The 60948-nt window shown below is 41.2% G+C and overlaps 1 protein-coding gene across 3 annotated transcripts; it reads left to right on the top strand.

The window, feature by feature from the left end:
• Positions 1 to 43858: 43858 nt before the first annotated feature.
• LOC134620133 (sodium- and chloride-dependent GABA transporter 2-like) lies at positions 43859 to 60244 on the top strand. Of its 3 annotated transcripts, none has more exons than XM_063466104.1 (15): positions 43859 to 43961; positions 45071 to 45315; positions 45469 to 45603; positions 48333 to 48473; positions 48580 to 48670; positions 48752 to 48884; positions 50231 to 50365; positions 50978 to 51081; positions 51973 to 52097; positions 52939 to 53051; positions 53150 to 53287; positions 53386 to 53488; positions 55910 to 56010; positions 58005 to 58208; positions 58309 to 60244. In XM_063466104.1, exons 2-15 carry the CDS (start codon positions 45102 to 45104, stop codon positions 58444 to 58446), a joined length of 1875 nt encoding a protein of 624 aa, XP_063322174.1. In that variant the 5' UTR covers positions 43859 to 43961; positions 45071 to 45101; the 3' UTR covers positions 58447 to 60244. The 3 variants fall into 3 exon arrangements, with proteins under 3 accessions (XP_063322174.1, XP_063322172.1, XP_063322173.1); XM_063466102.1 differs by lacking the exon at positions 43859 to 43961 and adding an exon at positions 44891 to 44942; XM_063466103.1 differs by lacking the exon at positions 43859 to 43961 and adding an exon at positions 44891 to 44942 and having other exon boundaries at positions 58038 to 58208.
• The last annotated feature ends 704 nt before the right edge of the window (positions 60245 to 60948 follow it).

The following is a 60948-nucleotide window of genomic DNA, read 5'->3' on the forward strand; positions in this document are numbered from 1 at the left end:
AAAATAAAGACTCGTTATTATGTACACTTGGTTATTTAGTGTATTTATGCTCTTTAGTAAGTAGGCCCCAAAATCTTTATCACCAGGCCAATATTACTGGACGATATTACCTTTCTGCAGAGCTATAGGTAATGGCATCTATAACTGTCGAGATATGAAACTTAAAAATTAAAGAAGACATGGGAGAAGCACCCTAAAAGCATGTTTTCAGTGTTGACATTGCATAGTTTTTCCAAAATAAGACACTCATATATTCCAGTATTTTTTATTTATTTATTTTTTCTTCATTTTGGATACATCGGAATATCAGATTTTAAATGACCAAGTATTATTATCTGTCTAAAAAATTGTATTGACTGGCCTCTGTTAGTAAAGGGTGTTTTTATGTAAAACCTTAAATATTTATGTCTAACTGGGTTGAGTTATTAAGAGTCTCCAACTAAATACAAAAGTCAGCTAATTTCTTTCTTTCCAACTATTTCAGTGTACTTTAATCAGATAAAGTGCTTGTACTGTGTCCTCCAAAAGAAATCTGCCAAAGAAAACTCTGGTTTATAGACCAGACATTGAACCCAGTTCATAAACAACATGCAGGGGTCAGTGTGAAGCGTTATCAATATAACCTTCCATTACTATCCAGGGAGCTCATGACAGATCTTATCTCAATCAAAGACAATGACCTTTCCCAGAACTCTTCATCGTAGCTGGATTTTCCCTGCTGTGTCAGACACCCTTCTATTAAATCTAATTACAAATGATTGTTTCTCTCAGTCTTCACCCCATTTAAATTCTTTAAAAACATTCTGGCATATAGAACCACAGTCATTATAGGACTGATGGTGGGTGTGCTGATGCACAGCGGTACCTTGTCAGTGGGCACGAAATATTTGGTACACCTTCCAGAAGTTTCTCTTTTCTAAATCGCTTGAGGTGTCATGTGTCAGCTAAATTTCCTTTAAAGCTGCATCCACAAAGGGACAGAATCACTCTATTTGCAGCGCTTTTAATATGACTGTTGGTCACTAGTGGCCATTTCAGGCTCCGGTTGCCTTAGTAACACTCTAATGCAGAAGTGGGCAATAACAGTGGGCCACATAAGAAACTGGGACTTTTGTGGAGGGCCGCACGAATAAGCTTAAAATTGAGAAAAGTTTGTCATGGGATGCACACACTTTGCATCACCAGTCATTTATTTCACTCTGCTTGAAGTTGCCTAATGTTCCCTATTTGTTGATTTTCTTTGGTGTCTGGTTGCTGTGAATCAGTTCCTGTGTGGATTCAGCTTAAATTAATCACATTCAGATGACTAGAAATGAAGCTTCTCCATAGCCACACCTGCAAACTCAGCATTGTTCTCAGTGCTACAAAGTAGTGAGGCAAGAAGTGTTACCTGGGGGCCAGTCAGTGATAACAGTTTCCTTCATCCTCCAGGAACAACACGGAGCCAGGATAGCTGTGCAACAAGAGGAACCCAGGACCCACTGCACCAGCGCAGGGTCTGGAAATGGGTCTGTGGTGGTCTCACACACTCACCACATTAGTTTTGTTTTGCCATTAAACATGTATTTCAGTAATGTAATTCATTATTTTCTTGGGTCCCTTAATTATATATTGAACTTTCTGGGGGTAAAATAGGAACCCACCTTCAAGACATTGTGACTGTGTCCTCTATGACTTTACTGCTTGGTCCCTCACAGGGTCTAAGGATTTCATCCTGATACCTAATGGCAGTCAGGGTGCCGTTGCTTAGCCTGTAGAGGTCTGTCCATCCCTCCATAGATAATAATAGTAATACAGAAGAATGTTACAGGCAGCATGAAGTTATCCAAAAAGAAGCCCAAAGAAGGAGGAAATATAAAACTTTGTCTTTTACAACAGACTAACAGAGATGGAGGTGTTAGACAGATGCTACCTGACACCAGGGACCAGTTCTTTGTGGTTATCAGCTACCATTATTTGGTAGTAGGTTTGAAAAAGAACATGAATGTCATTCATGTGATCTTTCAAGTTTCGAATGGCATATCCCATATGTTAATGAGTCACAGTGCACATGGGATATTTATTGTAACCCGCTATCATTTTAATATTGGATCAGCATGGTTTATGGAGCTGAATCAACCACTATAACCCACTCCAGCTGTCAGCCACAATAACATGCCATCCCTCTTTCAAATGTGGGTTGGACCAGTGGAAAACAGACTGGCGCACTGACAACCACATGGACTTGAGGAGAGATGATAAATGGGTGAAATAAAGAAGAGGCACATGGGTAATAGAAGCCGGATGATTTTTGACGGGGAAGGGAAGAGAAGGAAAAGACAGAAGCCGAGGACAGAAACAGACTGGCTTCTCCCTTTGTCTTTGACGAGGCGAGACAAACAGAGTGAGAGAGATTAGAGGACAAACAAGCCAGCTGAACGTTAAATGGAAAATGTGCCTCCTTAATGGATGTAGTGCACCTTATGACTGAAAGAAGGAGGACAGAACTGCTATAGGATATCTGAGTCACAATTATAATTACAATGTCATGAGAATGAAAAGCAATCCTAAAATCACCATGGCCTCTTAAATCATGATCAGTCTGGTGGTTTTCCAGCACAGGGACCCTCTGTTAGCATAGGAACACTGTGTCTTTTGTTCTGTCTCCCTCCCATCACCCCCAACTGGTCGCAGCAGATGGCTGCTTCTCCCTGAGGTTTCTTCCTGTTAAAAGGGAGTTTTTCCTTCCCACTGTCCTAACAGGGGGAGTCTGATTTTGGATTTTTTTTCCTCTGTTACTGAGGTCTTTACCATACAATATAAAGTTTGTTGAGGAGACTGTTGTTGTGATTTGGTGTTATATAAATTGAACTGAACTGAAATGAATTGAATTGGATTAAACTTACGAGGGAACTTTTTCCAGTTCAGACATTATATGGAGACCTTGACTTAAACTGTTTGCCAATATGCAGTACCAAGCTGTGATAAATAATAAGCTGCAATCCTCACTGTGACTGACACTGGTAATGAACTCGCCAGAACACAGTTTCTGGTTAAATTGGAAAAACTTGTGCAAACATACAAGAAGTGGATAGACTAAAATATCTCCAAGCTGCTGCCATCCATCCATCACCCCATCCATTTTTTTCCGCTTATCCAAATCAGGTTCGCATGGCAGCTGGGGCCTATTCCAGCTGCCACAGAGGAAGAGGCACCTTGGACACGATGCCGGTCTGTCGCAAGGCAATTTGAAGTGATATATTCACAAATTCTATGGCCACTAAGGGTAAAGAACATGACAGGCTTAATGTCACATCCTACACAAGATGAAAACTCGATGAACTATATCAGTTGTAGCGTGCGTTTGCGTGCTTTTCGGTCTCCAACCCAGACTTTTTCACTTTCTCACGCCACCTGCTCCTAACTACATTGGTCACACCATCTTACATCTCAGCACCAATGACCAAATTCAATAATAAATATGTAACCGCAGCGGACAGCTGCATAGCCATCATCATCATCATTGGCATCTCAAAAGAACAAGACAATCTTTGGCATGTAGGACAGTCCAGCAGTCACCGTGCAGTGAACACCCCGCACGACATGGCTCTCAGCGACTTCTCAGAAGAAAACCAGAACCACATGGCCGAGTTTTCTACGAAACTACCCTGTGGAAGGTTTGGAACAATATTTCAAAAACACCTCCATTTTTCACTGTCATCTGTGCTGTGAGTCAGACTCAAACATCCCTTCAAACGTCACATAGCTGTAACATAGCACCTACTGACATAAAGAGTTATTAGGTAAAAAAACATCAGCTTAACAGTGACATTTTAAATATTGTCACGTGCCTCATGCGGTACTAATGGTGAATGGCATATTATGCTAATACAGAACTCTATACCGAACCTCTGGCCGAACGGTCAGGTTCTCCAAATGGTTTTGATTTACCTGATTTATTCGTGGCAGGAAGTGTGTTTGTTTAGATTCAAAGGTTGAAATGAAGCACTGGGGCTAAGGGAGCAGTTTTTCACAAGGCGTGGCGAGCACTGTTTTCTGCTAACAAAAACTCAGACACGATTCCTCAGAAGGAATCGGGATCGTTGGCCTCCACGGTTGCTCCTGTGAACCTAGCGCAGATCAAACACAGTGTGGGCGTATTGATATTGGCCCTGTCTGTGTGTGTGAAAGAGGAAGTTGCTCCTGTCACCAGGGGAGAAGAGTGATGTGCGCAGTGTGTGTGTGTGTGAGAACATAGAAAGATCTCCTTGGCTGTGGCTAAAAGGTTCCTTCACAGGGGGAGCCTCCCTTCCAAGCTTTCCGCTTCCTCCCCCCACACCCTCCAGACCTCCACCCAGGCCTCACTGGTTCTGTCGCCCAGCTCTTATATGGTAGAGTTAATTGTTCCCCTGAGGTATTCCGTCACAGTTCTTCCTTTAAGAGGGCCTCGCCAAGTCAAGCATTGCATCAGATATATCTATCAGCGAGAATAATCTTCCTCGCAAAGTCTGCACATTCATTAACCTTCGGCCCTTCCTATTGTTCAGCTTGCAGCGCTGACCTACACCGACGTAGAGATTTCCTTTAAACAAACTGCTTGCGTTAATGCTGACTCATCGACTACGCTCAGCTTGCCATCTTGAATCAACCCTTTCCACCGTGTATTTGCAAAATATAAATGCAATTTTCCAGAAAAACAGATGCTCCAAATGCTAAAATGATGAAATTTTCACCTTGAATAACCTTCCTTTCCCTTTGTGTGATGCATGCTTGAAAAGTGAAGTAGGTGGAGGCAGACTTTTTCATAAAACCCCAAAGGGTAAGAGTCTCTGAGGGACCTTCACCTATGCTTTCTCACACCACACGTGCCATTTGAAGGGGATTATGGGTAGGCGTCTGTGTGTGTGTGTGTGTGTTAGTAAGTTCCAGTCTGTGGGAAGTAGAGCCGCTTAACATTCCACCTCTCACGCCCATGGAAACCAAGGACAAACATTATTTTCTCCCTGTTTAATGCGCACCACACACATCAGGAGTGTTAGTGTAATTACAGTTATGTAAAGGCAATTGTAAGCGATTATTCTTTGCTTGTCTTAACTGATAGTTTGTGTATATGTTTGCAGAAAAGTACAAGCCAGTGACATTTTCTAATATACAATCACCAGATAGAGTCGCAGGTTGGACTCCCTTTTGCCTTCGGGACTGCCTAACATCTCTGTGGCACAAATTCAACAAGGAGCTGGTAACATTTCTCAGAGATTTTGCTCCATATTGCCACGAGAGCATCACACAGTTGCTGCAGATTTCAGCTCACATCACATCCCAAAGGTGCCCTATTGGACTGTGAACTCATTGTCATTTTCAAAGAGCCAGTTTGAGACAATTTGAGCTTTGTGATGTTGCGTTATCCTGCAGCCATTAAAAGATGGGACCACTGTGCTCATAAAGGGATGGACATGGTCAACAATACTCAGGTAAGCTATGCCAAAAAATATACCCCCTACAACATTACACCACGAGCATCATGAACAATAATTACAAGAAAGGCTGGATCCCTGTTTTCATATTGTTTATGCCAAATTCTGCTTCCGCGTCACCCTTCCCCCCCATTCTGGATGTCACAGCAAATACCTCGGATGTGACAAATTGTTGTTTGACTTACTGCTGCTTGAAGCAGACTGGCCATTCTCCTCTGACCTCAAGCATCCACACATCATTTTTTCCTAAAGAACTGACGTTTACTGGACATTTCCTCTCTTTTGGACGATTCTCTGTAAATCCTAGAGATGACTGTGTGGGAAAATCCAAGCAGATGAAGAGTTTCTGAATTAGTCAGGCCAGCCTGCATGGTACCATGCCATCACTTAAACCACCTTTCTGCCCTATTCTAATATTCAATTTGAACTTCAGCAGGTCGTCTTAACCATGTCTACATGCCTAAATGTACCAAGTTTTTGCCATGTGATTGGCTGATTATATACTTGCATTAACGAGCAGTTAAAAAGGTATATCTAAGAAATTGGCTGGTTAGTACAGGTATGTGTTAAAGAGGTTATTTTTAGCTAGTAACAACACATTTCACCCATTATTTCTAGTTTGCATTAAACATTCTTACTTTATTAAAGCAGTGAAATGGAAAAAGTGCCTCTTTCTTCACTATTTGTGTATCAGCCCTCCAGCCCAACATTATGAGTTTTACACACAAAGCGCAGGCTGAGGTCAAAGGTCAAACACCAACGCATTATCGCACACTCGCACTTTTCAGGCATAATAACAGCATTAGTGGGTAGACGAACAGAGCAAATCCCCTGCAGATTTTTCAAAAAAAGACATCCTCGTTGACCATCTTATGACAGGCCTAATGAGTGATCTGTGTGTGTTTGTGCAGAGTTTAGCGAGTCAGCTGAGTGTTCGCATGGCTCGTCAGGTGCTATATGCAGCTGGTGACCTGCGGTGCAGCTGCAGACTGTTTTTGACTGCCCCGCGTAATCCACATGCAAAACTCCCAATACTCATTGCTTAAAGCAGGGACAGCAAATATAAATGTAGCGCTGCGCTCAGCTAAATTTGCTAATAATTTGCAAAAGTCATAAAGTGCCACTGAATACTCTCATATGGGTCACAATGCAGGATTTATTTTGAAGTCTCTGAAACAGGTCCAATAACCAGCTTGAATGCAAATTCTTTTATATAGTAAAAGTTGAAGCTGCTTGTGGCTTGTAGGACATTTAATATCATTTAGATGTAATTTTTTTCATGTCTGGGTTTTGCTTCTGGAAAATGAAGGTCTCTTACATACACCTGCTGATTGGTCAATGAAATGAAAGCAGTGAGCATCAGGATTCAGCATTGAAACATGTGGTAATGACACATTTTTATGTAGCATATATGAAAAGACGGGTCCTTTGTTTTCAGTTCATCGTCCACTTCTTTCAAATTAGGCATGAGAAGTGACTTATACTTCTGTCTAAGAACGAGGTCGTTGTGAACTATTTAAAAAGTAAACTGCAGCCCTTCTCTAATGTTGGCCAGCTGTTTAAATCCAATACCAGGTGCACACTCATGACCTCCACTCTGTGCCTTCCCTGTGGATAACAGCAGCTTTCTCCTAGTTAACCCACAGTCATGCAGACAGAAATTATATTATATTTTCCTACTGACAAAGTAAATTAAAAGCAGATACTCACTGTTGTACCGCTCTCCTGACCTCATCTGTACATATTGAAATTTGAGATTTATTTTGGATTAATTACTCCATCAGACCTGTTGCCACTGAGTTTCCTGTGCTGTCCAGCAGTTATGTGATTTGGCACACTTCAGCTTTTTCTCTCTGTTTCCTTTCCTTAGGAATGGCTTTGTGACAGCCACCCTTGCACTCAGACAATTTCTCTCTCTTTCTTTGATCATAAAGTCTGTCCCTTCAGACAGCTTTTGCAATCAGAATTATGCTCTGAATGCACAGTTGTGCCAAACACTTTTCACTTTTCCAGGATGTGCTCTATCCATTCTCTATAGGCTTCTCTGTTCATGTGTTTCTTTTAGCTGTTTAAATTAACTTCTGTTAATCATATTACGCATATAAAGTAATAACTGAAATCACACTATGTCTAAGCTGACAAGCAAGGGGAAAAAAGGAAGGAAGGAGAAAATCTAGTAAAAGGATAGAGTACAAATAGAAAAGCATGCTGCGTCTGTAAGAAAAAAGGACAAAACAAACATACAGCAGCGGGAACACAAAAATATAAATGAATATAAACTCTAAAACATAAAATATAAATGAGCGTGAGCGTCTACATGTCTTTGTCACAAAATGTACTTGATAATGAGGGTGGGAAGTTCAAATCCAGGCCATCCACAGCCCCCAAGATGCATCTATCAGGACCTTTGCCAGGTTTTTATTCCTGTTTCATAAATACATGCCTTTCAGATACTGTTCATCTGCTTTTCCAATCTCCTCAAACTTTTAAGCAAAGACTGCACATCATGCAGACATTAGACATGTTTTTTGTGCTAATAGAGCTTATAAATCATCTTATTGTTGTGAGACTGTGTTATCTTTGGCCAAACAACAAAAACAAGCAAAAAAAAAAAAAAAAACCTTGGAGTGTACTACTTCTACACACCATAGCATTTAAATTTTTTTCATGTCAACATTTGGGTATGTATTTTATTTGAAGCATGGTTGCACACTGTATATGATGATGCAAAAAAAAAAAGAGAGAAAAATCTGGCTGGTGGTGAAGATTGGGCACATTGCATAAAGTCAAACAGGGAAGCTGGGAGCATTTTTTGAGGAAAAAAGAGAATGGATCAACAGAATAAGCAGAATAAATAAAAGTCAAAAATGCAAAATCATGACACAACACATCCTTCTCTATAAGGGAGGCAAAGTTTCCACTTCACTTCCAATACATCAAGACATTTATCATACTTTGCTGAAAAGGGTGTGTAAGAAAATGGCAAGAAATCGCTGTGGGTGTGAACAGGGATCTTGATGGTGATATAATATGACGTGACAAAATGTTGAAGAGTTAATGGTGTTGTTTGTTTCTCATAAATATCGAAGCTGCTCTATAAGCTAAAACAAAACCTGCATTCACCGCATTTTCTGTTTAATTTGGCAGATCTTAAAACACTGATGGTGACAGGTTGGGAAAAAAAGGAGATTCAATTGGTAGGACATGGAAACCAAAATACCAACATTTCGCAATTGTGTTTACATCCACACAACCATGTTAGTTACACCTTAGGCTAGGAATTGTACCACATCTTCACATGAGTCGTTCTCTTGTTGTGACTTCAGTCCAAAAGAAGCCAAGTCAACAGCCAAAGAACATAACACCAAACTCTGTGTGTGTGTGTGTGTGTGTGTGTGTGTGTGTGTGTGTGTGTGTGTGTGTGTGTGTGTGTGTGTGTGTGTGTGTGTGTGTGTGTACCTGTTTTCAGGAGCACGAGTAAATGTTTCGTGCATGTCCTCTACTTTGTGCGTGCCTTTGAATCGGTGATCACACATGCATGCTGGCAGCGCAGCATGGAGCAGCAGGTCAGGAGTGTGTGTGTGGGCCCAGGACTTGGACGCCTGAATAATAATGTGAACGGGTTGATGTGGTAAAGGTCTGTCAGGAGAGCGCTGCAGATTTGCATCGTCAGCTGTGCTTCATCAGGGAAGCCCTCACCGCCAAACCCCCCTACTTCCTCCTCAGCTCCTGCCTCTCTTTCTCCTCCAGCTGGCTCTTTCTCTGTTTCCCTTTGCCTCCACACTATCACCTATGTGCTTCTTCTCCTTTTTATCTTTGCTATTTTGCGCGTCCATCTCCTGGCATTCCCATTTTCATCTGTCAGCAAATGTTAATGTAAAGTCGTGAAACGTTAAACCAACCACGTCCTATTGTCTTTCTGTTTTACATGTCTTTAATCTCTCGATAGTGTTTCCTTTACAAACTTTCTGTGTCATCTGATCCCAACTCTTTAGCTGTATCCATATCTTGGAGTGAGCTTTTGCAAAATACATATATTTGTGCTGGATCAAATAGTGTTGCACTATTATATGATGCATTGAACTGCTTTTTTATCTTTTTCCTATGGGGGGTTGGGGGGGGGGGGCACAGCAGAGGAAGGGAAGGCCCATTCTGCATTTTCCCAGAGGATGGTTTACGCTGTTTTTCTCACGGTGGTCTGGGCTGAGTTGTAAACTGGCACGGGTTGGCATGGGTTGGCACAGGAAGTGGCTGCCTGAACCCCGCTAGGGATTCAGGCCAATTCCATTTCCTGTCAAACATCCTCCCAGAGGAAAGGAGCGCCAGGACATTAGAGACAAAACCCACAGTGGAAGAGAAACAACTGGACTCACATTTTATTTGACATATCCAATAGCATTTGGGTTTTGCGAACATAAAACCCAGTTCTTGTAGTCTAAATGTCCGTTTTTAAGGTTCTTGATACAGGTTCATCAAAATTACAAAAATGGCTTCACTACAAATTTTCTCATGATTTAACCTGCAAATAACAGTGCACAGAGAATGTGAATGGCAGATTGCAGTTTCAGTAATGTAAACATATTGTCAGATTAGGCAGTCGTGTTGATAGGTGTGGTGTTGGGGGCCACCTCATGAAGTAATTGGCTGTAGGTATTTTGACACTTTCAGCAGCCACTTAACAAAAAAACAGCGTGACACAATCAGCCACAAAGTGAGCGGACAGGGCAGCCAGTCTAACCTTAACCAAGTTGTTATTTTTAACCGCAACCAAAATGAGCCATAACCAAATGACTGTAAGTTAAACTAATCTAAATTTAACAACACTGGCGTCGGTTAGAAAACAGATTTATTTTTGTACCAGTGACAAATGTGAATGTCCTGTTAATAGGCATGTTGTTCACTCTACTACTCTAATGAACAGTTACAGTTAACATTTTCTTACATTCCAAGAAGTCAAACATGTGAAAGAACTTGTTTTCTGTGCGTATAATGCAACTAACCGTAATTTCAACTGGCTAAACTTCCCCACATCCTGAAGGGACATGTATCATCCCTACTTCTTTATTGTTTTTGTTGTTTTCATTTGGTCTCGAGTGCAGTTTCTAACTCTTTTTTTTTTTCTTTTGGTCATGTATTGGATGATAGCTGCCTAATCTCAAAATGGCTGTAGCTCAGGAGGTGATTGGATGAGCAGGTCATCTACTCATTAGAAGGTTGGTGGTTCGATCCCTGGCTGCTCCAGTCTGCATGTCAAATATCTAAGTTTTTAACCTCAAGTTGTTGCCCTGATCCATCGAGTCTATAAATGTGTGCAAATATTAGAAAGCACTTGCATAGAAAAGGCATATGAGTGGGTGAATGTGGCAAGCTGTATCAAAAGTTTTGAGTGCTCAGGAAGAGTAGAAGAACCATTCTATTTACCGTGTACCCTTGAAAATAATGGGATTAAATGTAATTTGGCTTGTGGTGCTTAAAAAGAACCATTCACCCCTGTTGTGTTGGGTGGATGTAGAGAAACAGCTGTTGCAAAAACACATCATCTGTTCCCATTTCTTTAGTTGCCTAAGATAAGACCGCATTTTTGCACCACCAAGTTGATTCCCAAAAACCTATTTGTCTTATGCCAAGAGTGGCAATACAGCTATGTGAACTCCAAGGCAGGACCCAATGTGGTCAAACTCAAAGTTCAAAAGGTTTAGGGAGGTGAGCTCAGTCACAGGAATTCCTGGTAAGAGTTCAGGTTACAGGGATTTTGGTCACTGACAGAAAGGAGAGGTACGTTTCAAAGGTAGGTTCTCTTCCACAGAAGAGAGGGCCAGAGAGTGAAATGATATCTCTTACTTGACTGGTTCTCAGAGGACGACCACTGATCTGTTTTGCAGTTTGCTGAAGAAATATTTCAGAAGGCGGGGACCAGCTTGATGGGGATAGGTAAGTGATACTGGAGATGCAACTGCTTTCCAGCCACACAGTGAACACTGGGAAGTAAGGAAACGAGGACGCTAAACTTGCAGATTTGCAGAAACACAGGAGAAACCTGGAGAGGCCTGATTACCACAAAAAGAAGGCAGACAATCTGGCAGGGAATGAAAGCCGGAGCTGGTCTTTAAATACTGGCAGAAGATGAGATTAATGAGAAACTGGTGTGACAGCCGAAGAGAGGGATTCCACACAGTGGAGGTCAGGAGAGAGGTACAAATGTGAGTGCCGACACACATCTATAAAACGTGATGGTTTGGGCTTTGGAGTTGTAGTTCAGCCTGTGGCGTTGGAGATCTTGTCAGATTTTATGAAATTAGGATGCAGAAAAGTACAGTTGATTTTGACCCACCATGCTATACCACCTGGAAAGCATCTGTGGCAACAGCTTCATTTTTCAACATGACGATGGTCAGAAACACTCTGCCAGTGCTGCAAAAGCATACCTGGATAGAAAAACACACAATGAAACACTATCAGTCATGGATTGGCCTCCCCAGAACCCGGACCTCAATATTATTGGAGCGGTGTGGGATCAAGTTGACAGAGAACAGAACAAAAGGCAGAAACATCCAGAGAAGAGCTTTGAATGTCCTTCAAGAAGCTTGGAGAATTATTCCTGAAGACTATTTAAAGAAATGACAAGAAAGCTGTCTAAGAGAGTTCAGAAGAACATGGTCATACCAAATATTGACTTTTGAGCTTGTTAGAGTTTTAAAAACTAACCATTTCTGCTTTACTGTATTTCCATGTAGGTCTCAATAAATCACTGCACCTATTTGCACCAAAATAGAAAAAAAGAAAAGGTTGCTTAAGAGTTGTACAGCATTGTATTAAACTAGTAAATAAAGATAACCTTTGCGGGGTATGTACACCTGTTTTGTGTCTCAAAAACTCCATCGTACCCTCTGAACTTTGCAACAGAAACAAAACAGCCTGATTTGAGAATTATCTTACAACCTGTAATAAGAGGCTAAAACCATCTTAAGTTACTGTTGTTTTCCTGAACTGGTGTGATAGAGTTCTTCCTTCTGGCATGTTCACGGTATTTTTATTTATTTTTTTGGTCTCATATTCCACTTGGCTAAAATCCTCTTTAACAGATTCAATTACACCGCAGTCTCTAACTCCTGATAACCTGAGGTGACTGTGAATGTTTTCTTGGGGTGACGCCGCTTTGTTTCTGCCAGGGTTAAGCAGCATTTTTGTGGAGTGTGCATCCCCTATCTGCACCCACTGTCTGGCTCCGTGTGTCGTTTGCTCACGGCGAGACGCTGGGCAGACTTTACTTCGGCGGTTTTGGGTCAAGCAATTTCTCTCACACGGCATTCCAGACAGATCTCCTTACATCCACACATTTTATCTTTTTTTTCCTCCTCCCTCTACCTCTGTTGTTGCCTTTTGCCTCTGAGGGCAGCATACCGCAAAATGACTGGCTGGCACACAAATAGATCGTGTTTTTCAGCCATTAATTAAAGAGAACCTACACATTCAAAGTAGCTATATGTGGGGTTTACGGGGTGACACATAAAGAGACGGAGCAAAACATCGCCCATTTTCAAAGCTGCGAAGCCTCCAATCGCAACATGATTGCTGTAATTAGAAGCTCCATTTGGAGGCCAACCCTTCATATGTAGGCTGCAGTGCTAACACCATCGAGCACAAGGGAGCTACAGCGTGATCCACAAGAAAAACCTTTTCTTTTTTTTTCAGTTTTATGAGGTGTTAACGTTGTGGAATGCTTTTCGACTGAGTCTTAAGAGCTTAGATAGGAAAGAGGCCCTTGGTTTCAGGAAAAGAAAAGTGCAGGATTTAAAAAACGTGAAGAGCTGTAGCCCTCTGTGCTGTGCTAAAAAAACAAATTAGATAAAGTATGGGGACACTTTTCACCGTTCTTTGATAGATTTATGGCTAAAGCAGCAGTCCAAAAAGAGAATCTGAGAACGACACGTATAAACCTGCATATTTCACATTGCATTCTCAAAAGTCCTAGTTTTCCTGGCCTTTAAAAGTGCCATAATCTTGGGGAAAGAAATGCGTCAGTGGACAACCGGTGCCGGATGCTGTGATGTGCCTAGCTCTCAAAGCTAGTGAAAGAGAGTCTGAGTGAGAGATCCTTATCTTTCTTCTTATTAAGAATATGCCAAACATTTAATTTGACCGCTTCTGAGGTTTTCGCTATCCCTTTATCTTAGGTTTATTTGGTTTTTCGGCCTAATGATAGCCTGCTTCACTCACATTAGCATCTGTTTGGAACATATATTCAGAGTTTCTCCCATCGTCTGTGGAACCAGCCCCCAGTTTGGGAGACAGAAACCCTCTCTACTTTTTGGATTAGGCTTAAAACTTTACTTTTTGATAAAACATATTGTTAGGGCTGGAAAAGATGACCCTCAATCTTCCTTTAGATACATGTAATAGGCCTAAGCTGCTGGGGGCTTCCCATAATGCACTGAGTGTTTCTTCCTTACTCACCTGTTCATGGAGGGGCAGCTGGGGGTCGTGGTAAATGGCTGCCCTTTCCTCAGCCTGGTTCCGGTTTCCTTCTGTTAAAGGGGTTTTTTTCTTCCCACTCTTGCAAAGTGCTCTCTCAAAGGGGGTCGTTTGATTTTGGGGGGTTTTCTCTATTACTGTAGGGTCTTTACCTTACAATATAAAGCTCCTATTATTGCAATTTTGGTGCTATATAAATAAAACTGAATTGAACTGACCTGAACTGAACACTTTGATTCAACTTCAGATTTTTCGTATGTCTAATTTGAAAAAGGATAGCAAGGAAATTGCATTTCAGTCAACTAATTATTTTTGAACCTCTGAAAACAGCTATAAAAAACGGCAGCAAAACATAATTCCATCCTATTCTGTTATTATACACCCTTGTATTACAGCTGAAAGTCTGCACTTCAGTCACATTTGAATTGTTTTGGACCTAACTGTATGTGCAAGAATACAAGTGTGAACAACAGTAAAGGAGAAGCTGAGGATAAAAAATTGCTCAGGGTAGGGCAGTGTGTTGCTTGGCCCCCATTAGTCATATATTAATTAGCTCAATATAAATGTCTCCTGTAAGCCTTAAACTATATGTTGTTTGCTGTTGTATTAAACGTATTATCCCACATTTTCCTTTCTCTCTCCTCCTCAGCTTGTAACAATTACTCACATGTAGCCTCCATCCTGAACGATTACATCCTGTGGGTTTGGCACTTTGATCCTTACATATTGATGTGTTTGCCCAGGTGTTTCCATTGCTCTCTGAGGATATAGGGATGACAAAGGGTTCTCAGCCTGACTCAGTCCGTGGAGAATATGTTTCTTTTCTTGATGTTGGATAAAAGGCCTCGGTTGCACCAACAAAGAGTTTTATAATGCAGGCAGCATGCAGGAGGTTACGGTTTTATTATGGAGTCCCTTTTGAAATGAAACACTTGGTCTTTTCATGAACCAGAACTCTGACTTGGATTAAGGCAAAAGGACAGAAACCACACAAAGGTTCTTAAAAATGAGGTCCCACTAGAGGATAATGAGGTTATGTGCCTAGATTTGGACCAGAGGAGTGGGCCCACCCTTCAGCCCTCTGAAATGTTTCCTCTGACAGTTTGCTGCTTTGACACACTGTGGATGGGTCGCAAATCCTATGTTTTCTTGGGGGAACTTTCTGCACGACAAAGTCAGTAAAATATGCAGGGGATTAAAAACACATACAGTCTGCAAACACAGCGTTGCCCTTGCCAAAGAACCATAAACACATGCCTCACTCCATGACACAACCACCCACCCTTCTCTCTTCGGCTCTTCTTACCATCAGCAGATTTTTCCAGAAGAATGTTAAAACGCTGGAGTCGTGTCCTGGCAGCGCGACCGTGCTTGTTGATCACAGCCCTTTTGTTTACTGCCCAGGAATCCAAATGTGTCATTACAAGACGAGGCTCTGCTCCTCGCAGAAACCCTATCCACTGTCAGACTGTTCTCCCTCACCGCCTCTGTTAAATAAGTGTTTGGTGAAAGACGGAGGGCGTAATGAAGGAATCTCAGCTTGTGTTTCTTCAGATGAGGACTTATAAACATTTCACCATCAACGAATTACTTATGAGCGGGTTTACAGGTGCTCTTGTGTACTTCTGCTCTCGTTTTATTAGCAACAAATCAATCCTCACAATCTGTAAATGACAAGGAGGAAACTTTAATGCTTAAAGTTCCAGTCAAGGCACAGCAAACATGCTACAAAACAACAGCAGTGTGGTAAATCTTGATTAACTGGTGTGAAGCTGACTTTTTTTGGTGTTAGCAATCATATCAAAGTTCTAGACACCATGTCAGTCATGGATCTCATGAAGTTGTGTTTGCCTAATTCAACTCTGTAAGCAGCACTTCGGCATTAACGTAGTGTCACCATTATCACAGAGAATTAAATATTTAGATATGATGGGATTGAACTAAATGAACTTTTTCCGCATTCTGCATTTGCATTCATGCAAACATGCTGGAAATACAGTATACAAGGCAAAAAGTACAAACACAGCCTGAACTCTCTCAGGCAGCTCTCATGTCATTTCTTTAAGGAGTCTTCAGGAATAGTTCTCAAGGCCTCTTGAAGGACATTCAAAGCTCTTCTCTGGATGTTTCTGCCTGTTATTATCTGCCTGTTCATCAGAAATGTTCTCAGTGGAAGGGTATCTGTCAAGGAGGTCATTCTTAAGGAAGGGAAACAGGGACAAAAGTCTAAGGTGTGCCACACTGCACAACCTCAAGTGAAATTTTGAGTCAATGGGCCTTAAGAGGTGATGACTATATATGAAATCTTTAGTTCAAATAGTCATTAATATGTAAAGAGGAGGTCAGGAGAGAGATCAGAGATCTGTAAAAGAAATTTTAGAGAAACTCAAAAAGTTTAAGTTGGTAAAAGTCAAATTAAGTTTCTACTTTTTAATGTTTAAGTTTAGATTATGTGTTTGTGCTAAACTTCAAATAGACCTGAAGGTTTCATTTCAAGGGTTAACTATTGACATGATTGCATTTTACATTTGTCTAGGCATAGCTAACCAACAGGCTCGAAATAAAACGGGTTTTAAGCACTTAGTATAACTGCTGATTGAGACACTAATGCCATGCAGGATTTTCTGCCAATTCTTTGGCTGATTTGGAGACTGTCTTTCAGCACTAATGCAGATACCTAAGAGCAAGTGTGAAAAACCATTTGTCTCTGCTTTGTCAAACCTGTCATTACATTTGTATGTGCTTGCAGGCATGAAGGTGTGCGTGTCTTTTTCTAAGGAGCAACTCCTGAAATTCACCTGTGGGCACCGTGGTTTTCTGTTTTCGTCTCACTCTGGCTGACAGAGGGAGACTACACCATCAGATAAGCGTGACAACATGTCAGAGTGTAGTAAACGCTCAGAGCAAAGATGCCTGGAATGCATTTCCTCCTGTCAGAAGGGGAAAGGGTGTGGGTGTAATTACACCACAAATGACCGTATCTCTTCTTAATAATACAGGAATTACAGCTGACAGATTAGTGCAGACACATGTGTTTTGCGGGGGGATTTCTTTTTTTACTTTTTTTTTCAGTCGTTCTTTAATTTCTCTCTTTTCCGCTCCGCCCCGCCCAGAAGACAGGTTTCTATCACAACTTCACACACTTTCAAGGTAGCTGGATGAGAGGAAGGCAAAAGAGTTCAAGACACAACATTTGTACGTAGAACAAAGAGTGTGGTCCGCACTGAAAACAGAAAGTTTATCAGTTCAACTTCGTAGTTTCAGGCCTCAGAATCGGGTTTGGCTGCTTTCACTGTGCGCTTGGAAAGCTCGCCACTGCTTTGTTTAGGACATTGATTTGAAATTGCCTCTACAATACATACTTCAGTTTTATTGTCATTGTATGATGCAAACTATTTAAAACCACACAATTATTGCTACAGTGTCCCCCTCTTTGCCTCCTCTCTGCCTTTTATTGACCAATCCAGTTTCTTTGCATATTTTTCCTTATGTCTGGCTCTGTGATCACAGCGCTGTGCCAAGTAGGTTTCGGCATCGTTGTCAGTCCGCCCTCATTCCAGCTCGGTGACCCTAAACAAGGAGAGACAGGGACAAATAAAAATGAGGGTGACGTTGATTTCAGAGACTGGAGTTGAACCAAAAAGCTTAAACACTTAGAATTATTGACTTATTCATATTTTCCTGCATTACAAGGGACTTGCAATAGTGAGGAATTTGCTCATTTTAGAGTACAGTACCTCATGTATGAACATAAGGCAAGTATGCATCTGCCTTGGCCTTAAAAAACAAGTGAAAAATCTAATTTACTGCCATCAGCACACAGTGAGCGGGTAAAATAACAGCTGTTTAATATGCCAGTCCATTACAGCCACAAATTATGGTTTCAAGTATCACAGTATAAGCAGATTAGTGCAATTATCTGTTGCCGCAGCCATTTTGCAATAAACTGTCATCATGTGAAAAAAAAATTAAAGTTTTTTGGGGCAAGTTTGGGAAATACCGCTGACAGGAACAAGTGTCTGTGTTGCACAGAAGTCTAACCTCTGGTTCAGAGTCTGGGAATGTCCTGAATAATTTAATGTTGACACCAAATAATGAGACAGTCCCAGATACCAACCCTGAGCGGAGGTCACAGGATATGGTCCTGCAGGAATAAGGCAACGTGTGATGAGCGGCACATGGAAAAAGACGCAGGGAAGGAAGAGTGTCTGACATTGTTACTAGCATATAAAATACTTTATTTACTTTATATAACAATAAGGAGGTCAAATACAGTGATAACGAGGTAAAATGAGGTCAGGTTATAAGGGTGCACAGTTCCGTTAAGTCCATAATATCACATGTTTTGCTATCTCATGTGTGTGTTATGGTTCCAATGTCCACTGGAAACATTTCAGGCCATTTCCAAGCAGTCTGCCCTACATACATAATGTTGTTGGTTGTTTTTCAGATTTTAGGGATTTTCATGCCATTTGGTCACTTTAGTCTCTGAAGTGGTTTGGTTTAACGCCAAACAGCAGCCACGTGGTCTTCCTGTTTGTTGTATGTGCTAGTACATGTTCAGTTGATAACAGGCTAAGTTAAAATGCTGACCTTTGTAAATGCTTCAAGTTTTTACTTATGTCATCATGTTAGCACTGTGACATTTAGCTCAACACCCTAGCCGCTAGCAGCGCTGTAGACTTTAACACCAATTCACAGGAACACCTTGACATCAATTAAACCCTCCTATTATATAAGGGGGAAAGCGCGTAGTTTATTTATTTCTAATTTCCAACAAAGTTATTTATATTAGATACATGGTATCTAATATAAATAACAATTGCTACATTGTATATTGTATATACCATAACTTATTTAATCCTGTTTCACATTCTGAGTAGAAAATGTGGCTGGATATTGGCTGAAGAGATCAAAACAGTTCTTTGTGTAAAACGAGTTATCTGGAAGAGTGGGTCCCATTAACTTACTTAACAATCATCACAAAGTATGAATACCTCTATGAAAAAAGAGTTTTTTGCACGCTCAGTTAGCATGTTAAATGTTAAAGTTCTTGAAAGCACTATTAGAAAAAGACTGAACAACTATAGTTTGTGTAGAAGGTTTGACAGGAGAAAGCCTCTTCTCTTTAAAAAGAACATGGCCGCATGACTTAAGTTTACAAAGTTGCACCTGAACAAACCACCAGAATTCCTGAACAATGTCCTTTGGACAGACCAGAACAAAGTGGAGATGTTTTTTCATAATGCACAGCACCATGTTTAACAAAAAACAGCACATACCAGCTGCTACGCATGGTGGTGGAGGGGTGATGATTTGGGCTTGTTTTACAGCCGCAGGACCCTGGGCATCTTGCAGGCACTAAGTGGACCATGAACACCTCTGTATACCAACGTTTCCTAAAGTGAAATGCAAGGTCATCTGTCTAACAGCTAAAGCTTGGACCAAACTGGCTCATGCAACAGGCACAGCAACAGATCTACAACAGAATGACTGGAACAAAAGGGAACAAAATGTCGCAATGGTCCAGTCAAAGTCGAAGTTTCAATCTGATTGAAATGTTGTGGCAGAACCTTAAAAGAGCTGTGCCTATAAAAATGTCCACAAACCTCAATGAAATGATGTAATGTTGTAGAGAAGATTGGGCCAAAATTCCTCCGCAGTTATGTGAGAGACTGATAAAGTCATACAGGAAACAACTGCCTCATGTTTTTTGTTGTTATGTGGTTCTACAAGCTTTTGAATCATAGCATGTACTTATAGAGACTGGAAAACCTAACTTGAAGAAGCAATAGAATGGAATAGAAGCAATAGGCAGAAGCCGAGAAGGAAGGAGAGAGAAAGATCGCAATGGGGAGCTTTTATTAGACTCTGTTGGGCTTGTTTTGATGGGGCTGGTAAAAAGACAGACTGTCCATCAATCAGCATTTTTGTCCTTCTTGCTCTTCTAGAAAATCACTGAAGTGAAACAGAGGCCTTATCGTGGTTTTATAATCACATATGACATGTGTGCACATGTGCATAAAGGTTCCACGTTCCAGAGAAAGGCTTGTCAGGCAGGCAAGGCTTGATGACAGAGTGTTCTGCCAACAAAGCCACCAATTAAGAATCACAACTTTAACTGCTCGACACATAAAAATGGATATCAGCGGTGTTATACAGCGACCGATCCATGATTGCATTACACATGAAGCCGGAGACACACAGTTGTGTAACACATCTGTGTTTACAGAAGCACAGACAGCCTGTGAGCACTGAGATTAGCAGGCTGTAGGAGGGTGATGAACATGCCACAACAGTTTGGGCTGACATGCCAATAAATGACAGGAGCAACCATCCAATCTAATGCGGAAGTCCTCACAGAGAGAGTTTGAATTGTTGTTTGTCGCCTCTGCCTGGATTTCTTTGTGTATCATTTCTGTTTTCACTTTTAACATATTATTCGCTGCAGCAAGACTTCTGACCAAAACATCTGAGTATTCACATGTGACACCGTTGCTAATACAGCTGCACTGACTCCCCATTGAATTCAGAGTCCTTTCAAGATTCTCGTACTGACTTATAGAGCTCTTCATGGACAAGCACCTGCCTACATCATTGAACTTCTACAGCCCTATGTCCCCAGCAGTCTCTTAGGTCATGTAATCAGGGTCTACTTGTCATTCATCATACAAGGCTGAGAACTAAGGGAGACAGAGCTTTTGCCACTGTGGGTCCCAGACTGTGGAACTCTCTCCCACTGAGCTTAAGATCTCTGGACTCAGTAGCTTCTTTTAAAAAACAACTAAAACACATCATTTTAGAATTGCATTTTGTTAACTGTTGTCTGTTTTGTTTTATACTTTGTTAACCTTTGTGTGAAGCACTTTGTGATCTTTTATCTAGAAAGGTGTTATATAAATAAAGTTTTACTTATTTACTATTCCTTTCAGCTCTTTGGAACAGTATTTTGTCCTAGCTACTGTCGACGTACTATTGGAATTCGTCATGACATATTTATTTTGAGGTCCCTAAAATGACAGGTTTCCTCTGTGCATGCCAGACAACAGCACATTAACATGATGTAGAGGTTTGGAGACATGCCGGGCTTCACCTGGCCAACTGACCTATAACAGAGGCTAAAGATATGAGGTGAAACAAGTGGAATAAATATCATTTTTTGGTGGAATGAAGAATTTCTATATACTTAACTCTGACATTTGTTTTATTAAAATTTATTCTGGATACAGTCAATGATTGTGCAGTTTTTTTGCAGTTTCGTGGGGTAAGATTTGAACCCGGGCCGGCTGCCCGCTCATCCCAGTGAGCTAATCCGGTGCTACGCTTTTGCAGTTTTAATTATAATGTGTGACATGCAACAAACCCTCGATCAGATGAATTGTGCTGTGAACTAACAGTACCTTCGGCTGTACCTTCTGGATCTGCATGTTTAAACCAGGTGGCCTTCCTGACGTAACGCTGCCATTCCTCAGGGCTTGGACCTGGCACTAGCTCGTGATCCCTGAGACCTCACAGTTTCAGACCGGGGGATCTGTCACGTGTAGGGTAAATGTGTTAACCACTATAAACTGTAGTGTGAAGGAGTTAGTGTTTATTTTATGAGTGTGACAAGCCACGTGGGCTGGTTCTACTTCTGCTTTTTCCAAAGAATGTTTTCCCCAATCTTTGTTTAATCAGCCACTTACTCACCTCAGTATATTTACTCTGTGTCGTTTCCCCCCCCCCCCCCCCCCCCCCCCCCCCCCCCCCCTAGTCCCCAGATTGTCTATTTATCACTGACTTGTTGAGAAGTCCAGTAATTCCATGTGGTCACTAGGATTCTTCACCTCTGACTATTTCCTGTTCATGACCTCTATGTTTGCCTGAGCATTCTGGTGTTTTTGAGGTTTTGGATGTTTTTGTGTATTTCCGACTCATCCCTGCCTGTTCTAGTTGCCTCACCTGGCATAAGAACATCTTTCATTCATCTCTAGTTGGCTTCTAAATCCAAAATACACAAAACTATTTTTTTTTTGTACTGCAGTCTGTTATTTGAGAGTCTTTGCTATGGGCCTGGTCATAACCAACATTTTACTCCTTTACAAATCATGATCTGATCTCAACCAGCTTACACCACAAAACACACCACAACAACAGCAAGTGAGAGACACAAAGATATACAATGCATCGCCTCTTCCTCATAACAGCTCTTAGCTGTGGCTGCTGGCAGAACTGTTTTTATTGTAGGTGGGGAGGAAACAATGCAACGTTTTGACAGTAATATTGTCTCACAGATAGTGAGCGAAGAGCTGAAAAAAAGTGACTAGTCACAGTGACAAGTCGTTTGACTGCAACATTAAACAAGAGCAGCCTTTGACTGTAGTTCTCGGCCAAGGCTGAAACTTTTACAGAAATTTACTTATAAATATGAAAGGTAGAAATTATAAAGTACATAAAAACACTACTTTGTAAAACCTAGACTGGATACAGACAAGTATACTGTAGATATCTATTAGAGATCATATGGTGTCCAACTTTGCCCTGCCCAGTGACAATTCATTAGGGCCCCTCTTATCAGCATTTGTCAGTAACAGGTTATATGCAACTGTTGCTACATAGTGTAGTGGTTAACACATCCAGTTGGCAAGTGAAAGGTCTTTAATTTAATTCCAGCTGGATACAAATCCCCCGTGGTTTTGCATCAGGAAGGGCATCGAGGTAAAACTTTGCCAAATCAAACATGTGGACGTACAAGTTGTGGTGACTCCTTATGACAAGGAAGCAGTCAAAATAATTTTTTTCTACCTTATATGTAATCTGAGAACAACAGCAGGTGAAACATTACCTTAAATATATCTGAAACCACCTTTATTTCAGGAACAAAGCTCAACAGCAAGACAACTGTAGTCCCCAACTACTAACGAGGTGAGATTATCTGACTCCTGGCCACGTGCCCTCGACTTGGCCACATGTCAGCCAGCAGAGTAGGATATTAATTAAAGCTGAATTTCAAAGGAAAGAAAAGAAATAATATGATGCTCGTGGACATCACATGATTCAAGTGTTTCTCCTCCATTGTTAAGGCTTGACTAGTAGCTTTTAGCTATTTAGCGTTATATTTATTAGTATTTCCGCTCATCACTGTATTGCTTTTCGATATCCTCTTGCTCTTTTCAGTTTTCTTTTTGTCAGAAGTCTGAAGGATAAATCATCTTACACAGAATCAATGAGAGAGAATGGAGCTGAAGCTAGTTTCAGGGAGTTTTTTTAAGTAACAGCAGTAAAGCTGCCTCCTTTAGTTAGTCCCTTGTCTCTCAGTCCTGCAGTTGGGTCCTATTTTGCGTCCCACACAGCAGGCAGAGTAGGACATACCTGACAATTCATCACCTCTTCCTCATAACAGCTCTTAGCCGTGGTTCCTGGCAGAGCTTGTGTTGTGATAGGTGAGGCAGAACAATACAGTTTCATCAGTGATTTCATTTTGTCTCATAGCTAGTGAGTGACAAGCCGAAAAAGTGTCTAGTCATGGTGACAAGTCGTTTGAGAAAAGATGAAAAGCAATGGCATGCAAAATAAGAAAGAATACTCTGTAACATTAAACCAGAGCAGTTTGTGATTGCTTTCCTCTGCCAAGGCTGAAACTTCCCTCTACAATATGCATTACTTGAACCTGTAGTTTGATTTCCCCTGGTCTAATGTCCATTCCTTGTGTTTCTTGGCCCAAACAAATCCTTTCTACTTGTTGCTTTTCCTTAGTAGTTTTTTCTTAGCAGCTGTTTGACCATAGAAGCCTGATTCACACAGTCTCCTTTGAACAGTTGATGTAGAGATGCGTCTGGGCTCTGGGCTCTAATATGAGGTGCTGCTAACTTGCGAGTTCTGAGGCTGTTGACTCAGATGAATTTATCCTCAGCAGCAGAGGTGACTCTTGGTCTTCCTTTCCTGAGAGTCCTCATGTGATCCAGTTTCCTTGTAGCAACTGCACTTGGGGACACATTCAGAGTTTCAGCTATTTTCTGGACTGACTGAGCTTCAGTTCTTAAAATAATGATGGACTGTCGTTTCTCTTTACTTAGCTGACTGGTTCTTGCCATAATATGATTTCTAACAGTTGTCAAATAGAGCTGTCAGCTGTGTACCAACCTGACCAGTGTTGGGCAAGTAATCAGTTATAGTTATTTCTTCAAGTAACTGAGTTACAATATTATAAAAGTAACAATTACCATGAAAAGTAACTATTGTGTTACTTTAAAAATGTTTAAATATGTAAAAGAACTTGGATCTCCTCTTAATGGAACTTGCTAAAATACTAAAATATAAATTACTAAACATACTTGAACATACTAAAATATATGTTCAACTGTTTGTTATAAAACTGAATATATAACTGAAGTAAATGGCCACAGAAGGAACTAACAGGAAACTATTAACTATTCAAATGTTGCTCTGTGATAATGTGAAATAAAACACCAATCAGATCAATTTTAATAATTGTAGATAGAATTAATTTTCTATTTGTAATAAATAATACAAAAAAACATGTTGTTTTAGAACATTTGATATTATTGCACATCAACAGGATGCAACTGGCTATCAATGATTGCTAAATTAAATTATGCTTTTAAGCAATGTAAACTGTCACAGCTTCAGACAACTGTGGCTGAACAAGTATTTGAAGTGATTTCAATGTAATACTGAGAAGGTACGTGCACTGTATAACATAACCAAGGTATAAAAATGTAAACAGGTAATACAAATGTAAACTCCATGGCTGTTGTTTGCCATTGGCAGTCCATCACAAGTCACACAAGTGTTGTTCTCACAGTAGATGTCTGTTAGAATAACCTGTTTTAATGTCCTCTGTTTTTTTAAATATAAAGAATTCTTATTTGTCACGTCCCCAACCCTTTACATCTATTCATCCAAGCCATTAAACCAATGGTTATATCTCAAAACAATGAGCTTCTCAAACTTCTCATCAGAGAGCCTGTTCCACTTTGGAGAGAAGACAAGCTTCCCAAGGCTAAACAGTCTCTCTACCGAGGCACTGGAAAGCGTGGCTGCACTGTATCTTAGTGAAATTTTCTTTATCAGTTCATATCTATTCAGAGAGTCCTTTCCATGTGATCCTGGTTTAAAATAATCTATGACTTGACTTCTACCAGTAGCAGAAGTGTCAGTCATCTCATCTTCAAAGGAAAAAAAAGTCATCCTCTGTGGCTGAGACTGTGCTAAGTTGGCGTGTTGAAACACCCTAAAGGTGGTTGACAATGACCAAACTCTCTTGGGATTTCCAGATACAGATGGACAAACTGGTGATAGCTAGATATAGTGGTGGTGGACAAGAAGAAGAAGACGACCGTAATGATAAATGTAGCTATACCGAGTGACAGCAACATCTGGAAATGGTGACATGAGAAGAAATACCAAGGGATGAAAGACGAGCTAGAGAAGAGATGGGAAGATGTGGAAACTGAAAGCAACAGTGGTAACAGCTCTCAGGGCAGTAACGTCCAAACTGGGAGAGTGGCTCCAGCAGATTCCATGATCTTTGTCCAGGAGACCGCAGTCCTAGGAACTGCTTTTCAAAAGTGCTTTCATTATAGAGAAAAAGTTAAGCCACTTTACCTCAAGGTTTTAAAATACAGACCAATCTGAATTAAGCAAGTTTTGACCCTAGGTTTTTAATTTTGCTCGTTTGTTGTAAGAATAATGTTCTTTTCATTTAAAAAGTTCACTGCTGAGAAATAACACTGAATAGGTACACTTATTCATCCTTAATTTGAAAAGTTAACTAAAAATCATAAAATCATCAAACAGAAAGCTAACTAACTCCTGGAGTCTCATTTTTAATGTAAATCTATCAAATTATCACCAAATATCTGATTCATCTCATATTAAGTAACTCTGATGATCCAAAAGCCTAGACATGGCATGTAGGATTTAAAGGAGGTTGAACATACTGTTCAGAAAATGTGACAAACAGAAGGAATTACGGCCATTTTCAACCTACAAAATACTACAAAAAAGGCAAAATGTCATTACGCAACCCTGTATTATAAAAATTAATGGCGTTACTTAGCAATACAAAAGACCCTTCCACTGACTGAAGAATGAACATGTGTAGTTTCAAAAGGATTTAATGGAAATAAATGTACTTGCTGACATATAGCTATACCTTCACACAGGAAAAGCTCATGAAAATCTCTAAAAGGCTTAGAAAGTAATGCCGCGCCCAAATCCACTGCAGCGAGTCCAGTACACACAAGACACAGATGTATAGGTCACGTATACAGATCAACTCAAAATCATAACTCACAAAGAATACAGCAAATTAGCCCCTGCAGTCTCATTTATTAATATAAATCTATCAAGTCACTTAGGATTTCAAGGAAGTGAGAATGTGTCAAACAGAAGGAATTACGGCCATTTTTAGCTACAAAATGCCACAGGAAAAATATCGTTAGGGAAACCCATTTTATTAAAAAAAAAAATTGCGTTACTTAAGAATACAAAAGCCTCTTCAACTGAAATTGCACAATGAACATCATTGTGCAATTTCAAAAGGCTTTAATGGTATTAAACATGCTTTCTGATATATCGTCTCACCTTTGCACATGAAAAACTCACGAAAATCTCAAAGCCTGAAAAAACAGTAGCACACTGTTTTTCCAGAACATCAAATCCAACACATACAAGACGTAGATCTATACATCACATATACACACCAGCGAAAAATCTTAAGGTCACAAAAAATACAGCTAACTAGCTGGTGCAGTCTCATATTTTACTATAAATCTATCAAATCATAATCAAATAACTCAAATTAAGTAGCAATCTTAAGGTCCAAAAGCGTAAATGTGCATTTAAGATTTCAAGGAAGTGGAAATACGGTGCAGTGAAAGTTAACTACAAAATGCTACAGGCAAAATGTCGTTACGCAACCCTGTTTGAAAATATAAATGATGTTCCTTAGCAATACAAAAGACCCTTCCACTGACTGAAGAATGAGCGTCAATGCCTAGTTTCAAAAGGATTCAATACATTTAATTGCTGACATATTGCCACACCTTGACACATAAGAAGCTGATGAAAACCTCTAAGTCTTAGAAAACAGTGGCACACCCTAAAACCACTACATCAATTCCCATACATACATGACGCAGACGCATATGTCACGTATGCAGATTATTTGTTCCAAGCCTTCTGCCCCCACAGTGACTGCTTCTCATCTGCTGCTCCACCTCCTACACCTACACCTGTGATGTCCTCAGTATCCTCAGTGTACCGGAGGACAGGATGAGAGTTTAACTGTGAAATGGGAGCCTGCAAAACTCATATGGTGTTTCTACGTTTTGTGGCTCTTTATTCAGATTAATTGCTCAGGACAACGACAAACAACAGAGGTCTAGTGCACCTGAATGAACGAAGCTCCGCCCACTTGATCCCTGAGTATATTTTGTCGCTCTCCGGCTGCTTTTTACGGTTCAGCACCTGACAAGACTACAGAGAGACGCGTGTCAAGTTACAACCGGTAGGTACAAGACATTTATTCTTGTGTGCAGGTGTATCTGTGTGTGTGTGACTACATAGTTTCACTTGGAATAAATGATACTCTGATTTTGAAGCATTTTAAATATTGTGTTAGTTTTAGTCGTGTTTTAAGGCACATCTCTAAATCTTTGCATATCATATAAAAAAATTAGATGCAGAATAATTTAAAATGATGTTTAACGTGTGTTGAAAATTTGTTTGATTTAATCTCAGGTGAAGCAAGGATAGTAAACCCAATTTCCATAACCCTGCCTTTTCCTTGTGATATGTAAAAGAAACAGTACAGCCTTATGAAAAGAAAAAAAGCTGAGTCATTCTCAGCACAAAGGCATGCTTTACATACCCCGTCTCTGTCTTATAACTTTGGATCACATGTCCTGATATGGCTTTATACTAAAAGTGTTCATGAAAAAGTCTTTCATGGAATGGCCACATGTAAAGCAGGCTGGTTTACACATGCGCTTCCAGCACTCAGTTTTTTCATGCTTCTTTTGTTGTGGTAATATACGGCTTCCGTCTGCTGCTCAACCACAATCCCACGCCCACATGACACAGCAAAATATCCAATTATAAGGTGTCAGATTCCCAGCAACACTAATGTGATGGAATTATACAAAAATCAGCACCTGAAGTTTGACGCAGATACAAAGAAACACCTTTGAAAGGAGGTTTGAGGGATTTTGATGCTATGCTAGTTAGCATGTTGTTTTTAACTCTGTGCTTTAGCAAAGTTAAGTAGCTTAGCCATGCAAAGGGGTTTTAACACCTATAACTGATGTGTCTAACATCCATGTCACTGAGGTCTCACACTTCAGCATGTTAATGTTAAAAATTAACCCTCACCACCAACCTCCCTCCCATAAAAAAGAAAGAAATAGCTGTTTCCACAATATTCAGCTTATTTGTATCTATCTAGGAGTCGGTTAACAACAGCAACAACATGCTATTGTTTTTCTGTTCAAACACTGCGTGGCAGCTATAAATGGCGTGGCCACCCACGTGGTTGCGAAACAGTCTATACAGTAAGTCTTTTATTCATCTCTGTGTGCTACTATAGACTGATGTCATTTGCGTTAAAGTGTGTATGTTATTTGCAGCCGCTATTTAGCTGGATGGATTTTATAAAGCCTGCCAAAGGTGACCACAAGCCTTTCTTGTGATCCTACCACAGTGCTGAGGCAGCTACTTGGATTTGGCACATGTGGTTTTCTGTCATCACCATGTGGAACTTTGGCTTGCATTAAGTCCTTTTGATGTGTTGTTGGCAAGAAAATTAAAAAGAATAACTGAAACCAGTAATGCGGGTTCAGTCCAACCCACCCACCCACCCTGAACTGTATCAAACAATGGCCAAGATCCCCGTGGTTCAACTGGATGTCAATGACAGGAGGACAACACTGATGCTGTTACGTGTTTACGAACCTTGGCTCTGTTAAGAGTGACTTCTGTAACTAAAGGGAGGCTGTTATGTGTTGTTCTTAATCATGTCCCATCACAGAAATGTTACTACACTGGAGGAAAATTTCAAACACGTCTAATATTGTGTAATATAGGTAGCTTTTTATTAGCATGTTAGTTTTTCATTTTGTCAATCGTGCCAATGAAGATGTGTAAATGTATATGTAGATCTGTTAATGTGTGCAGGTCAAAGGTCAAAGTACTGGACTCCAAAATACGTAAGTACAGATAAGTCATCAGGCAGGACTGCTGTCTTTTCACACATTCATTTTGATACATCTTAGCAATGGCAGATATGCAAATGTGTTCCAATTTACAAATCAGAATTTGCAGTTTAACGTAATCTAATTTATGTTTTTTGGACAAACTTTTTTTGGAGGCTCAGTCTCACTAGAGTAAAAATAGGACACCGACATCCTTGTGATTAGGAGAAATCTGTGCTTGCCCAGTGTTTGCAACCATATGCTTTATTACAAGTAGTTGTAACAACCAACTGGTCACAAAGAGGCTGATCATGCAACACCCTCCCCACCTCTGTGCAAACACTTTCTATTGTACGGTCCACATAGGAGGCAATCTGTCACCAAACAAAGCAACTCGACCTGAACGCACTCCCAGCCAGACATTGTCATATAATTGCCATCTTATTTATATACCCAGACAGATTTCTAACACAGTGCAATTAGTCTGAGTCAGTCTGCACTGATAAACACAACTCACGCGTCTTGGCTATAGGGCACTAAACTCAACTGCCTGCCAGCTGGTTGCATTCGGACTTTAATCTTATATAAAAGAATATTTTATAGTTAAATTGTCCTGCATCAACTACATCACTATTTGTGGGGGAAATTCTGGATTTCTGTTTCGAACTTTAGATATAACTACTTTCATCCAGATTTCTGAAATCTGTAAGTAGTTAATGTGAATTACTGTTTATGCAGATGGTAGCAGAATTGCAATTTTTGCTGATTTATCACAGTTAATTGCAATATTATCACAAACAGATTGCAACCATCAACTTGAACCCTTTCAATTTCACACCAGTAGCAGACTGGCTCTACCTTATTGCCATTTTCCTTGCCATCTTTGAAAGAATCACTTGAAAGACAACAAGAATACAAGTTCATTGCATTCAGTGTCAGTAATTTTGGTCATGCTGTGACCTCCGACCACTGTTTTCCTGACTATAGCATTAGGTTGTTGCGCCACATTCCCTCATGTGGCACTAAAGGGAACTATAGCTGCAACTATGATTTTAACCATCTCACCTCAGATCAACAACTTGCTCTAACAAACAAAATCAGCATGGCAATTGTCCCAAATGTTTCTGTCCAAACACCTCCTCGCTCTGCCCTGTTTTCCTGTACTCTGGTTGGTCAGAGAGTTAAAGGGCCTCTCCACAAACTTCCCAGTGCAGCAGTGTGGCACTCCAAACCCCTTGACCAAGGTGCTTAACCTCAATTAAGTCTCTTTGCGTCCAGGCGTATGAAACGGTCGTCGATGGAATTCAAACCCCTCGCCAAGTCAGCAAAGAAAAGAGTAATAAAATAATAAAAAATCAGGTTGCAATGGAAGCAATGGCCTGTGATGATATAATTACTTCGCTGGTACCCCGCGACTTTTCATGTGCACAACAGCGAAGACATGTCGGGTGCAAGTCACCAGGAATTAATCAAGCTATTAATTTTTTGCAGGCTTTAAATAGCAGCCTCCATCCAGTCAATTCATGAACCTGCCGCCAAAGTTAGATCCCCACAGAGTTTTCTTCATATCTTTAATTCTTCACAGGGATGGAAAATCCGGGCCTTTTCATTTGCTGTCAGTGGTGTCAGAAGGGGGGCTTATTATTTGATGTTTTGAGATAATCCATCGCTACATTCCTCTCTGGGGCAAACTCGGTCCAGAGTGTGAAGGTCTGGCAGCCTCAGCCAGATTAGATGGATTAATTACTCTATAGCTGACTTGGTGGCTGAAGGCTTTGCTTCCACACTCACATCTATCCTCCTTTTGCAAAGGAAAAATAAACAATAACCCATTACCTTCATACAAGTTCAGCTGTATCACATGGTATCCAGGCATCTTGTATAAAGTGTAATGTATGATGTAGTGGCTACTCTGTGTTTGCTCCCTCAGTGTTGCATTTAGTTTCCTGGATGTCACACTGGCAAACCAAAGTGTTAAAATATTCATTTTACACATAAAGCCTACTGTTCTGGATGCTTGAGGCTTAAGGCCATTTAAAGTAAATAAGTCCTTATGAGTCCAACATCCTGACTTATAAAAGTCCCATGATATGATCATTTAGCCCCTGGTTTCAGGCTCAGTGAACAACAGGAATCCGGGTTTGTTTAGCTCTCCTAGATTTGCCTGCGAGCCCAGTTCATCCCAGGCAAAAGGCTGGATGGGGGAAAGAGAGACAGGGTCGTACTCAGTTCTCTGTAAAATTATCCACACGAACAGCGAATTAATTAATCAAGCACCATTAAGGCGCTACCTCGAAGGCTTAGTGAGACTTCATATCTGCAAAACAGGTAAGCACAGCACGAGGACGAAGTGATGTTTGCCTGAGAATCATATGTCAAAATTATTTTTGAAAGTCATTAACAAATGAATTTATCAACCTTTTTAGCAAATAACTGCTTTTAACTAGATGGCTTTATCTTGCTGAGGGCTTATTTGACTATTTGGGATATCATAGGTGTAGGTGTTCCCCTGCTGTTATTCAACTATTTGGGGGCTACATGCAACACTTTGAATTGTTTTTCTGGATAAAATGTCTGAAAATGTGGGCCACAATCCTCAGTTTTAGATGAAGCAGACTCTCTAAGATTTGACAAAGGTTTGCAAATTAATGTCTAATTTTTACACAGTGGACTCAGTCTGAGTCAGTCTGCAGTAATGAGCGCAACTTGCATCTCTTGGCAATAGGTCAACTGGTTGCCAACATGTGTTGTGTTTATACTCCCATATAACATTGAAATGCCTGTGTTATTTTGCTGGTATCTGTTCTGTAGCAACTACACCACTGTTTATGGAGAAATGTCAGATTTCTGCTTCAAATCTATGAGATTCTCGCTGGAATCTCAATGTTAAAAGTTAATGTGAATTTTTGTGTAGATTTGCAATTTTGGAACTAATTGCCAATTTGACCCCATCTGAAACTAATAGCAGACTGATAGCCAACTGCCTCTGTCAAGATCACCAAAGTCCCTTTGAAGGCAGGAATTCACTGAGTGGTTACAGACCTGGTCCTCGTCTTTGACGTAGCCAATTCAGAGGCGACAAGATCAGAAGTCCATTGCACAAGCTGGCAATAATTTCCCACTATTTCCCCCAACATTACTGTAGCATTGACTGACTGCACAAATGTTCTTGTTTACTGTAGACGTTAAATAAAATGGTTAATTTAATCTAAAGGCTAATTAACTGTAAGTACTGCAGAAACCTCTGGTTCTAACGTTGTCTTGTTATTCCTAGCATTGATTCTTAAAATGTTAGCTGAAGAGAAGTTTGTTTGCATTTGAACCTCACAAAAAACACCAATATATATAAAAAATATTTCCAGAAGCAGTTATTTAAATCCAAGAGAGTCTTGATTACTTATTTTCTGTCAGTGGAGTGTTGCTGCCAGTGGTGGAGCAGAGCCATTTCTGCATTGTTGCTTTTTTAAAGCCAGACCACATTTCAGCAGGTTTGAGAAAGAAAGTTAGATGGTATTGTGAAGCAGAAGCTGGGATAATTTACATAAGAAGAAAAAAATATGGAAAAAATCTGCAGGTTGCATATGTTAAATCAGTTATAATAGCCACTGCTGTCAGTGATCCCAACTCTGGGCCCAATTGTTTTGTGCTGCTGTATTCACACAACTGTCCTCTCTTAACAGACAAGAAACTCTCAGGAGACGGATACCCTCTCTACTTTTAAGGTTGGGCTTAAAACTTTCTTTTTTGATCAGGCTTATAGTTAGGGTTGGATCAGGTGATCAGTTTTTTTTAATCCTGTCCTTGGCAGCTTTTGCAATCAGAATTATGATCTGAATGCACTGTTGTGCCAAACACATTTTGCTTTTCCAAGATCAGCTCTATACAGTCTTTATAGCCTCCTCTTGTTCAGGGTTTATCTGTTTATTTCTTCATTTCTATTTGTGTTATTTCTGTTATTACATTATATGTGGTCTACATTAATACAATGTCTAAGGCAGGACAGGCAAAAAAAAAAAGGGGGGGTGGGGGGGGAGCAAAGAAAAGCAAAATGTATTCCCAAGTGCACCTGTGAGAAAACAAACATACAACACCTCAAATGCAAACATGCAAAAATGCATACATATGTTACATAAATCAACAGTCTTCTTGTGGTGCTTGTGAGAGAGAGTGTGTGGAGTGTTTGTATGTGTGTGTCTTTATCATGAAATGCACTTGAAAATAAGGTTGGGAAGACACAATAACGCCCCCTAGGAGCCAGAGGCAGGTGGAGTATGATCTGGGAAAACTGGGCCATCCACAGCCCCCAAGAGTACTAATGACCTAAGGGCCACAACTCTCTGTGGTGTCTGTGCACCCATCTCAACAGAAGGAGGGAGGCCCTAGATGGGGCGCCCACGTCCGAGGGGTGGGAGTCCCAGAGGACCCCAGGTGACGGGCAACCAGCCTGCCACCCTGGTAAAAGCCGAGATCATGGTCCCAGGGCTCCAGGCGCCCAAAAACTGACCGGTGCCCAGCATTGTCACCCCCTGCCAACACGGAAGAGGTCCAAGCCACCCTGGACCACCAAAGGACTGGTTCAACAACCACGCCAGAACATCCAGCCACACACCCCAGTACCAACAAGTACCTGCATCCCAGTGAGGGGGTAGCAGCACCCAGCGGGGAGTAGTAGGGAGGAACCCCACCTAACACCAGTCATTGAATCAATTGCAACAGACACACACAGCAAAGTGACAAGACACACTGGCCTGGGTCTGGGACAAGCTGCACCTAGCAACGGATGCTCCCTCACCTGGACACCCCACTCAATGAGCCTGTGGGCAACAACGAGCACCCGAGGCGCAGACCAGACTTCCCAGCTTCATGATTCATCAATTTTAAATAGCTTACACATTTTTGTGGTGCAGATATTTAATAATGTTGTTATCCAGTAGATATTTCCAGACTCAGCTGACTGTGACTGAAATTTTCCTGTATGCATGATTTCAGTTGCTGATACTTAAGAAATGTGTTGTTGCTGATTCTATAATTTGATAGTACACAAGTAATTCAAATGAAATAAACTGTCTGCCTTGTATAACTTGTTTCAGGTTTTTTATCCCTTTTAAATGCCATGATTAAAAATTTAGTATTTCCTTTTTCTGACAAATATCTGGAAGTGTTCAAGTTTAGCCATGATAGGTCTGGGACTGCGTGTGTCAGCTCGTTGATTTCCCAAACAAAGGACACGGTGGAAGAGATGATTTTAACTCCATCCTCTGGGAGTTTCAAGTGAGTCTGGGTGAAGTGATTTATCCGGGTCTTCTTCTGCCTTCGCTGGTATTCCTTAAAACACCAAGTTCTCCCTCATGCTGTGGGCCTGGAGCTTGATGAGAGTTTCCTTGAGTTTTTTGTTTTCTTCTGAGAGTCAGGTCCCTCATTGAGGGATTTCATTGACTCTTTGAGGGTGGCGTTTTCAGCACTGAGTGTTTCCAACTGCTGCTAGCTGAACTCAATGGACTCATGCAGATCCTGAAAATCTTTATCCAGGATTTCCAGGAGGGGTAGGCGTGCGTCAAAACTGGACTGTTTTTTATCTATGGACACCAAAATGTCAACTATGTCACTGTTTGTGGAGAAGCTGGCTCCAGTGAGTTCGAGGCAGCTTCATTTCGAGGACAGCCTTTGCTGCTGGAGGGAGTCGGCGCCTTGTTATCTGGTTTCCCCATAACAACACGCTCGAAACATTCGTCAATATACTGCTGCAAACTGTCCAGGTCTTCTTTGCGATCCTCCAGAGTGGTAAAGTTGGTTAGAATGTGAGTATAATTCCTATTGTTGTAACCTTAAAAGCTGTCAAGGAATAAACTGGCAGAAGAAAATAAGTGGTTAAAATGTTTTCAGTGTTCAATAATGCCAAGATTCCTGCTGTGTCTCGCATTGTGTCTCGCATTGCTACAGCATAGCTTTTCTCACTTACCTGACTCACTTATCTGTGATCCTTGCTTAATTATACTGCAGTAGACCTAGATTACTGGGGACTGAGTGTTTCTTCCTCTGTCAGCTCTTTTCACTTAGTATGAGTTTATACACCACTCGCCATTTATATCATTAGTTATTCTCAACCGGGCCTCTCTCCTGCAGCCATGTGCTGTCTCTGGTCACAGCAGATGGTTGCCCCTACCTGAGCTTGGTTCTGACAGAAGTTTCTTCCTGTTAAAAGAGATGTTTTCCTTCCTGCTGTCATGAAGTGCTTGCTCATATGGGTCTGTCTGACTGTTGGGACTTCTCTAGTTTGTTGGGTCTTCACCTTACAATATAAACCGCCTTTTGGTGACTGTTGCTGTGATTTGGCGCGATATAAATAATCTGAACCTTAGAGGGAACTGCTTTAAGCGCTTAGAAATCTCCAGGAACAATTATGAGCACCAAATAATCCAGCCCACCACCAACCTCAGAGGAACCCACTATAGTGTGGACATAAGGCCATATGTTACACTCAAATGATCCCTCTTTTATGCGGTGTGTTTTTAACACAGGTTAAAGAGGAAAGGGTATCAGCCACAGGAATGCTTACCTATTTAAAACATGGGGGAGCAGAAGATCTCGACCGCATCGGGTCCTTGAAAATTCCACTTCGACAGGGTTCAAATGAGGCGAGATCACCGTTTTAACTTCTTCCAGTGTGACTAACCTGAAGGTTAAAGCGTTTGTTAATGTGTCAGACTGGAATGCCTCGAAAAAATAGAATCACTCTCAAAAAAAAAGAATTACACTCACCTTTCTGGTCTGCTAGCTGGAAGACTGTAATCACATAGATGGACTTGTGTTGTAAAACATTCGGCTTAATAAAATGGATCAGTTACAAAGAAAATCTGTCAAGAAAAACCTTATTATTTTAACTAAATTTGGTTTATTAAATGTTTTGTAAGCTGTCAAAGTCAATCTGCATTGGTTTTAATTATGGAAGCAAGTGATTATATCTGGAGTTTATTTGACCAATCAGAGGCACAGTAGAGATGGTGCTGTTCATGTCTGCAGGCAGGAAGTGTCCGGTATATATACATTATATATTATTATATATGAGATTTTCTTTTTGGTTTTGGTTTTGTGTAGCTTTTATCTACCTTTAGCCAAGACTTTGTGAACATTAATCCTTTATCAGATCTACCAAAAATCCAATCTTAACCCTATTACGTTACAAACATACAGCAAACTTAATAAGCTGTATTTATACCAACCATTTATAATAACCGAATTCAAGATTTCTTCTAGAGTATGTTTGTAACTGTTTCTCTGAGCCAATGGTGATCACACATAGTGTATTTGTACATCACCCTGTGGCCGACACCCTAATTTAGCTCCAGTGAGTAAGTAGTCAGATATTAGTCAGATATAAGGCACCTTTTGCAGGCACTACGTTAGTAGTGACTACAGCTGGGAAGCCCAGTGAATCTGACACCTTACATTATCAAAGGATCTCTGTTTACACTCACAATATGCGCATCAGTTACACACGCAGCAAAAACGTACCTGAAACTTCAATACCCATAATTCTTTTGTGTTTGCCTGCCATGCTCTCCAAGTTTTGTTATTTGTCTTCTGTCAGTGTACGGGACATTTCCAGGCTGCAAGCTTTTCACACAGAGGTGTTTATTTGTGCTTTACGTGGAACTGTTGTGAGAAAAAAATAATCCTAAAATATTACTTTTTTCTTTCAGTCAATGCTCCCACTCACACCAGTTCAGGTATCTTTAATACCAGTAGCTACCCCTTTTTATCTTTAACTTTTAGTTTTACGTATCTAACACTGGCCCTGAATTAGGTCTCAAAATGTTTTAATTATTTTTTTTAGTTGCTGTTTTTGTTGTTTTTGAAGTTGTTACCTGTGCTGCATGCGTGTAATACGAGCAACCACTTTACAGTACTTGTGAGTAACGTGAGCAACTGATTTACTGTAACTATGATTGCATGTGTTTTGGACAGTTACCAGGTTTATATGAGTGCTCGGATTGTGTTCATAGGAAGGGCTCAAAGCAGACGGACCCAATAATCAAATTGTGTAATGTGAGCAACTACTTTCCTGTAAAGCCCAGGCTTGTGATGCGCATACACACACAACCTAACACACACACACACAAAGTGGCTGTGTATGGGTTCACTCTGACTGTGTTTAGTGGAAGGGCTCTAATCAGATGCCCCACAGTCACGATGAATCTGTGAATTTTTCATCCTTTCTTTAATCAACTTTTAAAAAAAGCCTGGAAGTATGCTGCAAGAGTTTAACAATGCCTACCACTGTACAGTATATCAGTGACCTAGTGCCCTGGGTACAAGACAGCAATGAAATGAGCTATAAAGCATTTGGAGCACAGGTATGAGTTGCATACCGGGGCTCCACATTCTTAGAGGCCACAGGTTTGCCGGTGACTGTATTGAAGGACCCTTAACTCTGGGCTTTTATTTGTCCCCTGGGACGCAAACAATCTGGAGGCTGTGTGAGGGGTGCAAGCATGTAGTTAAGGATTTTCTACATTGTGTATGATTGCCATGCTTTTTTACCACTTCCTGACTCTTGACCCTTGACTTTGCAATTTTCTTCAGGGAATTTCTTTAACTAATGAGGGAGACTGAAGTAAACTGTCAGTGCATTATTGTACTTTTTATGTTTTACTTACTTTTTATAATTGTAGCTGAAAACACAGTGATTCTGAAACGGGGTTAAATGTTTGAGTAAGAACTCTATTAGGTGCACCTTGCTTGTACTTTATTGGACCGTCTGTTCCTTCAGAACAGCCTTAACTCCTCATGGCAGAGATTCAACAAGCTGCTGGAATCATTCCTCAGGGATTTTGGCCCATTTTGGTATCATAGCATCACACTATCATGACGCAGTTTTCTCAGCTGCACATCCGTGATGTGAATCTCTAGTTCTACAACATCCCAAAGGTGTTTTATTTGATTTAGATCTGGTGTCTGTGGAAGCTGTTTGAGTACAGAGAACTCATTGTCATTTTCAACAAACCAGTTTGAAATGATCGGAGCTTTGCAATAAGGTGTTTCTCTTGCTGGAAGCAGCCATCAGAAGATGAGTATACTGTGGTCATAATGGGATGAACATGGTCAACAACAAGCCTCAGGTAGGCTGTGGCATTTTAAAAATGCCTTCCTATCTGCTCAAAGCTGTCCGCACATGTACCTCTGACCTCCAGCATTTTCACCCAGGGAACTGCACTCCCTGGATGTTTTCTCTTTTTGACCATTTTATAAAAACCTAGAGTTGTTTGTGTGGGAAAATACCAGCAGATCAGCAGTTTCCAAATTACTCAGACCAGCGCCCCCTGGCACCAACAACCACGCCACATTCAAAGACACTTAAATCACCTTTTTTCTGCATTCTGATGCTCAGGTTGAACTTCAGCACGTCTAGATGCCAAATTTCACTGACTTGCTGTAGTGTGATTGTCTGATCAGATATTTGCATTAACGAGTGACTGAACATGTGTACCTAACAAAGTGAGTGTAACTGTAGTTAGATAGCTTTATTTGGTTCATGTGGACAGTAGAGAACAGAAGACCTTCATATGTATCTACTACTGTCTAATGATTAACCTTTATCAACATAATCATACAATTCCACAAGACGTAAACAAGATAAGATGTCCTGTTCTTGCCCTTAAATAACCTGGATTATTGCATTCAACAGCAACACTGGGAACACAAAAATGTGATGAATCAAGCAACACATTTGTTACTGTTGTTGCACGTTACTAGACTCTGTTATCTTGATCTATTTTGAAATGCGTACATTTTTTTACTCCCACTTCAGAGTAAACCAAGCAGTGACTGTTCAGTAAACGTAAACTCTGTTTGCTAATCTGACCTCTAAAACACATATAATTTAAACCTTTGAAAAGTACACAGTCATGATCATTATGGCCACTCTAAAAGGTGTATGGATGTGATGTAGTCAGTTTGAAATGTAGTCTTCATATCTTGTGGTACGTTGATTGCATTCAGTCAAAATCACCTTGTATTCATTACGGCGTTCTGTATTTGCAGTAATTAGCTAACATATCACGGTATTTATATGAAGTCAATTAGGAAAAAGGCTGAAGTTAGTATAGGGTGTCTCAACTCAGCTCCCAGTGTTCTAATAGGTATTCAGCATAATGGAGTCTTTCGTATTTCTACAAATTGGTAGAAAGTTTGTTAAGATTTGCCCGAGCTCAGTCAGGCTTTACATCAGGTAATGGAGGAGAAGAATCCAGTCGTTCCACCATAATACGCAGAAACCCCCTTTAAAAGACCTGAAACAGACTTCTCTCCATCAACTGATTCGATCCAGCTGATCGAATCAGCTGATCTGACTTCCAGCAGATCCTTTCCCTGACTGACCGATGGTTGCTTTCATCAACGCTGCAACACTTCACAAGTTCCAGGTACAACTCTCTACTTTATTTCATCTCTTGGCAAAATTTCCTTTCAGCAAATGTCAAATTATTATATTCAGCTTGCACTCCTAAATTTATTCTTCAAACTCAATAAATATGAAGCAATAGTTTGGGGTAAAATGTAACTGAAATATATCAAATCAAAAGTGTATATGTTCAAATAATTCATCCTTAAGGCAAATGCCTGGTTTAAACTTAATATATACCAGTCAAGTAAATTCTATTTGACTAGATTTCATTAAATTATTACTTATGTTACAGGGAAAATTCATAGCTAATTAAATTACATACATCAAGTTCAAATCTATTTGTCTCATCTGATTATTCTGCTTTTTTTTATTATAAATTTAAATACCCTCCTTTCTCAGGGATGGTGTTATCTGTCTTCATTTTCATCTTAATGACTTTGTCTTTGGTTCATAAAAGTGTCTGTATAAAAGTTCAGTGGCACTACTGTTTATTGTTCACAGTTCATTCCCTAATTCACATCTTATTGTACTCCATACTTTTTAAACTTAAAGATGTGCGTATGTCCTCCGTTTATAATATTCACCGATTTTGCATATGATTTATACACCTCGTCGTGTAACCTAATATGTCTCAGGAGGCGAATGTTATTCTTTTGAATGAAAAAGCAAAAAAGACTGATTTTTTTCTAAGTGAGGTTATATTTGTTCAGCTGAATGAGCAGTGAGCCAGTGATGCAGCCAATTAAATGTGCTGACAGCTACTTCAGGTACCCTACACTGTTAGGGTTAGTTTAAATTTTGACATCCAAATTCTAAATAAATTGAACTGCTTAGAAAATCCGACTGCACTCAGACTGCTAGAATGAAGTCGCTTAAAAATGCGATGGTGGACGTTGTTGACTACAGAAAGTTTGTATTCGATGCTTCACCCCATGTGTTCTCATTCTTTTGCTTAGTAGACATGTACAGCAGAGTGAAAAATACCACCTCATGAACAAGAATAGAGAATTTAAAAAGAATCAAGCTCATCAGTCACAACAGTGAATGAATGAGTCCTGTCTACTCCATCCACTGTAACTCTAGCCTTTATTAAGCCCTTCAGGTTCTCTGAAGTCTAATTAATTATTGATAATCCAAAGACTTGCAATACGGCAACGCCCAAAATGAGGACATCGTGAATGCAGACTGACCGTTTACACGGCAACCTTCACTTTATTTAATTATAACTAATATAGCTAATTATATTAACTAAGTTGGAATACTCAAAGTTTCCTTTTGTGCTTCTCTAATTGTTGAAAGTCTAAAACATATTCATATACTAGAAAGTTAGTTTAGTTAGGTTAGTTTAACTTCATGTATAGTATTCATATCAAGAAAACAAGAGCAAAGAAAAACCTAAGTACTATCCCTGAATATCCTTACACTCCATGTGTGATATATGAAGACAACATAACAATAATTTTACATTTGGCACACTATGCACATACTACAGGGTGGGCCATTTATATGGATACACCGTAATAAAATGGGAATGGTTGGTGATATTAAAGTCCTGTTTGTGGCACATTAGTATATGTGAGGGGGCAAACTCCTCAAGATGGGTGGTGACCATGGTGGCCATTTAGAAGTCGGCCATCTTGAATACAACTTTTGTTTTTTCCAATAGGAAGAGGGCCATATGACACATCAAACTTATTGGTAATGTCACAAGAAAAACAATGGTGTGCTTGGTTTCAACGTAACTTTATTCTTTCATGAGTTATTTACAAGTTTCTGACCACTTATAAAATGTGTTCAGTGTGCTGCCCATTGTGTTGGATTGTCAATGCAACCCTCTTCTCCCACTCTTCACACACTGATAGCAACACTGCAGGAGAAATGCCAGCACAGGCATCCAGTATCCGTAGTTTCAGGTGCTGCACATCTCGTATCTTCACACCATAGACAATTGCCTTCAGATGACCCCAAAGATAAAAGTCTAAGGGGGTCAGATCGGGAGACCTTGGGGGCCATTCAACTGGCCCACGACGACCAATCCACTTTCCAGGAAACTGTTCATCTAGGAATGCTCGGACCTGGCACCCATAATGTGGTGGTGCACCATCTTGCTGGAAAAACTCAGGGAACGTGCCAGCTTCAGTGCATAAAGAGGGAAACACATCATCATGTAGCAATTTCAAATATCCAGTGGCCTTGAGGTTTCCATTGATGAAGAATGGACCCACTATCGTTGTACCCCATATACCACACCAAACCATCACTTTTGTTGTTCCAACAGTCTTGGAGGGATCCATCCAATGTGGGTTAGTGTCAGACCAATAGCGGTGGTTTTGTTTGTTAACTTCACCATTCACATAAAAGTTTTTCTCATCACTGAACAAAATCTTCTGCGTGAACTGAGGGTCCTGTTCCAATTTTTGTTTTGCCCATTCTGCAAATTCTGTGCACCGATCTGGGTCATCCTCGTTGAGATGCTGCAGTAGCTGGAGTTTGTAAGGGTGCCATTTGTGAGTAGCTAATATCCGTCGAAGGGATGTTCGACTAATGCCACTCTCCAGTGACATGCGGTGAGTGCTACGCTGTGGGCTCTTGCTGAATGAAGCTAGGACAGCCACTGATGTTTCTTCATTAGTGACAGTTTTCTTGCATCCACATTTTGGCAAATCCAACACTGAACCAGTTTCACGAAACTTAGCAAGCAGTTTGCTGACTGTAGCATGGGAGATGGGTGGTCTCGTAGGGTGTCTTGCATTGAATTCTGCTGCAATGACCCGGTTACTGCGTTCACCAGATATCAACACAATTTCGAACCGCTCCTCAGGTGTTAACCTCTTCGACATGTCAATGGCTGTGAACAAAGAGAAACTTGTAAATAACTCATGAAAGAATAAAGTTACGTTGAAACCAAGCACACCATTGTTTTTCTTGTGACATTACCAATAAGTTTGATGTGTCACATGGCCCTCTTCCTATTGAAAAAACAAAAGTTGGATCCAAGATGGCCAACTTCTAAATGGCCACCATGGTCACCACCCATCTTGAGGAGTTTGCCCCCTCACATATACTAATGTGCCACAAACAGGACTTTAATATCACCAACCATTCCCATTTTATTACGGTGTATCCATATAAATGGCCCACCCTGTACACCTGTACATGAGCGGGTAGAAGTTGAACACTTAGCAAGGTCTACTCTTTTTTTTTCATAAAAAAGGAGAAACCTAAGGAAGTTATAGAATAAGATGGAAAACACGGCCTCGACTGACACTGACTGTTTTCAAGAGCAAACACTCACTGAACATCCCAGTGTTACCTGTGCTTCTTCCTCTTTTGGCTGCTCCATCCCACCCTAACCCTAGCATCCTCCTCTGTCACACCAACCGTCTACATGTCCTCCCTCTGTGTTCTTCCTCTTTCTCTCTTCTATCCTCTATCAAAAGAGGTAATAAAACTGATGAACCTTTCCTCTTTAAAAACTTCAGCCAGCTCTAATTATGACATCACTTAGGTAGGAATCTCCCTAAGCCCAACTGTGAGCGACAGCAAGTAGGACAGCGCGAGATAAGGGTGTGCCAGATGATAGATGTGGTGAAATCAGTGCATTGCCAGAAACCCTCAGCATCACCCACACAAGACCGCATGATTGCTGCCATTTCAGCTTATGCCATCCCACAGAATGCAAATTTCATCAAGGAAAGAAAAAGCAGCTACAATGTGGAAGGATGTGGTTAATAGCCACTCATTTGACTAGTTTTGGTGCTGGTTATCATTATTATGAATTGCATAACCCATTCTTATGCATCACTCAAATATTATGGATAAATAAAACTAAGAAGTGCTTTCTAAGGGTGATCACATCTAAATTTGAGGTGGGTGGCAGCAAAATGAAAGCTTGACATAATGGAGACACAATCACTACTATATGATAAATAGCTTAATAAATGTTAGCTTTTTAATGGCCTACAGGCAACAGTACTAATGATGTAACAGCAGGAAAGACCAGTTTTCTGACAGATACAGGTAGCAAAAACAACGTGGGAAACAGGTTTCTGAGAAACGACCTAACATGGCTCATATTCATCAGAAAATAACCCAAAATACGTGGGGGAAAGAGCGGGTTTAGTACACGCGATAGATTCTTAAGGTTGATAAGGAAGTGGAGAGCAGGTACCCAATAACAGCGTTCTAAGTCTTTTGTTGTGCAACGCTGAATTACACTACTCATTACCCATGATGCTTTGTGTTTCATTTTGTAACCTGCACCTTGCGGGTTAACATCCCCTCGCCAGACCAGACCCAAACATAGTGCCTGTATAAATTTGGATTGAGACGCTGCACCGGCCAGCAGTCCCTCACACAGCAGCTCGTGCCCGGAACAAACCATTTCCCTGCCGGTACACAGGGGTGGTCGCGGTATTAAGAAGTACTGGAAACGTAGAGGTAGGCAATATCACGGTGAATTCTCGGACATTTTTTAAATTATATGTGAAATAACAAGCGAGCGTAACGACACAGGTTCGCTGAAATAATTACAGCCATTATTCGTTGAGCATCCCGAGTGTTAATCCCGCCTCTAGCGCTCAGGTCCCCGCCGTTAGCTTAACCTCAGCATGGAACTGTTACACGGAAAGCATTCGCTTCAAGGATAACCGAAGCTACACATGTGTTGTTACATTGTCAGTGTTTCTGCTTTTATTTTCGGTGTTATAAGCGGGCCAGTCATGGTGAAAGGTTAAAAAAAAGAGAAGAGATAAAAGAAAAAATGCCGGGTGTGTTTGTTATATCAGTATTTGGTGGTCACATGGCCTGACAGTGTTTATGAAAGGAAGAGTGGGATCTAGGTTACGCAAAGTAAACGAGGAAGTGTCTCCGACACTTTACAAAACCTTAGCTATTGTAACCCTCACTGCTTTTGCTGGGATTTAACACTTAATTCATATTTAAGAAATGTTCTAAAGTTTAGAGACTCTACTTCAATTAATACTACATCAAAGAATAATAAAGAATATCATCATAAACTCTCTGGTGAGTCACAATAGTCTGAATATCAGAGATTTTTAACATAACAAGGAGCAGAGTGTCTCACTGCTGCTGTAATAACTATATTAATTTACTAAAGGACAAATTAATAAGAGTTTTACAAGTCATTGGATGGAGTTAAGGTAAAAGGTAGACATAGTTATTGAATGTTGGATGTCCTTCACCATGTGCACATTTACAAAACACCTAAATGTAGGAAGTAGTTCCCAGTTATGTTGAAATTGACACATTTAGTAAGGGGGAGTCCTGCAGTCCACAGATAAAGTACACACACCCACATTAGTTTGTCCTTGACACGAGCATCTTAGATAAGTGAGGCAGCCAAACCAACTGCCAGCAGATACACTTGGCTTCCTGTCGTTCAGGCTTGGCTGCGAAGATGTGAGATCTTTCTTGTCCCCTTATTTTACTTTCTTGTACTTTTTTTCGCTCCAAATAGTCCGAACGAGTTGCGAGCTGTTATTTTCTTTCATCCTGATGTTCTCCGTTATCTTTTCCACCTTATTCAGGGGTGTGTTCGTATCACTGCCAGAACCTGCAATGCCTGATCAACTGCCTCCAAACCCTGCTGGGACGCTGCTAAACAAGTTCCCCCAGGGGAGCCTGCCAATGGGAAAAGAAGCTACCAAAGACGGCCTACAAGCCAGAGGCCAGTGGGCCTCCAAGGCCGAGTTCCTCCTGGCCGTAGCCGGGCAGATCATCGGTCTGGGAAACGTCTGGAGGTTCCCTTACCTCTGCTACAAAAATGGAGGAGGTAAAGAGAGGAAGTCTTTGTCTCTTTTTTCTCCTTTCCCTGTCCTATTTTTCCAGTCTCATTCTCAGAATCATTGTGACTTGAAATTAAGATTAAGCTGGTCTGAATGTGATCAGAGAAAGTCCTTAAAAGCACCTTTTATGTTTGGCACAGGTGTGTTTTTTGTACCTTACCTGTTGTTCCTGGTGTTGTGCGGCATCCCCCTTTTCCTCCTGGAGACCTCACTGGGACAGTACACCAGCCTGGGAGGGGTCAGTGCCTGGAGGAATATGTGCCCATTATTTGGAGGTACTCTTATTTCCTTTTGTTTTATGTAGCCAACAGTAATATCAGCCAATATTTTTCTTTTTTCTCATTATTTAATCAAATATGTATTATTGTTACTATCAGATGCATATTAAATTCAGTCTTCCAAAGACAAATGTCTGTATAACTGCATGCACAAGTTTGTGCTTGCACCTCTTTTAAATAGATGTGTGTGCGTCTTTTCAGTCCAGTATGTTTTTAGTGCACTGGTAGTGTGGTTCGGGTAATTGCAACCATGACAGAGCCTCCACCGTGTTTTACAGTTGGCTGTAGACACTCACTGTTGTAACTCTCTGTCTATACATGTTGACGTTCTTGTGTAATTTTTCTGGGAAACAGGAAGCCTTTTCTTCCTGTTTCCCTCCATTAAGAATGGCTTCATGACAGCCACCCTTCCACTGAGACCATTTCTGATGACGCTTCAGTGAACAGTAGATGGATCAATTGAAGAGCCAAATGCATCTCTCAGGTCCTGTTTCAGGTCTCTGCTGGATTTTTTCGTATTTCTTAAGGACATGACTTCAGATACTGTTCATCTATTATACATTTTAGAACTGCCTCTTCTTCTTTTGTACTTCACTTGTCCAGTTACCCAAGGACACACTGTATACCATGCCAAGATATCTTGATGAATCACCTTGTTGGTATAAAAATACTATGTTACGCCTGTCAGACTGTGTTATCTTTTGTAGATCAAAGTAAAGGAAGTCGTAACAAATTATGTGTTTTTGTGACAGGCTGCTAAAGATACAGTTTAAAATTGTATCTTGCTAAGTTTAAGTCTGTTAGATGTAAACACAAGACTGGTTCATCCTCTGAGTTTTGCGCCTTTTTAATGCTTGAATGATAGCTCAATGTTAATTGGCTTAACAAACAGGTAAATCAGTGAAAAAGCAGCCAATGTCCAAGGAAAAACTTTGAAAGATCTTCAGAAAGTTTGGAGAACTATTGCTAAAGACCACTTTAAAAAAATTACCAGAAAGTCTGACTCCTTGGAACCAACTTATAAGGAAGTTGACGGGTAGCTCAAGATTTTTGCCCAGTGCTGTTTTCTGTTTTTCCCCCTTGCCTTTTTTTTCTTATTCTTCATCCATATTGGCACAAGCATTCAAAGCTTCCACGTTAATACAAAACCTGTACAAACAGTGTGTCTGCAATCAGAAAATGCCAGCTGTGTGCATGTGCAGTGGAGAGTGGAGCTCAGCTTGTGCTTTAAAACAGCTCAAGAGTGCAAAAGGCACCACGTTCCCTGCCGACCAAGAACAGCATGCAGAGTGTCTTGTTTTCTTTGTATCTTGCTGTCCAAGAGAGGAGTTTCAGTTAAGTATTAACCAAACACACAATCACAACCCAACAGTTTCAAGTTCATCTTTCACCTTTAACACAGCAGTTGAAAAAACCATGGAACAGATGGTGTGAGGGATAGAGCAAGTCTATGTTATATGAAGGGACCCTGTGATGAGACTGCTCTCATCTCCAGGGTGTCACATGGACACATCACGTTTTTTAAGGTGTAGTGTTAATCTTGTAAAGAACCATAACTAAACTCCTTTTCTTTTTCTCCATAACCTACCCAAGCAGATTTTAGTGCTGCGACCTTACCAAACAGTAAGAGAAACTGCACAAAAAAAAAAAAAAATACTTAACTGGACACAAGGCTTTTGTCATTCACAGCTTTGTGTGTGCAGCATTGCCAGTTGACACCTTGTGGCTATTTTTGTGACAGCAGAGGCTTCTTACAAAACAAAACAGTCATATATTTCTTTCTCAGATTTAGACAAGCCCCGGAGCTGTTTCTGTGTTTGCTCAACACTTTAGCAGGGTGTGCAACTTTGGCATGCATGGGAAAAAAAACAAAAAATAGTTAACCTGCCACACAGATTCCAACCAGTAGTTAGCAAAGCAATGCAGCCCTGAGGTAACGGCCATGTTTCTAGAGAAAGTGTGAAAGAAGTTGCTGAAAGGGACAAAGAGCATGTAGAAGAGACAAGACCCAGATGTTCCAGTTACGCTTGTCCATCTCAGCTAATGCTAGTAGCATGCTGGCTGCTGGACCGCCTCTGAAATTGGTGTATATGTGTGTTTGTGTCAGTGGAGCTATGTTTTTTTTTTTTATTTAATGAAAAATTATTCTTGTCCCAGCATTTGCCACTCTGGCCCATATGGCCTGCAGATGCGTGCATGCACAAACACACACACAAACACGCACACACACACACACACAAATCTGCGCACACGCTGTTTTTGTTGACAGCTAGCTGCACGAAGGCCATGTGTTTAGCACTGGAATAAACTCCTGCACTTCCCCGGGCACATGTCCTCGTACTTATTGCAAACTTGGACAAAGAAAAGCTTCTGTTGGAATTCCTCGCTGGTTTGTGCAGTTAGCGTGCCCATCGTCAGATGCGGGCCTGAATTTCATTAGCGGATACCACAGACAGCTATTTGTCTAGCCAAACAGCCTACACTTTGTAACCCACTCAGGGCCTCATAAGACTATCATTCATATCTAATGAAGATGTACTCAGTGTGGGCTGCAAGTTGAGTGTCTGAGTAACGGGATGCTTTCATCTCAAACTCAAGTGATTTGGAACTGATAACAGAGGGTGTGTTCATGGAGGCTTTGAAGCTCATTTATGCTACTCTTCATGCTCACATAACTCACCACACGTGTCCGCTTGTCTTCTCTGCAACTTGTTGTGTCTCCTTAGGTCTCGGCTACGCTAGCCAGGTGATGATCCTGCACGGCTGTGTTTACTACATAGTCATCCTGGCCTGGGCTCTCTTATACCTGTCCTACAGCTTCCAGGCGGAGCTGCCGTGGTCGCACTGTAACAACACGTGGAACACGAGTCAGTAAAAACAGGAAATCAGAAGCTGTCGTCCTTGCAATTTGACGCTACCATGCAAAAGACTTTAAGAGGCAAACTGGGGTCTGTTGTGTGTGTCCTCCTGCAGAAGCGTGTTTCTCATATGACTCCTACAACCAGACGGCCAACGCGAGCAGCCTGCCGGAGAACGCCACTTCCCCTGTCATGGAGTTTTGGGAGTGAGTGTAACATCTTTAGAGTATTGATAATGAGGCTTGGAACAGTTTTGGTGCTAACACCTGCTGCATGTGTGTTCTAAGGCGGGAGGTGCTCCGCCTGTCCAGCACTTTGGACGGGCTCGGCCCGATCAGCTGGAAGCTGGCTCTGTGTCTGGCCGCCGTCTGGCTTATCTGCTACTTCTGCGTCTGGAAGGGAGTCAAGTCTACCGGGAAGGTGAGCAGTCGACACATCAGCTTCATCAAGTTCCCTCTCTGTCTCAGCTACATGTCTAAGCTGCCACCATAGACAGTGTAAAAGATGCATGCATCCATCTTTGGTGTAAGATATGACGAGTGCACGCTCATTGGCTAACAACTTGTGACCAACAAGTTTTGGGAGTCTGGACGAAATGAGGGACTGAGCCCATAAGCTCAGCAGTAAAGTGTTCAGCAGTCATGTCAGAAAAGCGTTAGTCTTCTGTAGCACCAGAAAACTTTTAGGTAACCATACTGAATGGCAAGTTTTTAGACATAGCATTAGCATCACAGTTCCAGCCTTGAGGCTACGTCCATGTTTTGTGCCATCTGTGGTTTCCAGGTGTTCACCCACATCAAGTGATAGAAACAAGAATGTTTGAGTTCTTGCGAATGTTCCACTTCTGACACTTTTTCTAGTTTTAGTGTTTGAATTTTAAAGTCAGCATTTTGTGCCCACAAAAATGGATATCATGAGAAACTGCTTTGACCTCTGTGTGAAAACTGTTTTTACATTCCCCCATGTCCTCTGAGAGTTCAGAGCACAGGGTCAGATAAATATAGGTGTCACTGGAGGTGGTCGCCTCTCGGTAACTTTTTATATGGTGTGCAGCAGAGCCAGCGCTTGCTCACTTGTCAAAAACAGGGCTTCTCTACTAAAATATGACGAAACTAGGCCTGTCCTGAATACTATTTTATGTACTTTATGTACTATTTAAGAGTGACTATTGGTGGATGTTGTCCAGCATGGGTAGGGAAAAGGTTAGGGGATTTTATAACTCCGCCTGGCTGATTTTGGACATATTTCCAAATCAAAGGGTCGCTTAGAAAGAAAGGTAGAAGCAGGAGAATGTGTGTGACTTTCTCCCTCTTACACCGTGCATAGCCAACATGCATTTTTGAGAAGAAAAAAAGTTTCCAAAGGACCTATGAAAAAGTAATTAGAAACCAAATGCCTACCTCATAAACAAAACATGCTTACATATAATTTAATGGCACCCATTTATTAATAAAATTTTAAAAATATCTACGGCAGGAGCATTTTTATGGTGACATAAAGTCTTTTAAAAAGAACCTCGAGGAGCGGTAAAGTCCAAAACATAATTCTCCTTTCATGTAGCAGATGAGAAATAAAGGGCCACGACACTGCAGCCACTTTGTCGGACTTATTTGCTGTGCCTCCGCCGCCGTCAGTCAACAGATTTTAAGACTCCAACTTTCCTTCTTGTAGTATTTTCTTTCTTTTTTTTTTAAAGAACATCACAGTCACATCCTCCCTGTTTGTCTCTGCGACCACATCCCTGCATGCTCTTGTGTACATTCTAGGTGGTGTACCTGACGGCCACCTTTCCATATGTAATGCTGTTTGTGCTGCTGGTGCGTGGTGCCACCCTGCCCGGAGCCACCCAGGGAATCATCTACTACCTCAAACCCAACGTTACCCGCCTGGCAGACCCACAGGTACAAAAACACAAACGCGCACTCGCTTTATGTGTCCGTAAACGGTGGCAGCTTTTGAAAAGCATCACGTCGGAGGACATTTTTCTAGTCGTTCTTACAGGTCGTACGGCAGCTCCTATAGGTAGGAGAGCCGCGCTGTCAGGTGAGTAAATGTCAGATCTGCCATACAGCAGGAAGGACTCTTGGATTATTGTTGTGAAGTTGAAACAGTGGTTTATAATGTGACATCTGATTTGTTGCTCTGTGCCACATTTTCATCACTTTACACAAAACAATGTAAAGAATTCATTAGATCTTACTGTCGCTGTGGTTTTACGCTCTATAAATTCAGAAGCGACTTTTAAACTCTTCTTCACTGGTGTGAAAAAGTGTTTGTTATTATCGTGTGGGTACGGTTTGACAGCATCAGTATCTATTTGTTTCTATTAATTAGCCAAGTTTGTGTCAGGTTACCTGTAAACTGTGTAATATAGAACATCTTGTATGGTGTACCTTTAACCCAAAAACAGCAGCCAAGGCTGATAAAGTATATCAGTAGTTAGATATGAGCTTGTGGGCTAACATGTCCTTTCACTTTCTCCTCTCGCTCTCTGTTTCTCTTTGTTTCTGTAGGTATGGATGGATGCAGGTACCCAAATATTTTTCTCTTATGGAATCTGCTTGGGAAGTCTCACAGCTCTGGGCAGTTACAACAAATACAACAATGACTGCTATAAGTGAGACACTATGTCAGACACACACACACATATATGCATACAACCACATAAAAGCAGAGTCAGCCACACAGCTTCTCCTTCTTCCACTTGACTTGAGACAAACTGTAGTTGCTGAAATGTCAGATGTACGCTCCCACTGGTCAGATGGCTTCCAGCAGGAATGGCTGGAATGGACAGAGAAAACACACTGATACAGCCACACCTTAAAGAAAAGCCCTCGCTGCCATGTTTCCCACACTGTAGGACTACCCCCCACACACACACTCAGGAGGAGCCGAGCTCTTGACTCTTGGCTTGTATTTACAGTAACAGGACAGATCAAGTCCTCAGTGGGGTTGTGTTCTGTCTTTCAGTTTTCACAGGGTGTTTTTTGTGTTCAGCGCAGTACTGTGCTAAACTCTTGAGACACCCACTGTATATACTGCTTACCAGGAGCCAGACTGTTGTGAAGTTTTTTGAGTAATAGTTCTCCAGACTTCTGAAGGTCTTTCACGGTTCTTTCTTTGGACATTGGCTGCTTTTTCACTTACTTTCAGTCCAGTCCTAGTACCCGACCATTTTCACTATTAGACCTATTAGCCAAAAACTTCCATCTTCACATTCAGGGAAGAGCTTCAAGAAGCCTGGAGAGCTACTCCTGAAGACTACTTAAAGAAATAACAAGAAAGCTGACTGAGAGAGTTCAGGCTGTTTGAAAGAATTAAGGTAGTCGTATCAAATATCGACTTTCAAGCTTGTCAGAATTGTAGAAACTCCCTTTTTGCCTTATATCCGATTTTACCACTCAAATATAAGGAAATGAGGGGTGGCTCAAGACTTTTGGACAGCACTGTATTGAAATCAAATTAGTTAACTCAGATTAATTTTGTGTGTATTTATGTATTTTTCCAGGGACTCTTTTATGCTGTGCCTCCTGAACAGCGCCACCAGTTTCCTGGCAGGATTCGCCATCTTCTCGGTGCTGGGATTCATGGCTGAGGAACAAGGCGTGGACATAGGCACCGTAGCCCAATCAGGTGAGAGAACGTTTTGGTTCAGGACACAGAACTGTCAGCATGAGTCAGCAGACTTTGACTTTGTGGTGTTTTGCGCCACAGGCTAATTTAACTCTTAATTTAACTGTTAAAGCATGAGGAGGAAATGTGAAACAATCAGAAGTGATAGTGATCCCAAACCAGATTTTATCAAGATGCCCTTGTGGTGAAAATAATAATAAAGAATAAAATTAGTCACACACACCAATCCGGTCTTTACGTCCGACGTCATTAGCCTGTTCCGGGTCCAAACTCTGCTTCAGGTCCCAAAGTCATAAGAACACTGCGGCGTCACTGAGAGTTACAAACTGTCTAAATTCTTTAATCTTCAATAAAATGATTAGTGTGGCTCCTCTATCAGGTGTAACAATTAAGTTTAACATCCAGGCATCCGTGAAAACATTTATGAAGTTTAAAGGAGTTAGCAGGGAGTTAGCTCGCTAGTTTCCATCTAAAGATGATATACCATGTTCTGACTGAGGGATTTCTGAAAAATTAAAACGTACAGCTCTGCTCTCACTTCCAACATAAATGGAGACAGAAAACTAAACAGCAGTGACATTTGTAGGGTTACTGAAGTTGGACTAGCTGGTATATAATGATGTGCTTCGTGGTGGCTAGCTACACAGACAACCCACCCATTAATAATCACTTGGCAACAGTGGGAAGGAAAACTCCCTCTTTGAAGGAAGAAACCTCCGGCAAAACCGAGCTCAGCTCTGAGTGATAATGTGATAAAAATAGTAAATGTTTTCCATTATTTTATGTCAGAAGAAACTTGTATTAATTGCTTGTAATATCTTTGGTCTCATGGTCGTCTCAGGACCCGGGCTTGCCTTCATCGCCTACCCGAGAGCTGTAGCCATGATGCCTGTACCCCAGCTCTGGGCTGTCTGCTTTTTCCTCATGATCATCATGCTGGGATTGGACACACAGGTAGATGCAGACTAACACCCTAGACAAACTTTGAATTTCTCTGCACTGGCGTTGCGTTCGGTGTCATGGAAACACACTGACACACGTGTCTCGTGCAGTTTGTGAGCCTGGAGGCCCTGATGACATCAGTGACTGACCTGTACCCTCACCTGATCAGACGGGGTCACCGCAGAGAGCTGCTGTTGCTGTTTGTCTGCATCGTCTGCTTCCTGGTTGGACTGGTCATGGTCACACCGGTAAGTCACACAGGTGGATGATGTGTTGTGTTGGAGAAGTAGCCTGTATTTAATGATTTGTACTAAACTGTTTTTTTCGTCTCTTCTGTGTGGTCCAGGGTGGTCTGTATGTGTTCCAGATCTATGACCATTTCTCCTGCAGTGGAGCCAGTCTGCTGCTTCTCTCCATCTTCCAGTCTCTGGCCATCGGCTGGGTCTACGGTACAAATCCCAACTCTAGCCTGCTCCTTGCCCTTTCATCACCTGTTTTCTGTCCTCATGATTCTTCCCTCCACTCTATATTTGCCATTCCTTTTTCTCTTCTTCCCCCTTTTCCTTTTCCTTCCTTTTCCGATCATCTCCCTTTTTCCTCATCTCTTCTATTTTGTGTGCCCTTTTACTTTTTTTTTCCTTCTCCTTCCCTTTCCTCTCCTCCTTTTCCATCTTTATCTAATCTCCTTGTCAATGTAATCTTTCATTTCCTTTCAATTTTCCTTGTCTTCCCCTTTTTTCTCCTCGTCACACTGCTCTCTTTCTGATCCTTCGCAAACTGACACTTCCGGTGTAACATTTCATTTCCCTAACCCCTCTTCCCCTTTTTCTTTTAAATACTTTTTTCAATGTTCTCATATTTCTTGCCATCCTCTTTTCTTGGTTCTTTCCTTTATCTTGTTTCCACTCTTGTTTTGAATTCTCTTTTCTTTCCATTTTTTAACTTATTTTCCATTTTCTTTGATTTTCTTTCTCTCCACTCCTTTTTCCTGCTTTGGTCTCCTCTCTTCTTGTTTGATTTTTATTTGCTCTTTTCTTTTCTTTAATGTAGCGCTAAATTTATGGAAAAATAGTGTCCGAGTCATTTCTGCTAGTCTGAGTTTAATTAAATTCAGTTGGAGCTCAGGCAGTAGGATAATGAGATTATACATAATCTTAAGCTGGTTGCTGTTATATAGAAAATAAAAATAACTTTTATCACTAATGAATATAAGTCTTCAAATCTGATGAACACACACACGCAGTCTCGCTGTCCACTTCCTCCCCTCCTCCGGCATTCCACTTAGAGGCAGTAGACAGTATATTAACATGGCTGCAGCTACCCACTGTTGTAGGGAGACTGGCTCCTAGCCAGGCCCCTGTCTGTCTCCTCCGGGCCCTAAATCAGCCTCCGGGTCCTGTCGCCTCTCAGTCTCAGTCTGCTGGCCCCAGGGAGCCCCCACTCCAGCCAGACATGGAGGTCTGAAACATTCACAAAAACACTGTTTGTTTAAAAGTGCAATGGAGGGAGTGTTTTATATGCATACATCAGGACAATGCAGTAAACGCTCAGTGAGGTTAGACAATCAACTTTAAGTTGACTTTAAGTTAAGTCAACTTTAAAAATATATGTTGCCTTTTCATGAGATAAAAAATAGGCTGAATACTCCAGCAGAGAATGTGTGTTTGTATGCGTGGGTGCTTATGAGGACCAAAAAGCCTGTTTTTATGGCTCTCTTTGAGTTGAGGAGAAGGGTTTTAAGTGGACTGGGTGACACAGCGTTCACAACTCAGCTGCACCTTTTCCCCCTTTTTACAGCTGTGGGAATTTACAGTTTTTTAAGGACTCTGATGACCACTAACACTCCTGTACTGCTGGTTATGTGGCCCTGGAGGGAACGGTTCGTGAGAGACAGCTGGGGGGGGGGTTCTTAAACTAGCAGTGAGAATGTCTGACGGTCTTGGACTCGTTTGAGAACGGAGCAGGGAAATAACTGGAAATTTACCACCAGCAAGTGGGTGTCATGTGTCCTCTTTTTACCTTCTGAGGTGGAGTAACTGAAAGAAAAGCTGCAGACAACTTCCTCATCTGACTCTCCCGAGATTCTCCAGCTTTCATGTGTCAAAATTGCTTTAAGGTTACTGAGTAAGTCATTACAGTGTGGTGGTTTGTCCTGTTTCTACCCCTCCTTGAGCCTGGTTCTACTGGAGATTTCTTCCTGTTAAAAGGGAGTTTTTCCTTCCCACTGTCGCCAAGTGCTTCCTTATAGGGGGTCGTCTGATTGTTGGAGTTCCTTTTTAATATTGTAGATGTTTCTTTTCTTACAATATAAAGCGCCTTGAGGTTGTTGTGCTATGGTGGTTTATTAATAAAACTGAATTAAAATGCAAAGTATGTGACAGTTTGTGCTCCTCCTACTACCACTCCAGACAGAAAAGAAAAGAGCTGGAGGTACTGATAGCATTTTGCTCACTTTCGTAAGCCTGCAGAGAAAAGCACTAGTGTGGATTTCAGGAGGGTTGGTAGTCAGTTTGGTGTGTCCTCAGCTTCGCGAGTATATCACAAGATTACAACAAAATTCCACACAACTGCTCAAAAGGATAAAATAACATGATGGCATTTCATATCTGAAAGGTCAAAGGTCATTCACCGTGATGTCAGTGTATGAGCATGGACAGGCTGTAAACAGCAGCTTGGCTGTTTGTCCTGTGCAGCGGTGATTTCAGTTATAATTTGTTTTTCTCTCCTTTTTTTTTTTGCTTGTATTTTCCGCTCTGGCGGTGAATACCAGGAAGAAAAAATGTTCTCTAAGCACAGCTGGCCACCGTTGCCAAACCATGATGTGAACTGAACCACAACCAAACCTCACTGTGTTCTTGTTTTGGCCACAGGAGCAGAGCGCTTCAGCGCCAACATCAGGGATATGACCGGCTACAGCCCTCTTCCTTTTTTCAACCTGTGCTGGAAATACTTGACCCCGATCGTGTGCACTGTGAGTAACCTCCACCCGCTGACCTGCATTCCACTTTGTTATGAGCTGTTTGCTGTGAAATAGGATGTCCATTAGCACAGGTGTGGGATTTCATACAGATTCCACCTTCTGCCTCTCAGGAAAATATCAGGGTCCATCTGTGTGCCACTTGTGTCTCTCTCTATCAGTGAGGTTGGGTTTTTATTCCACCACCTCCATAGCAGAAAATGAATCATGAGCTCCGTTGGCAGGACTCAAGAAGCATCGGATGCGAGCAGTTTCCAAAAGAGTTGAAACGCTGTTTGACATGTAAATGGAAACTGAATGCAAATAATTTCAGGCTACATTCAACTGAAACAGAAGAAAGACAGCATGTCAAAAGTTATTTGGAAAAATGTATTCTGCTTTTCAGTTTGATGCCAGCAACACATTCAAGAAAGCTGCAGTTTGGGGCACACTTCCCGCTCCAGATACTCGTTTTTAGACAATACTCTGGAAGTCTTTGGGAATTGACAAGACCAAATTGCTGCTACGAACTGTTCACAGCCTCCTTACCCATGTTTTGTTTGCTAATGCTCCAGATGTTTTCGATAGGTGACTGGTCTTGACTTTGGATTGCTCACTTACAGCTGTGCCAAGGTGTTGTTATACGAGCAGAATGTGGTTTGACATTTTTGCTTGGGATTATTGTCCTGTTATCTGACCCAGTTCTGCCAGGATTTACCTGTTAAACAGAGGCCCTGAAATTTGAGTTTAGAATATTTTGTTATATAAGTTCATGATCAACTCGATCAGGAGTCCAGTCTTGTCAAGCCCAAATCATCACCCCTCCACCACCGTGCTTGACAGTTGTTATGTGCTGATATGCTGTATTTCTCCTGCTGTGCATCATAGTCAAATGTCTCCACTTTGGTCTCCTCTGTCCAAAGGACATTGTTCCAGAAGTCTTGTGGTTTGCACTCGGCTGCTACCTTCCCTGTTAATTCCTATGGATGCAGTAAGGGTGTGCTTAGTTTTTCGCGTGACCACATAGAGTCCTGTGAAAACTCCTTTCACATGATTGTTTATGCACTAGCAGCATTAACGGTCCCATCAGTGATACAATGGTTTAAATCACCCATTCTGTGCTCAGTAATGCACTCGATAACATCTTACATGCTGAGGTTTGAATCGTGCTCTGAAAACAATGAATGTTTGTCCTCTTTAGGATGCAGAGTCGGTGCTTTCCAAAAAGAAGTTCCAGTCTTATTTAGTCAGACCATCCTTAAATCAGCTCTGGCCCAAAGACGGCAGCATCGCCTCTCTTGTTTATAGAATTGTTTTGTTGTTGTTTGGTTGTGAGGGTTTCTAGATACTTTCTGAGGTTTAACTTGCAATTTTCAAGTATTTCTAAGCCCATGAAGTGATTTCCACTACAGAATTGTGTCTTTTTTTAAATGCAGCACTGCCTTAAACCATAAAGATCATCGGTTTTCAGCCTTGAGTCATTTAATGATAATCTGTTTGTTCTTTGAAATTTTATGTTGAGAAACTTCTTTGTTTCTACACTTGTTAGGTTAAATATGGGGCTTCAGCGTTTTGGAGATCACTGCGTTCTGGTTTGATCTGTATTTTACGACCTTTCCCAGGGTAGTTGGGGTTTCTTTGTTTTTGGCCACGTAGTTGTAATTTAGTATAAAAATATAATCAGCAACTATTTAAATTCAAACAGGTTTTTCACAGATGAAAATCTGAGAGAGGTACTGCATGTTTTTATTGTGCAGCAGAGGTGTTTTACTGCCTTTGGACAGAGCCAGACTCTTTCCCGGTCTCATATTTATTGAGAGCATTAGGAGCCATCTCATCGACCGCATAACAGCGAATGAGTAAATAGCCACCTGTTCGTCTACATCCAGCTGCTATTAAAGGGCTCTCAGGGAGGGTTTTTATCGCTGCTGCTGTTTAACTGGGAAACACTGATTTACCATTTTTGGCCTAAAATGTTGTTAAAGACCAGTCTAAGCCTAGACCTTTAGTATTTTCCCCGTCCTCCTTTCTCCCCTCTTCAGGCCACATTTATATTTTCCCTGGTGCGCTGGTCACCACTGAGCCTGGGGAAAGGACTGGTGGCTCCAGTATGGGCCACCACGCTGGGCTGGATCCTTACCCTCTCATCTGTTTCTCTGCTTCCCATCTGGGCCATCTACGCCCTGGTCACTACCCCGGGAACCCTGACACAGGTGATACAATGTGTTTTTTCTGCCGTTGGATGTGAAACTGTCTTGTGCCTTTAATGACGCTGATCCACAGCCAACTAACTGCAACCTTTCTATCCCGCAGCGCTTCCAAATCCTGTGCAGCCCCGTTGAAACCCCGTCACTGACCTTCCACCACCTCTCCAACCAGTCAGCGATCCCCTCCAGCCCCAGTCTGCCTCTCACTGAGAAGTCAAAGGCACCGTTAAAAGAAATCATCTAGGACAAGATGACCCGACAGACACTTAACAACAATGTAACAGTGGCTGCTGCTCGGCCAGTCGGGTGTGTCAGGCCGGAGGGTCAACTTTAGAGCTAATGCTGCTGGATACCAACAGAGGGGCTGGATCCTCCTCAGTCTGTACTTGTTGACTAAATATGTTGTAATCAGCTCAAAAGGTGATCCTTCAATTATGGGCTCTCTGAAGGAATTCAGAGGACATCCACATCATCTACAACAGCCTTCATCTACAGGAGCATTCAGATGATAAAGCTGATATATTTTCCACATATTTAACTTTAGAAGGTTATTTTGAATTAGATCAGTGAAAACGTCAGTTAAAGTAAACAAAACTAAACAAGACCTACCTGAATGCCCCATCTAGCTGCTATTGAAATAGTTTCTTCAGGTTGGAGCTTTCTACAGAGGGTCCAGCCCTGAACTGGGACACAGTTTGTTTAATATTTTGCACGAGACCCACACCCTGCCTGCCAGAGCTGGTTATTGTAAAACAGCACACCCTTCTGGCTTTGAATCATGTTATCTCTTTACCTGCTTTTTTTTCTGTTGTCTCAGTTTATTCATGTAATTGAGGACCATATAATTACAGCTTCTGCTGCCTGTCTGCGCGCAGGACTAATGTTCCCTTTATTTGCTAGCAGTCATACATACATAGAGCTATACTCTCTATGAGAGCCTGAGAGATTACCGCTTGCGTTAGCATGACTGCTTTGCTTTGGAGTCCACTAAAAGAGTGCATCGATTTGTTGGGGTGAAGGTATAAACTGAAATGACTCCATGAGTCAGGCGTGTTATGCAGTAATTTATAGGGATGGGTTGTTTTTTTTTTTCTCATGCTTCACCCTCTCTGATGGCAATATCATGGCATCTGAATGGTTCATAACATGTCTTACCCTCAGACCAAGTAGAGAAGACATTCAGTCAAGTCCTTTTTATTGTTGCCAACGCACAAGTGCTTGAGATCAAGTGCAGCGATCGGTTTTTATCCATCACACGTCTTTGTTGTTAAAAAGTTAATTACTGTTGTTTTTGTTTTGGGGGTTTTTTTGTTACATCCTGTTGCAACTGTGCAGTTTTTATAAAGATTTGAGGCATTATTTAGACAGCTGTGCACTGTAGGGAAACATGCATACAGCCAGCATGCAGTACTGCAGTACTGCTGCTGCGACCGTTTTGTCAGAAAAATATATCTGACTTTATTTTTTAATTTCGTGCATCTCTTTTGAGTTGAAATGTTTTTAGTTGTTCGACCTCTTCATTGTGATTTTCTCTGCGGCTCTAACGTGTGAACGCAGTAGGGATGTGTAGACTTCTTTGAAGACAGAGTGTAAATGGTAGTAGAGATACGTTTACGACTAACACCGGGAGTGCGATGAAGGAATGTGTCCTAGTTGAACAACTTCAGTTCATTATGTTTGGACTTGAAATGTAAATCAATAATATGTTTTAATTATTTACACTCTGCTTTCCCTCCTGTTTTTTTTTTTTTTTCTATCACCGTTCAGCCTAGTGGAGGCGACGTCTTCAGTAACTTAATGTACTTTAGGACACAACCTGTTCTTCACTGGAAACGCTTCTTCTTGAGCAATTGTGATGTGTTCAAATGCAGTATGTTCAAAGATATAAAGAGACTCTTATAGAAACTTGAAACTGCTGTCATTCAAACCTGGATGTCTTTTTGATTGACTTCAGATTGATCCAAGTGTGTCATCATCTCTGTTTACAAGTGTATGCATGTGCCTCTTTATTTTGAAATCCTCCATCTGTACTGTTATTTTCTTTTCTAAATGACTATATATTAATATATATATATATATATATACATTGTGGATACGAGCGTTTGTGTCGACTGTTTATTTCAATTCGTGTGACAAGCCGTGTGTGTGCGTGCAGGTGTGTCGCCGGGAGGCCCCGGGAGGCGTCGCGGTCTCCCTCAGTGGGGCGATAACAGATGCTGAGGCCACACCTGGCTTCTACAAGGAGGGTGGACGAGCGGAGGCGAAGAAGTGAGGAGAGAGGTGGAGGAAAAAGGAACAAGCGCCGTGATTGCTGTTCTCCTCATCCTGATGCGAATTGCTGGTTTAACATCCGTGAAAGGATAGAAGTCAAGGAGAGATGGAGTGTGTGTGTGAGGAGGAGGAGGAGAGGGTGTCATGGAGACTAAAGAGGGAGGGAGAGCAGCAGTGGGTGGGGAGGAATTCAGACAGCGGCACTTAGAGTCCGGCGGTTATGTAAAAGGCTCGGCTTGTCAATTAACTGTATTGGATTCCCTCCCCTTGCAGCCACCAGAGGAAGCGGGTTGGTCCTCCACACACACGTGGCTCAGCACGAAGGGTTCACAAACACACACATCTCGTTTTGGTGACGTGCAAAACTGAATGCAGCCTCCTTTTTGCACATGGAATCCGGGTTACTATGTAACTGTGTGTGTGTGTGTGTGTGTGTGTGTGTGTGTGTGTGTGTACGGGTTCGTACTATCCTGGT

The sequence above is a fragment of the Pelmatolapia mariae genome, linkage group LG23 (genome assembly GCF_036321145.2).
Source record: "Pelmatolapia mariae isolate MD_Pm_ZW linkage group LG23, Pm_UMD_F_2, whole genome shotgun sequence".
Taxonomy (NCBI): Eukaryota; Metazoa; Chordata; class Actinopteri; order Cichliformes; family Cichlidae; genus Pelmatolapia; species Pelmatolapia mariae.

Excerpts from the sequence above, each read along its gene's own strand:
- LOC134620133 (XM_063466102.1), top strand. Across the intron at positions 45,316-45,468 it reads CTGCTACAAAAATGGAGGAG|GTGTGTTTTTTGTACCTTAC; the intron begins GTAAAGAGAGGA and ends TGTTTGGCACAG. Across the intron at positions 53,489-55,909 it reads GGCCATCGGCTGGGTCTACG|GAGCAGAGCGCTTCAGCGCC; the intron begins GTACAAATCCCA and ends TTTTGGCCACAG.